The sequence below is a fragment of the Apis mellifera genome, linkage group LG12 (assembly GCF_003254395.2).
Source record: "Apis mellifera strain DH4 linkage group LG12, Amel_HAv3.1, whole genome shotgun sequence".
Lineage (NCBI taxonomy): Eukaryota > Metazoa > Arthropoda > Insecta > Hymenoptera > Apidae > Apis > Apis mellifera.
Window position 1 is genome coordinate 8209931 of NC_037649.1, and position 57942 is coordinate 8267872.

At 34.0% G+C, this 57942-nt stretch overlaps 2 protein-coding genes across 9 annotated transcripts; one reads left to right on the forward strand and one right to left on the reverse strand.

Annotated features, from left to right (window-relative positions):
* Positions 1-5753: 5753 nt before the first annotated feature.
* Positions 5754-8636, forward strand: LOC410370 (actin-binding Rho-activating protein). 2 transcript variants are annotated; one of them, XM_393850.7, is made up of 4 exons: positions 5754-5973; positions 7668-7798; positions 7878-8127; positions 8257-8636. In XM_393850.7, exons 1-4 carry the CDS (start codon positions 5956-5958, stop codon positions 8362-8364), a joined length of 507 nt encoding a protein of 168 aa, XP_393850.2. In that variant the 5' UTR covers positions 5754-5955; the 3' UTR covers positions 8365-8636. The 2 variants fall into 2 exon arrangements, with proteins under 2 accessions (XP_393850.2, XP_003250603.1); XM_003250555.4 differs by lacking the exon at positions 5754-5973 and adding an exon at positions 6537-6685.
* A 3576-nt stretch (positions 8637-12212) lies between these two features.
* LOC410371 (calcium-transporting ATPase sarcoplasmic/endoplasmic reticulum type) lies at positions 12213-54100 on the reverse strand. 7 transcript variants are annotated; one of them, XM_016915492.2, is made up of 14 exons: positions 50210-50839; positions 49487-49678; positions 29253-29270; positions 26008-26090; positions 24458-24844; positions 23880-24367; positions 22791-23796; positions 22465-22685; positions 22244-22379; positions 22013-22165; positions 21811-21944; positions 21622-21739; positions 21423-21540; positions 12213-12842 (listed from the first exon to the last, which is right to left on the reverse strand). In XM_016915492.2, exons 2-14 carry the CDS (start codon positions 49602-49604, stop codon positions 12811-12813), a joined length of 3012 nt encoding a protein of 1003 aa, XP_016770981.1. In that variant the 5' UTR covers positions 49605-49678; positions 50210-50839; the 3' UTR covers positions 12213-12810. The 7 variants fall into 7 exon arrangements, with proteins under 7 accessions (XP_016770981.1, XP_016770982.1, XP_026300241.1 ...); XM_016915493.2 differs by having other exon boundaries at positions 12224-14050; positions 50210-50837; XM_026444456.1 differs by lacking the exon at positions 12213-12842 and adding an exon at positions 16005-20326 and having other exon boundaries at positions 50210-50841.
* Between the last annotated feature and the right edge of the window lie 3842 nt (positions 54101-57942).

Below are 57942 nucleotides of genomic sequence, written 5' to 3' on the forward strand. Positions count from 1 at the left end.
AGGAAATTTTATGCTCCAAATCGATTGGTGCGTTAAAAAATATACGTTATCGGTAAAAAATAAAGGTTTTGCTCGAAGATAAAAAAGTATTAACACACTTATATCGAAAAACCATTAGTTTAGAAGATACAGCAAAAATTAAAAATTTTTAGGAGGTCGACCTCCTGTCGTATCATGTTCTCCTAATACAAAATCGAATTTTCGGACAAAAATTTTTCTTCGATCGCGAGAATTCCGACGGAAATACTTTTTGTTAATTATCTCGCTTATTATCGGAATATTAAAAAATGTTTCAAATAAAAGTTGAATGGTTTCGAAAGGGCTATATCCTGACGTTCTCATTTTTTTACTAGGTTGACGGATAAACAACTTTTCGAGCAAAACTTTATTTTTTTTACCGATAACCTGTATTTTTTAAAGCACCATCGATGGAGCGTAAAATTTCCTATAAAAAAGTATTAACACACATATATCGAAAAACCATTAGTTTAGAAGATACAGCAAAAATTAAAAATTTTTAGGAGTCGACCTCCTGTCGTATCATGTTCTCCTAATACAAAATCGAATTTTCGGACAAAAATTTTTCTTCGATCGCGGGAATTCCGACGGAAATACTTTTTGTTAATTATCTCGCTTATTATTCGGAATATTAAAAAATGTTTCAAATAAAAGTTGAATGGTTTCGAAAGGGCTATATCCTGACGTTCTCATTTTTTTACTAGGTTGACGGATAAACAACTTTTCGAGCAAAACTTTATTTTTTTTACCGATAACGTATATTTTTTAAAGCACCAATCGATGGAGCATAAAATTTCCTATAAAAAAGTATTAACACACTTATATCGAAAAACCATTAGTTTAGAAGATACAGCAAAAATTAAAAATTTTTAGGAGGTCGACCTCCTGTCGTATCATGTTCTCTATAACAAAATCGAATTTTCGGACAAAAATTTTTCTTCGATCGCGGGAATTTCGACGGAAATACTTTTTGTTAATTATCTCGCTTATTATTCGGAATATTAAAAAATGTTTCAAATAAAAGTTGAATGGTTTCGAAAGGGCTATATCCTGACGTTCTCATTTTTTTACTAGGTTGACGGATAAACAACTTTTCGAGCAAAACTTTATTTTTTTTACCGATAACCTGTATTTTTTAAAGCACCAATCGATGGAGCGTAAAATTTCCTATAAAAAAGTATTAACACACTTATATCGAAAAACCATTAGTTTAGAAGATACAGCAAAAATTAAAAATTTTTAGGAGGTCGACCTCCTGTCGTATCATGTTCTCCTAATACAAAATCGAATTTTCGGACAAAAATTTTTCTTCGATCGCGAGAATTCCGACGGAAATACTTTTTGTTAATTATCTCGCTTATTATTCGGAATATTAAAAAATGTTTCAAATAAAAGTTGAATGGTTTCGAAAGGGCTATATCCTGACGTTCTCATTTTTTTACTAGGTTGACGGATAAAAAACTTTTCGAGCAAAACTTTATTTTTTTTACCGATAACGTATATTTTTTAACGCACCAATCGATGGAGCGTAAAATTTCCTATAAAAAAGTATTAACACACTTATATCGAAAAACCATTAGTTTAGAAGATACAGCAAAAAAAATAAAATTTTTAGGAGGTCGACCTCCTGTCGTATCATGTTTCCCTAATACAAAATCGAATTTTCGGACAAAAATTTTCTTCGATCGCGAGAATTCCGACGGAAATACTTTTTGTAATTATCTCGCTTATTATTCGGAATATTAAAAAATGTTTCAAATAAAAGTTGAATGGTTTCGAAAGGGCTATATCCTGACGTTCTCATTTTTTTACTAGGTTGACGGATAAACAACTTTTCGAGCAAAACTTTATTTTTTTTACCGATAACCTGTATTTTTTAAAGCACCAATCGATGGAGCGTAAAATTTCCTATAAAAAAGTATTAACACACTTATATCGAAAAACCATTAGTTTAAAAGATATAGCAAAAATTAGAAATTTTTAGGAGGTCGACCTCCTTTCGTATCATGTTCTCCTAATACAAAATCGAATTTTCGGACAAAAATTTGGTTCCTTCAAAAATTCTTCGAACAACCTCCTACCAACTTATGTTCTCCTAATATAAAGTCGGAAATTTTTTTTATAAATTTCGTTCTTTCAGGAATTTGGAAAATTCCAGGAATTTGACGTCATTTCCAAGAATTTTTGAAATTCTATAGGGGGGGGGGGGGGGGGGGGGGGGGGGGGGGGGGGGGGGGGGGGGGGGGGGGGGGGGGGGGGGGAATTTGACAATCATTTCAAGAAAATTAACATTCCTTCTATCTAGAAATAATTACGGTTAACCAAGGAACAATTTGTAAAATGCTAGGAAGTTATATATCATTCTGCGAAATAGATGACCGAGCTTTTTCTGTGAGACATCCTAAACTTCTGAAAACTTATTTATAACGAGTGATACCTTTTTTCACAAAGGAATTCGCTTATTTCATCGTTTGGATTGTCATCTTATGAAATTTTGACTCGAATCTGCTATGATTACGTAATCAACTTGACTCGGATTCGCCTAATTACTTGATTCGATGTTGGCTGCCAGATATCCGTTGAATTTGCTGCGCAGTTAGATGAATTAAAAATTCCTTCTGCAGAGGATATATTTATTATCATTTCGATGGCCAATCGTAGTAAATATTTCCTGTAATTTTAAAGAAAAATAATATTATAAGAAAACGTTATGATATTAATAATTAATAAGAAAAAATTTTTTTCTTACCTTTAAAAAAGATTTCATCTTAAAAAAATGTTCGATTCGTATGAAATACTCTGGAATTATTTATTTATATCTTGCACATGCTTACCACGTGATTTTGCGCGTTACGTTAGAGTAACTTTAGCATTCATCCTGTTTTCTCATCCTTTATCCATTATTCTTTGTTTCTTTTTTCATGACGAAAAATGGAGAGAAAGGAGAAAAACATTATCGTTTCGAAAAAAAAGTAATCTTATTAGTATGTAGATTGATAAAATTTTTAATTATGAATTAATTTAAAAGCAAAATGAATATATTGAATGTATATCTATAAATATAATTATTAGAATTATTATTATGTGCAGGAACTAACAAGACATACAAAAAGAAATAACAAAGTTTAGATATGTATACCAACTTATTTCGATTTATTTTTTACAATCTAAGATACAATCGATAGATTCGAATTACAAGTTTCTTCAAAATATTTAGTCCAAATACTTTTTGATAACAACAAATATTTTTAATAATAAAAATATTTTGATAATAAATTTTAACATTACAACTTTTTTATTCAAGACTAAAAATTACCTAATAGATTCACGTGTAAATATTTGTGAATCACGCGTTATCTAGTGCTAATTGAAGGAATTTTATTTATAGATTATTTAATATTAGACTTACACATTGGTCATCTAGATGTCATCTAGATGGCACTGATCATCGAAAAATAATATTAAAATTAATTTAAATTAAAAAGAAAGGTTAGAATATTAGAGGTTACAATCCTGTTGAGATTAATAATCGATAAAAAACAGAATCAATTAAACTATCCAGATCGAAAAAATAGATTAAAAAATCAAAGATTAAAAATATTTCGTAAAAAATAATTAAAAAATCTTTATAAAAGTCTTTCATGAGATGAACGAATCGAAGCAAGTACTCACATATACTTCTGGTCTTTTCTCATTCTTCTTTTAGCGTGACGTCTCGGGCGAGCTCCAAAGTCTCAGGCTGATAGGCTACCCATGGAACCGTAAAAGGAGCATCCACCGGAAAATCCGAATTAGATCCGTTTCTGCGTCGTCAGCCGCGATCAATGAATGGCTACGTCAGCGACAACGTTAATAACAACGAACTATAACTCGATACGAATCGTACGGCTTGTAGCGTTCTTTCGAGGCCGTTGCACTAAATTTACCTACGATGCGTCAGAATTCTCGGTTTTTCAATAGCGCCGGGAATACACCCAGCGTTCGTAGATCGGTTGTTTAGAATCGAAATGATTCATGATTCATGTTGAATGAATGGCAAGTGTGATCTGTTGCGTGGGTCAGTGAACAGAAGAGGAAGGAAAATTGTTTAATTAGATGTAGAATATTTGATATTTCAAGACGTGGCTATTGGTTATAAAATTTATAAATTGCAAGTGGAATTTTCAAAGTGTTAATTAATATGTCAATTATTATCCAGAATGTTTTAGTTAACAAGATAGATTAAGTTATCACAAAAGTTGTTCGAAATCTATCCTTTAATATACCAAAATTTTTCTAAACTTTTCTCGTTAAACGAAAATCAAATTCTAATTATCATTTTGGAACGGAATCTAGAAAATTGATCTACATAATGTTCGTATGACAATTTAGGGAATATCCAACGCGAAAACATTGCCAAAATAACACCGGAATGAGTATACCATTCATCTTAATGAGGAAAATCACCCGTTTCCCAAATTAACTTCTTACCAGAAACGTCACTTGATGAGATGACGATATATGAGCTTAATCGGACACCAGAACGAGTTAAGAATGGCCATAAATCACAGGCTATGCGCGATTCGTGACTTTCGAACTTGCTAGAAATTTTATCAACGATTATTGTCTTAAATAAGATGAAAGATGCTTCTGAAACGCCTTACTTAGGTGCCAAAGGGAAATTTGAAATCCGTTAATGATTCATACGTGCGACACGTGTCAGGTTATATGTTGAACGAATAAAGAGAATTATGATTATATATTAATGACTATGATTATAAGAAAGATTATATCCGAATATTAAACTATGCGAATAAAGATTGAATAAAGATTTATAAAGTTTCGAAGAACTATCTTCAATACAATTACTATGCGATTAACAAAATATTTAAGAATAAAATACCAAAGCGAATAGGTCATTCATTCACATCTGTGTTCTGAAGCAATTGTATATCTACTCAAAGTACAGTCAAAACAACGGCCATGTGCAACGATTGGAATTTCATTGGAAAATAGTATTTAAAATTAGCATGGAATGCAAAATATTCGTACTCATTGATCTAGACGAATCCTACATTCAAGTATATTTTCTTTTATAAACGTACAACCCATGTTTCCTTGAAGTTTGAAATTCCAGGAACGAAAGATCTTAAAATCAAACCGTATTTCCGATCATCTGTATCCTCATTTACTATTCGCTATTAATAAAGTAATATAAATACGCGACAGGAACTTGAAAATGAAATATCAGGACATGCTATGCTACATACTAAATGCACACTAATATTCTAAGTGCAATTTATTCTATCAAAAACGTTTAAAATATCGTCGATTCCTATTCTGACTATATTCCAATAATGCATAATATATTAAATGTATGTTTATATTATGTTCATTTCATATATCTATATATTTCATATTTCTATATATCTATCTTCAAAATGTCTTATAAATAATTGTAATTTTATTGTTATTAATTATCCAAAAAATTTCTATGAAATTTCTAATTAATCTATCAAAAAGTGGAATGGATTACTCATACGAAAAACGAATTGGTCAATCAAGACGAAGGGGTGGATACAACGGCTGCCCCGATCACGAAGAATTATCATTTCCGGTTCTGGCCAGTCGAGTGACGCGGCGCGAATTCTCACGGAATTGGCTCGGAAACGCGGCAAATATTTCTTGGTGGAATTTCTTGGTGGGAGCTTCTTTTGACGTAGCTGGTATCTTATAAAAAGACGCCCGGCGTCGCGACGCTGCATTCACATACGAGGTACAAGAGACGTCGCAAGAATATTTCCATAGAAACCGATCTCAAACGCGATTTCTTTTATAATAGTATTCGTTTGAAACAGTACCAAACAGTATTAGAATCCTTTTCCATTTAATTTTCTATTTCGCTTCTTCGTTTTTCTGCATAGTTTTTATCAGATTGTATTAAAGTATCCAGAAACGATGTCTTCCGTAATGCTAGTGAGTATAATTTTAAATATGATTATATTATATGTAGTAGATAATGTTGAATTTCTATATTGTTTCTTAAAACTTAACTAATAAAACTTACTCATGACATAACCTGACCATTTTATTTAGCCTTGATTGTGAACTTGAATTTCAAACAAATATTTTTCTACTGGATCGATATTTATGTTATTTTTGATCATTTAAATATTTTTTTTCAATTTGATCATTGAAATTTTTATTTCAATATTTTATACAATTTTCATATCTATTATTTTACATTCAAATTTTTACATACATTATAAATTTCAATCAATTTTTTACACCTATATTAATACAGATTATCAAACACAAATTTTTATTATAAATATATAAGAGAATATACTTACTCATTATATTCACCAATCATCATTCATAATTTTGGTTAAATGATCACTTTTCCGTATTTGAGAAATTTATTTGAATACGATGAATAATGAATTTGTCAAAAAGCCATCCAGGTGTCTTTTATGGCCAGAATCGCTCTTTAAATGGTTCAAATTGGCTACTATCCAACTTCGTTGATTAGACACACTGTGGCTCTGCCGTCTTTCTAACACTTGTCCTAAATGTTTAGTGCAGTAACCACTAACCAGTGAAACTAATAAAAATTTAAAAATTTCTGGTTAAAATTATAACAATTTGTCTGGCTCTTCTTATATTTTTATATTGTTTTTAAATGGATGTAAGTGATGTATTTATATAAAGCAGTATATGTAAAACTACGTCAAAATTGATATAGAAATATATTAATTTTTATTGATTTTTATATTTTGAAATAAAAATTATTTTTAATTTGTTAATTGAAAAAAATATTTTAAAGGAAATTTGATAAAATATTTGCTTGTAATGTATTTATTATAATAATTTTATTTCAAATGCATTTTATTATATTTAGATTTGCAAGAAGTAAAACTAACCTAACTTGATTAACAATAGAATTATCAATATATATAAATATACGTATATAGATAATAATTAAAATGCTATTAATAAAAACGATTTCATCACTTTCTTAATTTATTTCATAAAGTATAAGTAGTTAATTTAAAATTAAAATCACTTTCATACTTATGTATTTTTAAAAAACATTATACAAGAAAGACGCGATTTAATCCATTTATTGAACATGTGTTTTTATATAGTGAAAGTTATTTAAATTTCTAGAATATTATTTTAATTTTTCCGACTTTCTACGTTAAAAAAGAAAGAAGTGCTGAAGATTTTATTACTGATTCTAATATTATCCTGATATCAATGAAATATTATATTTTCAAGTTACTTTCACGCTTATATGAAACGAATGTTTTCTTAGCTTATTATTCAAAGATTAGAAACTCCACTGTTGATTTCAATAATTTGATATCTGTTTTTGTTTGACTACATTATAATCGAATATTCCATAACTTCTTACTTTATTATTTATAAACTTTAAATAGGTATTTTGTATTTTATTTTCTTTTATTGAAAAAGAATTATATTAATTTTAAATATATTCTGAATATTTTAGAATAATATCAAATTATAATACTTAATTCTAATATAAATGATCGAAGTATGATTAAAATAAATTTTGTATTCTTTTTAAATACAATTTTTTTTTATTATTTGCAATAGATATTAAAATTAATTAGAATTTCTATGATTCAATGATTTTTTTTTTTCAGGAAAAACTCAGTGACAAAGTTGCAATGTTCGATCAATATGCAAACAAACACAAAGACAAACAGAATAAAAATCCATTCACTTCCGGTTTAAACATCGAAAAACAAAAATTTTCGAAGGATGAATATGGCAGGTGAGTTTTCAAAATAAATATAATTAACAAGAATAGTATTTTTTATAATACGTTTTTTAAAATAAATATTTAATTTTAGACCAGTGGCTGGCTCTTTAACAGATATTCGCGGTAAAAAAGCCGCGGCACATATTTTAAAAGAAGTGCTCGAACTTTGCGAGATCATTCATCAAGAAGGCACACCATGTCGGGACCAACCAGAAATTATTGCGATCACATTTGGAGATTTATTCAACATTTATACTCACATTAGTAATAAATGTGTAGGACTTTTGCTGAGAGCTAGAAAACAAAAATTCGTGGATTTCGAAGGAGAAGTCCTATTTCAGGTAAATGATAATGAATTTTTATACGAAAATTGAAATCAAATATTGCTTGTTAAGAGGAAAACATTTCATAAATTTTTTTAATAAAAAATTAAAATTACGATGATTGATTATAATCATAATCTGTTACAGAGACGAGACGATGATGTGCCAATCTATTTGGTGAAACCTATCACAGAAATTCGTGAACTGTTCAATCAACGAATAAAGGAAATTGCAAAAGAGATGACGGATAGTTAACATTTATTTTCTTCTGAACGAATAATTCCACGCTGAAGTATCTTTTAGTCGAACGCATTACCTTACTCATATTTATTATACAACCATAGAAATAACGCGAATGACCATTTATAATTTTTATTCGAGATGATTGTATGATACGAGTGAGTGAATTTGAAGAATGAGCTGATGTAAGTCGATAAAAACAATCGAAGAATAATCGAATGAACAAATATGTATTCATGTGATATTTCCATAGAATTATTAGAAATAAAGATTTTTTTATAAAAGAATTATTCTTTTTGTAATCATTACATCTAAAGAACCTCTTCTATTATATATTTAAGAACAAAGAAAAACAAATAGTGCAAAAAGGACAGAGATAGGATAAAAATTGTGAAATCAGCGCCATCTTCAGAGTGTCGCAAATGAAACATATAAAAGAAGGACAGAAAATAGTAAAAGAAGGATAGAGATAAAGAATTGACTATTAGTGCCATCTTTTAAATATCAAAGTATCAAAGGATAAAACAGAATAAGAATTAAAAATCAACGCCATCTCTTGAGTACATTTAAAATCTTTTTCTAAAGAGATGTTTTTAATTTTCGAGAGATGGCGTTACTGATCAGTTCTTATTTTATCTCTATCTTTCTTTTATTATTTTCTATCCTTATTTTATATGTTTCATTTGCGGCACACTAAAGATGGTGCTGATTTCATAATTTTTAATTTATCTCTATCCTTTTCTCTTTGTCTATACTTGTTCTCAATACGTGAATAAACGAAACATAGAACGTAAAATGAAACTTTCATTTCTCTTTCAAAACTATAATTTCATTTATCATATTTAATTCTTTAATTTCTGTAATTATTTCATTTATAAATAATTTTTAATATGTATGTAAGTATATATTTACATATTTTTTTCAACAATTATTATTTCCACTTAGTTCTCGTTATTCTATTAATTGCTCGTTTTGAATTTTTATCCAATATCAAATAATATTAAAGATTATCGATCTTTTTTTCTCTGAAAAATCGGGATCAATGAATACTATGAATATCATTACTTCTAAACCTTTATTCGTACAGAGCTGTTCACGTACAACATTAAAAATAACGCAAGGTTTGTCGCCGTTTTTTTCAGAAGAATACAACGAAGTTTTACTACGTGTACTCCGACCTCGAGCGAGAATGATTAGGCAACGTCCTTTATTTATCGTAACAAGGGTTATAAACAACTAACATGGTGTCCATTCCGGTAACATACCACCATTGTCTTTTTTTTTTTTTTTTCTTTTTTTCTTTTAACAAGTAATTCTCCTCGATTTTACTCGTGTCTTTCAATAATTATCGCGACAATCCACTTAACTTACTTTATCACTAAATTTAACAAGATAATTATCGTTTCTTATTTTAAAAACCTCATGAAATTTGTATGTGAAGTTTTAATAGCTAGCTATGAAAGATAATTTGAAAAAGCTGTAACAAGTAACGATACGATAGAAGATAGAATATAGAAAGGCAGAGTTAAATATAGAAGAGTTTTTTAAAAAAACGAGTTGAAAAGATCGAACAACTCGAAATGAAAATTTCGTATTGTTGCTTTGTTGTTGTTAAACGGTATCGTTGCACGTTTCAACGTAACGTCTTTGTTAATAATTGACCCGATAGATGGGGTCATCGATTGCAGTCTCGGATCGGTGCATCGATGATTTTTTTTATCAAAACGTTTAAAAATTTCACAGTTTACACTATTAGCCAAAAATGCAAAGATACCTTATATACGTTACATCTCGTGATATTTATATATGTACTTATTGCCACGTTGTTACATAATTTATCAGCGAACAGTATTCTAATACTCTTGGAATTTCTAAACTCGATTTCTCTTTCCTTTTTTTCGTACGTCTAAAATTTACCTTACAGTTTAAGAATAATAAAGTTTATCATTTAATCCTAGAAACAATATATTTTCACCACGGAATCTAGCTTGGCCAGTATAGAATGTTACTTCTTTTTCGTACAATCTCAAGTAAAAAAAAAAGAAAAAAACAATCTTGCAAAACGAACTACGAAACAATCACTCTGTCCTCCTGGCGCGGATAGTGGAAATAATCGAGATTTCTAGGTTATGTTCGAGCGTTCTCGCTCGGATTAATCACCATCACGACACGAGGGACAATGTCTGAACGAAGAGGGACACGACGAGAAAAATTAACGAGAGAAAGATACTTTCGTTATCGAACTCTTTCTTTTCGAGAAAGAAAGAAAGAAAGAAAAAAAAGAAAACAAAAAGAAGAAGTAAAATCTCATCGAACGACGACATTCTCCATCGGTCTTGACGGCAAGAAATAGGAAGACAGAATCGAAGAGAAAAAGGAATCAAGGAATAAACGAAAGATGAATCTCTTTTTTTTTTTTCTCTTTCTTCCTAACAATCAGAATAAATTCACAGGCAGTTAATTTCATCTTAATATTAAACCGAATATTAAAACTCGAAAGAAGAAAAATCAGGGAAACGAAGGTGATAAAGAAAAGGCACAGAGGGCGTTTCTGTTATACTTCCGTTTCTGTATCGGAATCTCGAATCCTTCTCGCTCGAGAGGCGTTCGCTCGACTGTACGAGAGGTCGCTTGGTTTCTTTTTTTGTTTTGTCTGTGCGCTTTCTTCACGAAGAAAAATATATGTATATTATGTATATTTAATGTCTCTCTCTTATATTATATTATATATAATAATTAATTAATTTCTCTTTCTTCAACATCGCGCCTGTCACAACGCGATAACTCTTCACGTTCTTTATTATTATATGTACAATGAATTAAATCTCGCGAGCTTCGTCGATTTTATTTTCTCCTCCTTTTCTTCTCTCTCTCTCTCTATGTGTATATATATTTTTTTCTTTTTCTTTTTTTTTCATCTATTCTTTCCTCTAGCGACGTAAGTTTCGCGAGCATCGAGAGGCTTCCGCGATCAAATTCCATCTCTTTCCGGAATTACGGTTCGCTGGAAGACTCCATTCGAAAATTACGTCACTGGTCAAAATACGCCGTTTAAATTTTTTTACATTCGTCCTAAAAAAAAAAAAAAAAAAAAAAAAGAAAGGAAACGCGCGTACCACTCGATCCAACGACAAAAGGGAGGTGACGGCTTCTTCGATTCTCACTCTGCTTTTCCATATCTCCTGCCGCCATTCTTCATCTTCTTTCCAGTTAATCAATCCACTTATCGTCATCGTTCCGATTCGCCAATTCTTCTCTCTCGATTCTTTGATCTCTCTCGATCGAACTTGTTTCTCTCTCGATAGAATCGATGTGAAGATGAGCTTGATAAGGGAGAGCCTCCTCCTCATTGGCAAAGAACTGACGATCATTTCCGGAGGAAAGTAATCTCAATTTTTTGGCTCGATGATACGTTCATTCGAGTATTCTTCCAATACGAGGAATCTTAAATTGTATGTTCAAAGTTTTCCTGGACGACGATTTAGAGGTTGTGTTTCTTGTCGATAGAAGTGTCTTTTACAGGACGTTGATTAGAGCGATAAAAAGACACGATTAGAGAGAAGAAATGGAAATGAAGAGAAAGAAAGAGAGAGAGAAAGTGATGAAGATCGAGGAAGAAAAGAAGGAATGGATAGGAGGAAAAAGAAGCGAGGAGAAGAGAAAAAGAACGATCGAAGGGAAATGAAGAAATCGATAATTTTTTCGATTAGACACGAATTAATTAAAAAAAAAAAGAAAGAATTAAAAAAGAATGCGTTGAAAGAAATTCTACCAATGTTAAGGAAGAATTATAAATATTAAAAATTAAAAAGAAAAAAAAACATTATCGATCAAAAGACTCGAAACACTCGATTTTTCTTTTCTTTTTTCCCATCCATATTTTATCCACAATAATCCATTGATTCGATATCCCATTTTCAAAACAACTTCCTCTTCCTCATCATTTATATATTACATAAATGTATATAATATATTCGGATCTTCTACACGCGAAGAACAAGAAACACAAAGTGAACGAAGTTTCTCTCCTGGATTCGCAGACGACGAAACTGCAGTGTTTGACGCGGTAGTCAGCCAGGAAAATCGGGGTGAATGTAGAAGAACAAAATGGTTCCCTTGCCATCATGGACGTCGTCCAATTCAATCAATTTGAATCCAAAAAAAAAAAAAAAAACATTTCAATTTTTCTCCTTCTCTCTCGTTCTCTCGACGCAGAAGATCATTGCATCCTTCCTTTCGCGAATTTTTTTCTGAAATTTCATCGAAACACTTTTCCACACGGATCCCATTTCTCGGCTTCTTGCTTGCTTCTTCTCCGTATCCCCTTTTCTCTCCTTACGTTATTTGTTATTATTATTAATATTAATTTTTTTTCTCTCTCTCTCTCTCTCTGTGTGGTTTAATCGACTCGATGTTACTGGCAGAGGAATTTTGTTGCCGGCGGCACACGGTGAGACAAAGCTAGGCCCACTTGTCGACGACCGTTTCGCTTACTGCAACATAATAACACAGGCGCACATCGATTAATTCGATTCCTTTAACCACCAATTTATTCAACGTCTCTCCCTCGTTCGATCTCTCTCGAGTGGACAAACCGAGAGATAAAAAGTGGCAAGCTGCTCCGATTAGACGTTCACATTAATTTGTCAATTAATTTTTCCAGAACTCAACGAGAGCCAAGCCCTTTTCTCGAAGCTTTTCGTTCGGTTTTTTTTTTTTTTTCATTTCAATCTCCTTTTTCCCTTTAATTTTTGTCCAATTTTTTCTCTCTATCTAGAAACGACTATCATCGTCGTCGTCGTCGTGGATGACGAGTAACGTACCCCTTTCGTCTCCTCGAAAGTGTGCTGTCTTCCTCCCTCCCCTTTCCAACATCCCTTTCAATCATCCCTCCATTAACCAGGGCGCGATATATTGAGCATGATCGGTAAAACGAGTATAGCAAGAGACATTACAGTTTCTTTGTAATATAATAAAGCTTCAAAAATGTATTTCAACTAATATACAACAACGTTCGATCAAGCTTTTGAATTATCGACACGTTTCACGACATACATACTTGTCTTTTCCTATTTTCTTATTTAACGTCTTTTTCTTTTTCTCTCTCTCGAAAAGGCGAACAACACACAGATTCTTTTCCTTCTTTTTTCAAGAACAGAGAACGAAATTAACAACACCTAAAACCCAGACACACCATCACAGGGATCCGCTTGTCCCTCCCCATTATTGAATTTCACTCCGAAAAAATTCACTCGCCATACTCGTTTCACCAAAAAAGAAAAAAAAAAAAAAAAAAAAAAGAAAAAAAATCGTACAAACTTTTTTATCTCAACGAAAGAGGAAAAAAAGGGGCCCCACTCCCTATCTCTTTTTTCCCCAACGATAACATATCCTCGTGTGTTGTTTTCGATTGTGATGAGCGTGTAAGTACGTATGCGTGTGTGTGTGTGTGTATGCGTGTACGTGTGTGTGTATTCATTGTGTATTACGTGTCGATGATATATATATATATATGTATATATTTATATATATCTGTTTTCCGGCTCGATCCCATCGGTCAGCTTGCGGGTTCTTGTCGCATTGGGTGGGTGTTGTTGTTTTAAGTGCCATTCTGACGATAATTTTCTGTGTCCGGACTGGTGTCGATTTTCGTCCTACCGTGTTCCCGAGCTTTATTTCGGCGGCGTCACTGGCGGTGCCACTGCAAGCATATCACACGCAATCTCGATTAATGAAAGAGGCGGTCGTGGACGAGGAACAACACGGGGGGGGAGGGCATCATAACGTTGTTCCCCAAAAATCCTATAGCCAGGGCCTGTAACGTCCATCTTGTACTTTTGTCCTCTCTCTCGTCCTTCTTTCCTTTCTTTTTTCTCTCTTTTCTTTTAGATTGCTTCTGTTTCTCGTTTTATCCTTTTTAACTCTTACGTTAAATTTTTTTTGATAATAATTTTTCCAAATGCAAAGTATAATTAATCATAGAGAGAAGAGATTTTATTAAGTGTAAGTTTTTGATAGTATATTAAAAAAATTAAACGTAAGAGTTGAAAAGAGTGAGTGAATATTGGAATTAGAATTGTGTACAGTATTTATTTATCCAGTACGTCATCCAGTTCGATAAGATTATTTTGATATTGAGAATCGTCTAATCGGAATTTCTTTTTTCTAAGATCCCTCGTTCCGTGGAATTGGATGCTTCTCTCTCGATCAACGCATTGCACTCCTCGTTTTCAAATAGCTATCATTCATCCATTTTTATTTCTCGCTTATTGAATTTTCATCAAGAAAACTTGGCAACTGCAGTGCAATGCATCGAACGAGAAATGGCTTCCCTCCACAAGAGAAAAAAAAAAAAAATCAAACCAAACTTCAGAAGCAAGAAGATTAAAGAAGGAAGAAGTGCTGTGAAATAAAATAAACTCTAATCGGATCGGATAAGCGACTAAAAAGAATCACAAATTCGCTTCTCATTTACAAGCAAGGATCAATCACTCCAATTTCTTTCTACGTGTTCTCGTTTCATTTTTTTTTTATCAGTCACAGTATACTTATTGTCGTCATAGATCGTGTCATGTATCGTGGCGTTTTTAGGGGGCAGGGGGGGCAGGGGGGGCAGGGGCGCAACTTACTAAAAAAAAAAAAAAATACTTATCTATACTTTAACTATAATAATAATATATATATGTATATGTATAATACGATGGAGAAAAATAAAAAAAATCGTTACCTGATCGATCCATATACGGCGATCTCCTTCGATCACGTTCGCTTTTGCTCTGTGACTGAATAGTTTTCACACACCAGCAGGCAGGAGTTAGCAAAAAAAAAAAAGTGTCGGGGACAACTTCTTCGATTAGGAGCGAATTTTTTTTTTCCAGGCCAACAATTATATTTTGTCGATTTTTTTTTTCTTTCTTATTTCGTTATTTTTCTTTTTTTTTTTATTTGTCCAGAGGATGCATGCACAAATTCAAACAACAACTCGAAGGAGGGAACACAGAATGGTCGATGATGATGATGAGCGAACACGAAATGGCAATGACGGTTTCGACTCCGTTTCGACAACAATGGGAATGATCCACTTCCATTTTTTTTCCACGAGAGAATTTACCATAGAAGATTTTTCGTGTCCCTTCGATTTTCCATGGATTTTCTCACGAGGGTTTTAATCGAGAAAAGATCTGTTAAGAGCCTGGAATAGTCTGTAAGTTCAGGTGTTTATAGTTAAGAATGGTAGAGGTCTCCAAGTGTCCATTAGGGATTATTAATTAATTAGAAAAAAAAAAAACACTTTCAAATTTTATTGTATTGTAAGAACTGTGAGAAAAGAGATAAGGAGAAGAGAATAATAATAATAATAATAAAAAAGAATATAATTTAATAAGGAAATCACTTTTCCTTAGCGATCAAAAATCTTTATTTCCTTGATTTCCAGTCCTAATGTGAAAAAAAAAAAAAATATCGAAAAAAAGAAAAGACATTCTTTTAAAAAAAAGAAAAAAAATGTATCATGCACACCCAGAAATCGCTAACAATATTAACCACAGTACAAAATTACGACGGAAGGATAGAAGATGTGAACGTGGTGAGAAGGGAAAGAGGAATGAGGAGAGATGAATGAATGAGAGAAGGAGAGACATAAATAGTCGCAGGCGTGAATGGAGACAAACACTTATTACAGTTCACATTGTATTAAGTGTTCGATGTTGTTACACGCGGCAGATGCCACTATTTTTTTCTTTTCTTCTTTTTCTTTTTCTAAGCGAGATTATACTATTATTGTAATTCTTAAAATCGAGCGATCTTCTAAAATCTCGTAAAACAGTAGGCCGATCATAGAAAACTTCGAACACGCATTATTAATACATGATCTCACGTTCCTTCGTTAATATTTTTTTTTCCTTTTCTTTTCTTTTTCTTTTTTTTTTTTTTTTTTTTTATTACAACAAATAACGCACTACGTCAAACCGTCATTTTAATAATATCGAGATTAATCGTAGTCGCGATGCAATATTTACTTTCACTTATAAATTGTTTCTCGATTCGAACCTCTATGTATATCTATCTATCTATCTATCTATCTATATATATATATATATGTACGTGTACACGAATAAATAAAAGAAACTGATAAATAAACCTCTTTTTCTTTTTTTACTAAGGGTATAAATCTATCGAGAGTTGTTCTCGAAGAGAACATTTTTTTCGAAAATGGACACAGCGTTGAAAATGATTATTGTACTTTCGATTCGATGTCCACTCGTAAGAAAATATTCTCGAGAACATGTCTCGAATATATTCGTACACCTGAACATCCGTCGCTCTCCTGTGAATCGATCGATAAGAATGTTCCGTTCTCCGTCGATTCGCAGTTATCGATCGATGTACGTATGTATACACATTATACATAGAACGTTCAAGTTTCGTATCAACGATGTTGCGAATAATTCGCGGATTCGAAATATTATTTTCATTCTTCGTGTACATGATCGTCTCGATAATTACTGTTAGACCGTTAAATTCGTACTATCGGGCATTGATTAATTAGGATCATCACACCGTGGCTCGCCACAACGTGCATCTGTGACGGTTGATAGTAGCATCAAAATGATCATTCAAGTAGTCGCACTCTCTATCATAAGTTATTAATTATCATTATCGTTATTATCATTATTATTATTATTATCATTATTATTATTATTATTATTATTAATATTATTATTATCATTAGAAATAGGTACTTCCTGCACGAACGATGCGACCGATGCTTTCATCATCGTAACTTTATCGTATTGATCGAAGCGTTGGACGAATTTTCTTTCGATTCACAAATATTTTATTCATTTTTCTTCCTTCCTTCCTTTTAATTTCAAGATTAATTCGTTTCGAGTTAATATCTTCTTCAGATGTAGAAAGGAACGAGACGAGTTTTTTAAGTTACAGGGTAGGTGAAAATAGAATTCATAATAATTTCTCTTTCGATCGAAGAAGAAGATATAGCTTCGAGAACACGAGTCGAAATCGCTTGTCCAACGCTTCGTTCGAATTTCTCTCTCGTCGATGGCACTCTCTACCGCTCCACGATTTTTTTTTTTTTCCTTTTCACGGATTTTTTGTAAGAGAAAGGGAAGAAAGTAAGATATGTATATATATATAAAAAAAAGAAAAAAAAAAAAAACAATGAGAAGAAAGAAATAAAAGCGAGAAAGAAAGAGAACACAATCCACACAATATATGCAACGTACTTACAAACGTTCGAAACATCGAGTGAACGCAAGAAAGTACGTAAAATTTCTCTCGTTCATCAACGTTTATTGAGCGTCGATCAAGTGCTGTTAAGACCGTTTTGTATGTATATATATATTTTTTTTTTCTTTTCATTTTTCATTTTTAATTTTTCTTTTCTCCGATCGTATCGGCATCGTGATGCTTCTGATATTTCTGTGCTGACACAACGCGATTAAAATCGAAAGGAAAGAAAAAAAAAGGAAAAAAAAAGGAGAGAGAAAAAAAAACAAGAGATTAAATACTTAATTAATAATTCATCTTACACGTTTCTGTTCGTTCCTACATTTCGCACAGAATCGTCGAAGAAGATTTCGTGCCGATACTCGTGACGGTAGTTATCTCGCTGTACAAAATGTGAATTCCATTATTTTTCGATTAAAACACAAGTTAGTCGAATATAGGGTATAGAAGGAAGAGAAACGAATGAAAATGAAAATAGAGAAAAAGCGATGCAAAGGGTATGCGCACGCTTCAACGCATGGACGATTAAAAATCGTACAAATTATTTTTCTTTTCTTTTTTTTCTTTTTCTTTTTTTTTCTTTTTTTTTTCCACGGATTCTTGCATCACGGATCTAATTAAGTTTAATTATGCCTATACAAAAAGTAGTATCACACCCTAACCGATAATTAATATATATATTTATATATATTACACTAATCGTAAACATTGCGGATGATGCGTTACGTAGAATTAAATTAATTATGCACTCGTCGCGTCGTACGAACGGTGGACGTACAAGGAGAGAGAGAGAGAGAGAGAGAAAAAAAAAATTAAACGGGCAAAAAAGAGAAAAACGTCTTCTTGTCTCGTCTTTTCTACACGTAAAAAGAAAAAAAAAAAAAGCACACATAAAACCGCTTCTCGAAGCCACATCGTCAGTCTTGTTGCATTTGCATATGGTCGAGAGGCAGGTTTTCAATTTTTTTTTAACTATTTTTCACTTTCCTTTCTCGCAAGAGAAAAAAAGAAAAAAAAAAAAAAAGAGAAACAAAAAGAGATTTGGCCGAACGATACTTATTTAACTTCTGGTATCTTCCTAACGCCGTATGATTTATATAAAAACCTCGAATGAGAGAAATGACTAAGAGACAGTTAGATGCGTTAAAAAGGCCCACGTATACTCGTGATGACACCGGATCTTCCATTGTTCGCATGTGGCGCGTGTATTATAATATAGAATGTATGTTTCTATCTCTGATGGCAAGTCTGAACTCGAAACATTGCTCGAAACATTTCAACACCGTTAACTATGTTGTTAAAATAACAACACGAACAAATAGTAATTGATGATGGTATATATGAGAGTATCTACAAGAGAGAATACAAATGTTAGGTTAGATTGGACAATGTTTCACTAGTCTTCAATAACCGTGGCAAGAATTGATCAAATTCAAGGCCTAACAACATATTCGCGTTGTATTAATATTATAGCAATCAACTATATATATATATATTAACTCTGATTATTTTAAAAGAAGTCTATTTGTTCTGTTGATAAAGAACAGAGCTAACGTTTAGAGTAAAGAAGGTAGATTTATTATTAGAGATTTTAACACATTTACTGTCCGGGATAATTCGTTACATTTAAAATAATTCTTTTTTTTTCCATTATCAATTATATTATATAATTAATCATAATTATCTTTGCAAGGAATGTATGAATTGTTGGACAATGAACGTTTCGTATTGATGTTAACTCTTTCATTACGATGGATTATTTCTATCGATTTATTGAAAATTTATTAAAATTAATACTACTTTCGTCTAATAACGCATATACTTTCATACAAATTCTTCATTTATTCAAATTCACTTATAGACTATCTTCCTCTACTTATCTAATTCCATAATGAAAGAGTTAAATCGTGAGATTCAATAGCTCGAATCGTTCATAAACGAAGAGTCGATCATTGTCGCTAATAGGAACGAATATATGTACCTTCTCATCGAGCTTATTCTCGTATTCAGACTACCATGTTAAGAGAAGGACGAGATTAATACGACGAGACACGGATTGCGAGAGGTCATTTGTCGTAAAGTTCGATTTCTTTTCTTTCTTACGAACGTACGAACTCTTGCAATCCGTGTCTAATAAATTAATAATATTACAAATCTATTACGTGGTATTAATCATTCAAACATATATATATATATGTATAAGTCACACCCAGTAAGGTATACGTAAAGGTATAATAGCATGGATGCAATGATAGTGCAAAGATGTTAGAATGATCCTGCCGTGCCAATGTAATTTATAATAATAATGATAATTAAAAAATATATATATATATAGAAATTTTATTCTTTACCTGTAAATAGTTGTGGTTGAGTCTTACTTGAGAACCAGGCTAAATATCGATTAATAGAGTTGTAACAGGTGAAACAATTGAGTATCATCGTGGAGATGAGTTAGGTGAAGCACAGCAGGATTTGCTAACCATTGACAGTGATTGTTCTACGAGGTGAGTGAATATTTTTTTTTTTTTTCCTTTCTTTTAGTTGGGATGTACCATTGTGGTAGAATACAATTGTGCATGCAATTACTCGTCGAAGGGAGGAAGACATAATAATAGACAGGTTCAAACATGAGATCCATTAATTTCTGAACTTCATGCACAATCTCTGCGTTCACACGTTAGCAACGAAGCGGACAATTCCAGTTTTGATGTCTTGATCACTCCAGATGCTGGGGATTAATAAACAATAACATATTTTTAAAAAACAAGCAACAATAAAAGCAGTTAGAGATAGAAAGGTAGAGATAAATAAAAATGGAAATAAAGAAATAAATTACGAAAGGAAAATATAAAACTTCTAAGGATATTTTTTAAATAAACTAAAATGAAAAAAAAAATTGTGTAGTGTGAACTGCTGTGCGTTAGAAAAGTTCAAAAACAGAACTACCGTAAAATATGATGGTATAACATGCTTTCTAAGGTTCTATTCTGTCGATGTTTTAACTTAATTCAAATAACAATTCTCGATATTCTAATCGTGTAACATTTTATCCAATGTGAGACAAAAAAAAAAAAAAAATATTTAAGTTATCGCTAAGACATCGTCAGATGTATAATACATGTAGAACAGTAAGATGCAATTATTATATCAATCCATAAGGATTACTCGATTGACGAATAAATTAATGTTTTAGATATGCATTGTGCTCAAGTACCATGCAAGGTGTATACGTGTTGAAAAAGGGGATTGCTAAGGGAACGGGTATACTAATGTATCAAGGTTAGAAAAAACATTGATGGATGTTGTTTCTTTTTTGTCGGGAAGGAAAAGTTAATGTTTAAAAGGCACTCGTAGAAAATAATTTAACAATCACAATTGTTTTGATTGCGCGGGGTCTCTTTTTCATCACTCGAAGCCACTGAAACCCGTAATATAATTGTAGAGCGACTTCAGGGTACGGTGTGATGCGGGCATGGTGGGCCTTGGTGGCAAATCTGTATTGGTTGTACTAACACCATGCACAACAGTCAAACTGGTTAAAATCTCACTTAAACGCACTTCAATTAATAACTTATCTTCGAGGCTTCCCGGGCAACGGGGAAGAACTTCGGTTGTTTTTTTTTTCTTTTTTTTTTTTTTTTTTGTTTAAATGCAATTGCAAGTCCGAGAACTCATTTGCAAAAATGTTTTCCATAGGAAAAACACTGTCTGTTAGATTAAATGTTTGTTTTCGCGGACGTTCTATATGGGATAAATAATTAATAGTCCAAAGAACACAGCCCACATTAGAACGATCGAATGCACTGAGTCAATTGGATTCTCACCATCTGTAAACTTTCTGGCAATGAACTTTAGGGTTTCGTCGAGAAGTACCACTGGAATGGAAAACTTCATAACGGTAACCCACTCCTCGCTCGTCAGTGGGGTAACTTGGAATACGGACTGAAACAAATAAGAATTTAAATTATTATATTGCATAGGATAAAAATAAGCAATTCTTTTTCGTTGCATCTTTTATCATACCGAAAGGACATCGACGTAAAGGATGACAAAGTGGAGTGTGAAAGAAAGAGCCATGGAGGCAATGAGCCACATGTTAGACCAGGGCGGCATAGTGATGAGAGATTGATTCTCGGATAAACTGGAAGAGAAATAAAATGGAAATTAATATAAATACGAAGAAAAGAATGTTTATTTATAATATAATCTTACCTGTTCATAGCGTTCAACATTTCAATGGTTACTAGTACAGACAGAGCCATCGTCATGGGATGAGGATCTGTGAAAATCTTACAGTTAAGGCCCTTGAATTCCTCGCCACCACCCATGCACGCTAAGTGATGAGTCTGAAAATTACATAGTCCATTGTCGTTACGATTACGTATCAAAAGTGATTGATTCCCTAAATAATTACCAGTTGGTAATAATTCATCTGTGGACCATTCGGACTGTACAGGAACCACCATGCAGCTGAGCCAACAGTCGCAGCACCTACATATCCGCCAATAGCCAGATAGCGGAAGAACAACCAGCCAGAAATGAGAGATTCGTCGGCTTTACGGGGAGGCTATAATGTTATAGTCATAATTACAACTTCTTTTTTTCACATTCTCGCGATTAATTTCGTTTCTTAGCAAGGAATTACCTTGCTCATGATATCCAAATCGGGTGGATTGAAACCAAGCGCAGTAGCTGGAAGACCGTCGGTGACCAAATTGACCCACAAAAGTTGTACAGGGATTAGAGCTTCGGGAAGACCAAGGGCGGCAGTCAAGAATATACTGATGACCAAGAAAGAAGAAAATCTCAAGTAAGTCGCTTATCCTTTAATTTACATATATCTGATATATAGATAATCATTTATACCTTACGACTTCACCAATATTGGAAGAAATCAGATAACGAATGAACTGTTTCATATTGTTATAGATCGCACGACCTTCCTCAACAGCCGCGACAATGGAAGAGAAATTGTCGTCGGCCAATACCATCTCGGATGCGGATTTCGCAACAGCCGTTCCAGAACCCATAGCAATACCAATCTCAGCTTTTTTCAAAGCGGGCGCGTCATTTACACCATCGCCAGTCTACAAAATACGGGAGAAGAAAGAGAAAAAAATCAAGCTCAAAGAGATTTAAAATTTATATAAATCTTATCCACACTTGTTCTTCTTCCTTTAAAAATAACTTACCATAGCCGAGATCTCGTTCATACTTTGCAGGAACTCGACGATCTTAGACTTGTGAGCAGGCTCGACACGGGAGAATAGGCGAGCCCTGGCGCAGGCGGCCTTCTGTTCCGACGGAGGAAGATCGTCGAACTCGCGCCCAGAGTACGACTTCCCTGTCGTGTCCTCGTTCTCGCCGAACACACCGATGCGTCTGCAGATAGCCTCTGCGGTGGCCTTGTTGTCCCCGGTGATGACGATTACGCGGATACCAGCGGCACGACACCTGGCGATCGAGTCGAACACTTCCTTGCGTGGGGGGTCGAGCATACCGACGACACCGATGAACGTGAGATCCTTCTCGTACGTGTAGAATTTCGTGGAATCGTCGAGATCCATATCGTCGGGTTTCATCGGGTGGTCGGCAGTGGCGAGGGCAAGGCACCGCAGAGTGTCGCGGCCGGTCCCGTATTGGCGGGTCAGATCCAAGATACGGTTCTTCAAGGTGGACGTAAGAGGAACCTTGTTGGAGCCGACACGGGCGTGCGTGCACCTGTCCAGCACGCCCTCCGGTGCCCCTTTGACGAACAGTTTCGGCCCGGTTCCCAACTTCGTCGGTTTCAGGGGGGAGCAGTAAGAGGACATGGATTTACGATCCCGGGAGAATTCCAAGGTGAATTCCTTCTTCCACTTCGTCTCTATGTCTTGCCTTACAGCGATCGCCGCGTTACGCCTGTCCAACCCGCCCTTCGACACGCCGTAAGGATTGATCTTCTCCGCGAGAACGATGAGGGCGGTCTCCGTCGCCTCGCCGACCTTCTCGAACGCCTGTTTGAATTCGTTGAAATCGATGGCGGAGTCGTTGCACATGATACATATGGTGCCGATCTCGTGCAGCGTCTCGTAGTCTTGGCCGCGAATCTTCTTCCCCCTCAGAAATATTTCACCGACCGGCTCGTACGTGGAGCCGGTGATCTCGAACTCGTGGAAGCTGCTGTCGTTCCCCTCGATTTTGTCGAAGATGAACATACTGCGAATAACAATTGTATTTATATCAACGTCAAGAAATGACGAATACTTAGCGACTTAGGAAAGTTTTTATTTTCGACTCACCGACTGACAGACATCTGATTGGTAGTCAATGTACCGGTCTTGTCCGAGCATATGACAGAGGTGCAGCCGAGGGTCTCGACGGACGGCAACGATCGTACGATGGCGTTCTTCTTGGCCATACGACGGGTGCCCAGAGCCAAGCACGTGGTGATGACAGCCGGCAAACCTTCGGGAATTGCGGCTACGGCAAGAGCGACGGCAATCTTGAAATAGTAGATGGCGCCCTTGATCCACGATCCACCGTGGGCGGGATCGTTGAAGTGGCCGATATTGATGGCCCAGACAGCCACGCAGATCACCGAGATAACCTTCGACAATTGTTCACCGAACTCGTCCAGCTTTTGCTGAAGGGGCGTCTTGATCTCCTCGGTCTCCGACATCTCGGTACGGATCTTACCGATCGCGGTGTTCAACCCGGTTCCGATCACCACGCCCCGAGCTTTCCCCGCTGCCACGTTCGTGCCCGAGAACAAGATGTTCTTCTTGTCCTGTGCAACGAAACAAAAAATGGAATTATACGTTATTATTATTAATCGTTGAAAAGGGAGGAAAAAGGAAAAAGGATATCGATCGATAACCTGATTGACGGCACGCGGGTCGGGAACGGGGTCCGTGTGCTTGATAACCGAGACCGATTCACCGGTGAGGATAGACTGGTCGATCCTCAGGGTGGTCGAGAAGATCTTGGTTAGACGGATATCGGCAGGGATCTTGTCGCCGACCGACACCTCGACCACGTCGCCGGGCACGATCTCCTTGGCACGAATCCTCTGGACACCGGGCTTGTCCATGCGCAACACTTTGCCCATCTCGGGCTCGTACTCCTTCAACGCCTCGATCGCAGACTCGGCGTTGCGCTCCTGCCACACACCGACCACGGCGTTCGCGATCAGGATGAGCAAAATAACGAAGGGCTCGACGAACGCCGTGAACGCGTCCTCGTGCTCTTCAAATAAAGCTAATACCTGTAATGATGGGGCAACAAATTGATTACATTACGTATTATTATTCTATTGGAGAGGAATAATGAGAATCTTAAACGACACCGGTTTATTTTTACCATTTTAACGCACATTTTAAAATTTGTATCGGCCCAATAAAAAAGTTTGCGTTAAAAGATACGCGATCGATAAGTTGGAGGGTAACTGTAATTTTTGCAACGCATGTAGGTAATAAAAAAAGGAAAAGAAAAATTACGGCGACACGTAGCCATAAATATATCGACCAATGGAGTATTAAAAAGAACACAAAGTTATTAAAATTATAGTATATAATAGAATACACATATAATACGATTCAAAAGTATCGTGAATTATTGTAAACTTGAAAAAGCTCTCGTAAATGGAATCGTCTTGTTGATAAGAAAAATGTTGAAGAAAAGAAGTGACGATACATTCCTGTACGGAACAGGTCGTTGACATTTATCTAATCCGTTTATCTAAGACGTATTAAAAACGTAATAATAAAATAAAATAACAAAGATACTCGAGTTAAAGTTACTTAAAGTTACCCTCCTCGATCTCTAATCTCAAATCTTTTATATATTTCTAACATCCGTGACGAAAAATTTTTAAACAAGGATACAGCTCGGTGACAGATCGATAAGCTCTATTTTTTCACCTTTGAAACCAGATGTATTTATAATAAGTGAGCCTTGAACCCCCCCTTCGTAAACATAGTACGTACTACAACTTGGAAGCTAACTAATAATTACTTGTAACAGCTCGCGACGAGCATAATGCACGGCTTCGATTTTTATTAATTATCGTCGTTCCGCGTCATAATCTAAAAATAAATAATAACCGGTTGTTCCATTCGATTCATTTATCCTCGATAAATGGCAAGGTTCAACGTTTTCCAAACGGCGATTCACGGATTCCTTTCTATCGATTATTATACTAATAATATTCTGATAAATCATCATTATCATCACTTTAGATCGGTGTTCAGATCGTATTCGAAAAAAAGTTATAAATTTGGTTAATTTCAATCGAATCGATGAGAAATAAAAAGAGATTTCCTTTCTCGATATTCGAGTGTCGATGCACCATCGGTGGAAATTAATTGGATAATGGTTTTAATCATCGCACAATCTGCATAATTACGAGAGATTGATTAATATACGTACAAAAGAAATAATAGCGGCTAATAGAAGAATCTTAACTAGAAGGTCGTCGAATTGCTCCAGGACGAGTTGCCATATGGACTTTCCTGAAATTTAGAGAAGCAGAAATTTATTAAACATCTTTATCTCTCTTTAAACAATTTTTAGACGATCGTATTCCCAGTAAGTGAACAAATTGGTATTTTTCCTTTCAACACAATAATCGAAGCAAAATTCGAAACTCGAACGATAAAGCGAACGAAACGGTGGAAGAAGAAGTGCCATTCCGATGAAGACGTTATACAACCTGTTGACTCCGCCATTTCCCCCTTTGCGCGAAAAGAAAGAGAAACGAGCGAAGGAAAAATGGGGAAGAAAAAGACGGTGGAAAGAAAGAAAAAAAAGATGGCGGAACGAAGAATAATCGGGAGCAGACCCCGTCCTTGATGGCAAGTGCCTTTTGCCAACATGCAATTGACGTCACGTCGCTCCAACGTGCTCTCTACGGTCGACGATTTCATTAATTGTAATCTACGAGCAGAGACGAGTGAAAATCCGATTGCCGGCCAATTATAGGAACGCGTTTCTGCCTCGTCATCCCTCTCTCCCGCGCTTTCGACCATCTTCCTCCTCCATCCCTCCTTTCCATCAGAGAGACCGCATTAACGTTCGCTCTAATTTTGTTACAATTTTTTTTTTTTTTTCCTTTATCAATACCTGCACAATTCACTTTACTATTATTATGCTCGCTTCTCGTTTTCGATGTCGTTTGGGAGAAAAATTGGATTCCTAATGCGACTTCTAATTTATAAGATAATTTTAATTAGTTGAGTTAAGAACAAGGAGGGGGATAAAGCAGCAAGGATATCGTCGAAACGATGAATTGAAAAGTATTGAAGTAGTAATCAAGGTGACACACGACGCAACACGATTTTGCGACGGCAATATGTCATCAGTCGTCCCTTTCGTCGTCTCTTGTGCAAGCATCAGTTTCATCACCGTATTTGTCTACGCAATACGGATATTGTTAGTCGATCAATGACGCTCGATATCGGAACGAGCAACGACAAAGATGAAGAGAGAAAGAGAGAAACCGAAATCAAGAGATCGACGCGATTACACTCTAATAGAGAAAGAGGCGTAATTAATGCAGCCACGATTGGCTCGGCTTCGACGTCAAGGATGACTCTTGGAGGAGGCGAAATTAGCAACGACGGAAGTGCGTGGAACGAAAAAATAATGAGGATCGTAGCGGCGATACGATCCTTTCTTCGATCCCTTGGAAAACGGAAGAGTTTGCTCGAAAGGCGGCCATTATCCGGTAATTCAATTCTCGAAACGAGGAAGGGGAGAATTCCAATTTCGAAGTTGTGGAAGAGAAATCGAACGAATCGTTTCGGGCCACCAACAAGTTTCGGCGATAATTTCTTCGAGTTAAATCGAGTTACGAGTGATTCGTTCCGTGGACAAATTTGTACATCGTTAGTTGTTGTTTGGCCACGATTGGCGTATAAAAATATTCACGATTTTTGGAATTTAGAAATCGAGTTTGATTTGATTTAATATCTCACGTATTAAGAAATTTAGTTTTTTACTTTCATCTTAACAGAGATAGAACAAAATTTTACAATTCAAACTAACTTTACACAAGTTTACATTAAGAAAGTCTTGATCATTCATTCATAATTTCAAATGTTCCAGTGATACGAATCTTCTTAACTCTAAAAAATTAAATCCAACTGATTCATCATCCAATATTTCCAATAACTATAATAATTACAATATTATTACAATATTAACCAATGCCAATTGAAATTATTTAAACCGATGCTTTATATAAATATCACAAAAATATTTCACAATCAAACTGGACGTTCAAAGCGATATCTAAGAATCTACTGTTCAGTTTCCTTTGAGCCATCGAGATTCGAAGCTAATCCAAAGTACCCTTGGCAATCACCCCATTCTTAAGACTAGAAAGCCAAGGTCGGCCTCAACGAAGAGATATACAGGCCACCTTATAGCCTGTCTCCGGCCAATCGAGCGTAATATTAACTCGCAATTATCGGTGAATTAAATGGCGACCGACACGTTTACTCCCCTCCCCTATTTCCATTCCACAATCGTGCGTGGACGAGAAACGATAATGAAGACGGAGAACGCTTTGATACGTGCTTCGACAACTATCGAGTCGAACATCAACGTGCCCCTTCTCTCGAGTCAACGTGCTAGCCTAAGTGCTCGACATCGAAACGAATTTGCCTCATTTTCCAAGCTGGCCTTTGTGACCCTTTTACACCATTTGTCGTTTTCTCGATCGGAGGCGATGATGAACGGAAGAAGGGTGTGATAAATTGACGAGGACGTTGGTTGGAATATATCTGGAACAAGTTCTTTTTAATTTCGGATAATGGAAAAATTCCCAGGTGGAAAATAAAGGATCGTTCGGTTTAAGAAAGTTAAGGTTTTGAGGAAAGGATTTATTTCCAGTCTGAGAAGGAGAAAGGAGTAACGTTCGTTGTTAGAAGAAAAATATAATATAGGATTGATATCTCAATGTCGAAACATCTTAGAAACCTTTTACTTTTAGCTCAATAACAGAATGTATAAATACATTACAGGATGATCCGATATTTAACACTTTTTCGTAAGGCTTCCGTTTTAATTTTAAATTCCAGCCCTTCCGTTTTCTAAAATTGAAAGAAATATATTTATACAGCTGATTTCTAAGGAATCGAAATATACGGTTAAATCACGCGGTGAATATGCGCAAAAGGGAAGCCTCAATCTCGCATGATCCGAAACCTTTGGGAGGGCTTACAACTGCAAGAAGAACTATTACAAGAACAGGCATTGCGACGAACCAATCATGTTTCTTTCCTTCCTTTAAATGTCAGTGGTAACGTCTAAAGTGAGTCATCAAATGCGAACAGTTGATGGAGTGGCTTAAGATAAAGATAGAATTACGATAGAGAATTTTTTCTCGGAAGGCGTTAGAAAGAAATTTAAATTAAATTCGGTTTAATTTATAGAATAACGAGGGAGGAAGAACGAGTTGATTATGAGAGATAATGTTATTTGAAGTATCCGTATTGTTTATCTTAATCCAGATCTGCTTTTATCGGAAAAATATTCGATAAATCGGATAAACCAGAGATTTATCCCAAGGCACTCGAGAAAAAAATCAATGCCAATTTGTTAACGGAACAAGCTTACCGTCGATCGATCGTCATAATGGGGAGAGAAATTTTTCGTTGAAAATAACTTACCCTCCTCGGCCGGCAATTCTGAAACAGACAAGATAAAACGGGAATAAATAATACAGGAATTAAAATGATCGATTTCACGTTAAATTATTATTAAATTGACAATCACAAATATATCCATTAAATATTTCATATATTTTGTAAGCAAACATATAATATAAAACATCAATGTATTGTAAAGACAATAAATCAATGAATGAATTTCAAAATGAAGAAAAATATTAATATCAAAATATATAAAATATTCAGATTATTGTAATAATCAATTGCAATTCTATTGAAATAATTACAATCTCATCCAGCAAATATGAGGACAAATCTTCCCTCTTAGAGACTTAACGAAAGACAAAATGAAAAAAAATTTCAAAATGAAGAAAAATATTAACATTAAATATATAAAATATTTAGATTATTGTAATAATCAATTCTATTGAAATAATTACAATCTCATTCAACAAATATAAAAGAAGAGAAAGAGAGAGAGAAAATTCGAGGACAAGTCCTCCCCTCTTAGAGACTTAACGAAAGACAAAAAAACAGTTGTTGCATGCAATCTGGCTTAAGCTGCACCGGCTCGCAGCATCTTCTTTAAGCTGGCCTACTTCGAATTCCTGAAGCATCGTTCGCTTACTGCATCGCAGCAAACAACGTTTTCCTGGTCGATAATAAACGCCCTTACACGGTGACGGCCCATCGACACGTATCTCCGTGACAACCGATAAAAACCCCGGGAGGGTGGAAAAAAAAAAATAAAAAGAGATGAATAGTATGGCAAAACTGTAGGGATTTTTTTCAACGAAGAAACCATAGGGCGAGATCTTGACGCCGTTCCCTGACGACACGCGTTCATTTTGAAGCCGCCATCATCGATTCTCAGCTTGATGGACACGCGTGAAAAAGATGTTTTGAATTTTCGTAGAAGACGATTATAATTTGTGGAATTTAATGGATGATGGGCTAATGTATTTGGATCACTTTTTTTCTCGATAGAAAATTAAATTAAGGGTGTAATGTAAATCTACTTGGATGATCTTTTATTTTCCTTTTGATATTTTTAAGAATTGTTAAAAAAATAATTTTCGTGAAAAGAACGTGTATTTTATATAATAAAAATAATATATTTTGAAAAGTTCTTTATAGAGAAGTTTTATTCAAGTTTCCTTTCTCCTTCGATTTAGAAGGAGTTAAGTTAAATGAAACGAAACCGGTGGAGAGAATCGAGTTTTGAGAAGTGGATCGAAGACAAAGGCGATTCCGCTTCACAATTTCTGTCGTATCCGCGGGATTCAATTGTTTTTCGGCTGAATTCTCCGAGAAATAATCCGATCCGAAAGATAGGGGATGAACCCTCATTTTCTATCGACTTCTGGCGAAAAGAAAAGAAAAAAAAAAAAAATTGTTTCTTCGAATATTTCAATTTTAACGGGAAAACTTTGAAAGCACTCAAACTAGCGAAGCGGGTTATGTAAATTTGGTATTACTTTTTCGCAAGAAATAATCCCTCGCCACCTTTATATCTATTTTTATCCTGAAACTATATTTACGAAATTCGTTTATTAAGCAATTAATTCCCTCCTCTTTGAACTATTTATTAAAATGATTGATATTAATAAAATATTAATTTTTATGTCACATAAGAATATAAAAAGATCCAATTATTTAATATATCTTTTATTGTGACACTTGAACGAAATGACAGAAATCAATAATAATTACATTTATTAAATATTCCAAGATTCGTGTCACTGCCAGTAACAAGAAAACAATTTGTAAGAAGCGATTACAATTCACAGAGAGAGATTTTCATCTCTTGTGTTCAAAAAAATTAAAGAGATCCACGCATATACACATATACAACTTTTATTTGGATCATTCAACCTCGATCGACCGATTCGGCCTGCTATTAATCCCTAACACAACAGCTAATGATTTCTCGGTATCGATACTTAAAATAACTACCCGTTTGAAGCATCCGCGGTATTGCCGTCGCAGAATTCGATACACGCGATGCTAATGGATCCAATGTTTCGATAGAGACAGCGATTGCACAAAATTCGCGACAGGTTCGTGCGAACCTTCTTCGTTGAGATGTGTGCCGGCCTTCCAAGTGGAACGAGTCCGCGTATCGTCCGTGATATCTCGATTAATCCCTCCACCATATCGTTTCTCACGGAGAATATAATATTTCTTTCCATACAAATATATAAATATATCTAAATTATCCTTTTCTTTAAGCTATACATACAAATTAAAAAATAATGTGAGATTCAAATATGGAAAAGAAGTGGTAGAGATAAACGATTTTGTCTCCCGTGTGAGAAATTTTTTCGAGAAATAATTACGAAAATATAATATAATATAATATAACATCGAAATAACTTTTTCAATTTCGCGAAGGATGATCGATCTTCGGATTCAAAGAGATGGATTAAAAGAAAGGTTAAAGGGGAGGAGCGTTAAGAAGTATAAAGAAATTCGTCGAGAAGATGAATAATCGGAGAGGGGTATTTTGGAAGGGAGAAAGGTAAGGGAGGGAATGAAAAGAGGGAAGCGAAACGTGAATGTTGGGAATTTTCGTACGAGGAAGTGGCGCGCAGCCAAAAGGATTGGAGTTCCTTGCATTCTACGGATAACAGATTCGATGGTGTGGAATTCCCCTGCAATTGATTTCGACAAGCAAGATCGAGCGATATTTATAATATTTAATCAAGTAATTTTTTTTTTTTTCTTTAATGATCAAATAAACGTGCTTCATTAAACGTGCAATTCACGCGTGTACATCGACGCACACGCGTTGCAAGCACATGATTTTCGCAATCACGTCAATTGATATCTGTTGACACGTTAACAAGTTGTCTCAATTAAAATGGATCAAACTATAATTGCAAAAATGCGATATCATATCGTTGCAATTAACCATATCTTCGCGTATATATTTAAATATATAACGCGAATTTAAAAATTCGTGAAAAACATTTAGAAACTTTTCCCTCTTTATCATCTGCTCAATCTCTTCGTTCTTATCCTCGCCCTATATCTTCTTCGAATCGTACATTTCTGAAGAATTCTAGTTTTCCAGGCACGTGTTAATTTCATCCCCCTCGCGGCCATCCCGACGATTGGCATCCGATATTGGATTATTCGAACGTTTAGCGGTTTTCGCGCGCGCGAATTACGCCTTGCGGTCGATTGGCGAGAGTCTGCACACCGCAACGCAATATTCTACGATCCCAAGTACACGTAAACGAAAATCGATTAATCCTAAATTTTGTTCGAAACGAATCGCGGATTCATTCGGTTCAACTTCGGGGTGAAATTTTATTCTGGAATAGATTTTCTGCTTCTTCTGGTATTTTGACGTATAAATAGCAATGATACATCGATAATGGAATATAATATACCATAGGCTAGTGTATATAACCGCTGTGTGACGCCATATGTTTGTTCTTTCCAAGTCTAGTCGGTCGAGCCGACCCCATTGAATCGAAGGGGTGTTCTTCCATTTGTGACGAACCAGTTTCAATCCAGACTCAAGGGTGTTTCGACGTTACCCTCGAGACGTGCGATAACCTTCCCCTAACATAAATTGCAATCGTGTTTACCTCGAAAGTCCATCGAGGACTTCCATTTGAGAGAACCAGTTCGTCGATGGATACAATATATTAGATAAAGTTTGAAATAAAATGTATGTTTAATAAAAATTGTTAAGTAAAAAATCGACACTTTCCTTCTCGTAACTTAAAGTTTCAATTCTTTCATATTTTCTCTGTTGAACGGTGATATAAAATATTTTAAAAATTGATGGAAGAATGTCGATAATATTTATATTATTTTTTTGAATTATTTATTTTTCTTTCTGCTGTATATATTGCACGTGATCGAGAATCAGAATCGAAAAGATCACGAAGAATATATATACATATAAAATAAAAAAAAAAGTCTTTCCATTGTTGTTGAGCGTCACGGTTACAGATTAATCACGCGAGGCTGAGTTGGTGTCACACCATGCCAACAGCAGGGCCACAGAAAGGTGACTAGTAAAAGTATCGGTGGAATTCACTGTATCATCATTGGAACGATGACAAATTTGACAAATACGATATCGAGAGTTTTTAGACTGTTTTTAATTTTACTGTTGTTTCCCAATTTTTCGTTTCGAATTATAATCCTGAATTTTGTTTGATCCTCGCTCGTCAGATTGAGAACCACTGCATAGGAAGTGATTTTGAATAAAAAAGAACTCGATTGTGAAACAATGTTTAAATTATGTTTCGTTCTTTGCAATAACGTGCAGAAATATTAATTTATTCTACAAAGTATTGCAGATTGAATGAAAGAGCAGCAAGGTTATTCGTTTTACCTAGTTATCGGTTTCTCTCACCTTTAGACTTTCAGCAATCCTACTGTAGTTAAACGACGAGGATAGAATTCAACGACGTTGATATCCTCAATTATACTTCATATACATCCTCTCCTTTCTTCCTTTTATTTTCAAAAATTTATTTCTTCCATTTCTTTAATATACAAATGTATCTTGGAATATCCAAGGATAAAAAATTATACTTCAACTCGAGATTTCTCAATCCTCCTCCACTTTGATTTAAGTGGATTTTCATTTCGAAATTTGATATTCGATCCATCATTCACACGTATCGCAGAACGATCATTCTTTTTTTTTTCCTTTTTAAGAATCAAGAATCAAAGTGAGGAGAGTGAAATCGAATTTCGCGAATTAAAATTCGTGGGAACTTTCCTAACGACTTGGAAATTTCGAAAATATAACGATACTCGGCTCGGTGGATATAAATACCGACCGAACATTTCACGTGCTTCTTCTCTCCCGCCTCTCAGATCTGATTGTGTATTTTTGAAATCTAGGTTACGGAATGCCAGCGAATGCAAGTATCTGATAAAAGATTACGTAAGTTTTGGCAAGTGCGTCGAGGTGGTCGTCTATTTGCGTAGTAAAAACACAGCCTTGCGATGTATTGTTATTTATTAACGCGCATTCGCTGCATAATCGTAATTTATATCGTTATAATTAGAATCAGCCTTAGTGGTGGTGGCTGGATTCATCGAAACGCGTCGATACGCGAAAAAATACGTGAAAATTTTTTTATAAATTTCCAATTTCACGATTGTGAACAGACTTTACTTTTCTTCTTATTTCGCTCGTGAATTGAATTTTTATTTTTTTCTTAATAATGCAAAATTCTTAATCACCCGGTATATAATGATACATCTACGAAATTATTATTATATATATTTTTTTATATTATATTCGATATTAAAATTTTGTTTTCACGCTTTTGTTCAACGTCTCCTATATTTTCGAAAAATCACGAGATTTTTAATATTGAATAGGAAACACCCGTTATAACGACACGTTTCCACGTGAAAGCGCGTTGTGCGTTGCACAATGAAGGTCATCGATTCGCGTGCTCGTTCCCCCCCCCCCCCCTTAAACGAAATGTTAATTGGATATACTTTAACGTAATTATTGCACATTTAACGTTAGGAGCGTGAACGCGAGAAACGATAAGATTTCAATAATAATTTATAAAGTTTCACGAAATTAATTATCAATTATGTAACACAATTCTTATCTTCTTCCGAAAAAAATCTATCAAACTTGATCCATCTAATCCGTCAAATCTACGGTAGTAATCAGTGATAATTCTTAACAATCCATTTATCTATCTCTCTCTCTGCTCTCGATTATTAAATTTAATTTAGTCAACAAAATTTAATCAATCGCAAAAAAATTTAGACACTAAAAATCTACACGTTTTTGATCGAAATAAAATTCGATTTTACCTATAAAAAGAAAATTTAATGTACATCCTCCAAATATATAATTTCATTATTAAAAATTATTAAGATAAAGGCTAAATATCTAAAATTTCAAACTTTTCACGTAACAAACCTTCCATTCAAGTTTCCACGATTTTTCCATCACCCACATCTGTCTAATCATCCAACAATTTCGTGGCCGCAAAAACGACAAGTCTCTTTCAAGAGTCTAGGTTATATTCCACGCCATATATACATATTAAAAGGGAGAGAGAAAAAGAGAGAGAGAGAGATTGCTTATTTCTGTGTGTATGGAACGTTATGCCTCCACGTGTTACGATTTATCAGCGTTTCAAAAGAGAGAAAACATCGGGCGATTCTAGGCATGCATCGTGGAAAGGAGGAGACCATCTGCCTGCATTTTTCCAAAGCCAATTTACGCGTGAATAACGATAATGAAACGTACGAAAATACACGTAAATGATTATCTTTATACACGCAGGAAAATCCATGGAGATGACAACTAATGACGATCAATTTAATCACTGTCTTCCGCGGACAGATGCGAACACGATTCTATATCGATTTTCAATTCGGTTGTTACCGTTATAGCCAAGTTTATGGCCGGTGTTACGGGCGAATTTATATGTAATTTGTAATCGAATCGAATTTGAATTACGTTAAACGCGTATGAGAAAATGAATTAAACGAGTTGTTCTGTTTTTCAAACTGATCTTTGAATTTTTATTCGTATCAGAATTATGGATCTTCAGTGTTTCTTTTTATATCTCGTTTAAAAAGAAAAAAGTGTTGATCTTTCTCGAGTCTAATATTAATGATAAATAGATTTTATAAATATTAAATATTTTAATATAATTTTTTTAGATCAATTATGACAAAGAAGAAGCAAAAGTACCTTGGATACTTATGGAAGGAGAGGTAAACACAAGAGAAGGAAGGGATTAATTTTACGCGTAAAAACAATCATCAATTTTAACCAAGTTTCAATAAATCTCGGCTGATTTATTACGCAATATCAAAAGATGCGTTCATAAATAAATGTGAAGAATAATTGCTCGTTCTAGGAACTATCGTGTCGTTATAACAAAGTTGGAACAATCAACCATTCGCGTGCCAGGATCCCATTCCAAACAATGTATTTTTTTTCTATCTTCTTAATGAAATTAGACACGTTTACTTTCCATTATTAAAAAGAAAAATTACTGTATCTTATTAAATAAAAAAACATGATAAATCATGCAATTAATCCAAAATTTTATCATGTAATATCGCCTCTTCCTTTCGAACCAATTAATTTAATTTCTAATTATGAAATTTTAATTTAATGAATTAATATCAATAAAATAAAGATTAGATTAGTTTTTATATATGTAAAAAAAAAAAAAAAAAAAGATTACTTTCCTTTTTCATCGACAATTTATCAAAAGAAATTTACGCGTCTCGTTCGAGAAATTTCACCGTTAATCTTTTTAAAAATTTCTTCATAAAAAAAAGAGTATTTCGATTTCACCGTTTACTTTCATATCCTCGTTGAAACAATGCAATATATATATTCGCATATTCGTTTTCGCATATTCGTCAAGGGAAAGCGTCTAACGTTGCAGATACTCGGCCACTCGAAGATGTTTCGATCGATCGATTCAATTCGAGCGTGAAATTTGTTGCTATAATCGTCTTATCCTACTCCATGGTCGGCCGTGAATGGGTTAATTATACGAGGGAATTATCCTCCAACTTTGCGGCAAATTTTCACCAGACTAGTTCTTTTCCCCTAGATATAACTATCCCTTCGTTAGTTCTTTCTAACGACTCTCGTATTCGTCTTTTGAGCGAAAGTTTAATTTTTTAATTAATCAATTTATTCTCTTTGCCGAATTTCGTGTTTGAACAGTTTTTCTCCTTTTTGTACAAGGTTTTAGAGGAAAGAGAAACTTTAATCACGAAAAATTTTTACGATATTTCGTAATTTATCTTTTTCTACGATTTATTCAAATTAAATCTGTATTTTTCGCTTTACAAAAGATTGATGAAATTACGAAACGGAATAGAAATTATTATTTATACAGTTATATAAATATAATAAAAAAAAAAATTTCAAAATTCTGAAATATTATATTATTAATATAATTTTATGTTCAGTAAGATCGTAAATATTCTAATTTCTGTAAATCCGTAGATAAGACGATACGCAGATAATGACAGAGCTTCGTGCAAATTGGAAAATCATTAACTCGGTTCAATTACGTAAAACTCATTCCCTCGATTGAAATTAAAATGGGAAAACGAGATACAATCGCCCACGTGATCGTTTATTATTATTATTATTATTAAAAATCGATGTTTTTTTTTCTGCTTGTTCCAATAATAAAAAAAACCTTGTTTTACGGGGAGGATAAAAATGGAGAAAGGAATGTCCACGGTGTTAATTTACCACGTATCGAATTATTATAATACGGGAAAATACTTTGACCTTTTTAGCCGGTTCACAATTAACTATGTACGGCAATGATTAATCTATTACATATGCATGAAATGATCAAGTCATTTATATTTAATCCATATTCATAATTTATATTCACGAAACTGTTGAGCGACATTGAAAATTTACGTTGGCGTCCATTTGCGAAAATATTCTCCGTAAGGGAACGAGTTTTTAATAATATTAAATGTCACCAGAATTATTTATCTCAAAGCTGGGAGAATTAATAGGACGAGGAGAAAAATGGAGAGAGGAAAGAGGAAAAATTTGAGAGAAAATACAAAAGGGAGAAAAAAAAAAAATAATGTTGAAAAACATCAGAACGAAAGAAGACAATTTTGAAAAGAAAGAAAATTCGAATTAAACTTAATTTAAAATCGAAGAGAATAAAAAGAAAGTGCAAAGAGAAAGAAAAAGAAATTGAAAGGGAGAGACGAGAAAAAAGGAAAAGGTAAAGGCGTTAATTATTTCTAGAGGATTATAACGCGACGAGAATTCAAACAATCTTGCTGTTATTGGTTCTTCGTGCCTGGTCTATCCATCGCGAGCATACTACACCTGACGTGGTCGAGTTGAAGCGTAGCGACCACGTCAGGCCACCTAGCCATCTAATTCATTATTAATACAGCTCCCCGCCAACTTACCTTCTACTTTGTTCACATTACGCACAACTAACCCAACGATTCCTTTTTTTAATATCGAATCTATACGAAAGCATAGATTTAGATTCCGTTCAAACGTACGCGAGAAGAATTTACATTCCACCCAAAAATTCCTCCTTATATCCCTTCTTGATGTATCTTCTTCGTGCAACGTGTAAATCCATTCGACAAATTAATAACGTTTACTCTCAGAGAAATAGCAGCGGAGGAGATATTTCGAGAATGATCTGAGAGCTGGGAGTGAAAATTAATTCTTCAAAACGCGTTTGTAAAAAAAAAAAAAAATTTGTACGACTCTCTCTGAAAAGTTTAGTTTCATTCTTCGAAATAATGAAATGTTCGCGCCCATAGAGATGTTGACAGTTTAAAAATCGGGCAGTGCTCGGTAAAATCGCGCGTGTTACGGTGAAATTGCATTAGAAGTTATCGCGGCAAATGGGGTTAATTCGTTTTAAGGCCGCACTTCAAAGTTACTGCTCGTTATTGCGTTTAATCCCTCTGTCTGAGCCATATATTGTCAGCGCGCGACATTTATTCTATCGCGAAACGATATATTTTATTTTATTTAAGAAATTTTATTATATATTTCTTTCTTTTACTCTGTTTAACCTTTACTTTTTCTTTTTTTTCAAAGTTACTGCTCGTTATTGCGTTTAATCCCTCTGTCTGAGCCATATATTGTCAGTAGGACATTTATTCTATAGTGAAACGATATTTTATTTTATTTAAAAAATTTTATTATACATTTCTTTCTTTTACTCTGTTTAATCTTTACTTTTTCTTTTTTTTCAAATCCCTCTGTCTGAACTATATATTGTCAATAGGACATTTATTCTATCGTGAAACGATATTTTATTTTATCTAAGAAATTTTATTATATATTTTTTTCTTTTACTCTGTTTAATCTTTACTTCTTCTCTTTTTTTTTTTTATACGTCTCAGTTTGGAAATGCAAAAAAATTGCATCGAATCTAGTACTATTTTTTGTCGTCGATGATGAAAAAAACCGTATTCACCATATATCTATTTTGGGGGAGAAATTTGATCGTACATTTTTCCATTGATCCTTGTTTTCCCTTTTATTAGATTTCAAAAATGAAAATTGAAAGGAATTTTATATTCTAAAAATATATTTCGTTCCCGCAATTTATTTATAATCAAATATAAACGCGGAATATAATTACATTATTTACATGCTTAAAGACAATTTCTATAATTTTTCTTTTTCAAAAATATTCGTTTCGAGTGTAAAAACGTTACACACACGCGTTCCTCGTCATTCTTTTTCAAGACGTGAAAACTTTTAAACGGATCAGAAGCGTATATACAAAGGATTTAAATCGAGTTCACGAAGCATAATTATTTACTATTTACACGCCTCTTTTCGAATCCATGAAGTTTCAAACGGGCCAGAAGCGTATATTTAAATCGTGTTTAACAAGAAGAATGTAGAATATTTTATGATTTATTTTGCACCCGAAAAGATATTTCCGCGAGTTTTATCGCCGTGTACCAATCTGTTCCCAATGTTAACATCGTAGACATAGCTTTTTGTACGAGATTCAACCAGTTGTTTTACGTCTTCCCAACTATTATCCTTCTAATTTGTAGACAGTTTATTGTAAAATGTTTTAGCATGAACCGTATTTCGTGACCGTGTAACCCTGGCATTTAGCCTATGCGCAACGGCTAAACAATATCATCGTTTACTCGGAAACCATACGGAAACGGAGATTTTATCTCGATTTATATTTAAAAATCTACCTTTCCACACAGAACGAATCTTTTTACTTTGAATAATTCTCTTTTTCTATTACTATATTTTCCTTTCCTTTAATATCTTTTCCTTATAAAAATCGCTACTAATTATCTCTTTCCTTTCCTAAATCATTCGTTCGAATCATTCAAAATTTAATTTTGCCATCATCGATATTGGCTCCGAGTTGAATTGATGAAGGAGAAGAAAGAGATAAAAATGGATTAAAAAAAGAAAAAGAAAAGGGAAAATAAATGAACATTTGAAAATCGTAACGTAGGAATAAAAGACACGGCGACGATATTGCGTTTACAGCGACTGATCTAGGCACGAGGCAATTTACATATGGCACGGTAATAGCGATGAATATTCGCGATAACGCTTACGTAGCTAACATTCACAGTGTGTTTCTCACCTGTTATCCATCTCGAACTTTCCCCCCCTGTTATCAATGTGAGTTTAATTATTCAAAGTGATTTTAATTATTCGTTTATCCACGAATATTAAAAGAGGAGGAAATATCTGGCAATTTTTCTAAAAGAAATTCTAGAAAATGATCCAACTACATTAAAACTATATTTAAATTATTTTTGAAATTTCAGAAATTATCATTAGATTCATAGGAATCTAATTCTTGTTCCTGGGGAAATGAATCGAAAATTAAAAAAAAATTTTTCTTCCTTTATTATTCCTCGGGACGATCTTTCGTGAAAATCTGAACAATTTCCCCTCGCCACAATCGGCCTTAATTTCAATATTTAATTTATTTCCAATATTCTACAAACTGGCAATCCCAAGAATCGACTTCGAATTTAAATTGGATTAATTCTCGTTAAAAAAAAAATCGATATTCCATCCATCGTTCGACCCCATCTATCCAATTTTACATTCGAAATTGCAAATTAAAAGGAGATAAAAATATAAAAGGAAACAAGAAGTAACAATTCCTCGGGCAAAAGAAATTCTTGGTTCAAACTCGGCTGGTAATTTACAATCGTACACACGATTCGTGATTAAAAAAAAAAAAAAAAAAAAAAAAAAGAAAAATGTCAGACAGATTAGAATCTTCGCAATCTCGTGAAAAAAAAAAAATCCAAGTATACACAACGTTCCACTCTATAAATATGCACTTCGAAGCGTAATAAACTCGAAAGAGATGAAATTACACGCGGGTCTCGTGACTCTATAGATCGCTGATCGAGACAATTTCGTAATTGAAGTATCAAAGTGCTTAATATGGTAATTATCGAGTATATAATTCGTGGCTGAAATTTTACGCGAAAATCGAGATTGATCGTTCCTTAAATTTCCATTTACAAGATCGATTAATAATTCTATATCACGCATCACTTTTTCCAAAATTTGCAAATTTGAATATTTTTAATTCACTCTAGTACGAGTTTATATAATCTGAGTTTAAAAAAATTTGCAGCATTAAAATAAAAAGGTTGGATTAATTTTTGTACAATTCTCTTTCCCCCGAAACAATCCTGTGTTAACAAGTACAAGTCTCGAATACTTAATTTCTCTGTTTACGAAAAGGCAAGTATTCTTTCAGTTTAAGCAAAGTGTATCTTTTATCTTTCCCTCGGATTTATAGTTGTTTATATTTGCCGCTTTTTATAATTTTTCCACCAGTTCTTTACGATTTTTTATTTTTATTCTTTTTTTACAACCTTTGCAACCTTTTCACGACCTTCCTTCCTTCCCTCTTTCTCTTTGAATGCAATGGTTATAATTTTTCGCACTGTCCGAGAAATCAACATAATCCATCGATCCATCAATTTCGATTAACAGCGATTTAAAGTCAATGGACTAGGCACAGGCAATGACTAGGAGATTTCTCTAGAAATGGTGGGAGAAAATTCAACGCAGATGAATCACTATCGTAACACAGAATTTTACATACTTCCACGTAGAGATCGTCTTTATTTAAAAGAAACCTGTTATTGTTTCAAATAGAACGTCTGACGGTGATGACGTCAATAAACTCTAGAATAAAACACCGACAGATTTTAGAGTTTCAGCTTCTCTTCAGATTCTTTTTAAACGATCACACGCATCCTTCTATTATTCCATGCAATAATAAAAGAAATTATTGAAATAATTTTTTCTTCCCCATCTCTTCGATTAAATAAAATATTTCGACATTATCCACTCCATTTAACCGATGAAATTCTAACGTTTTTTTTTCCAGTTATTAAAATATTGCGAAATAAAAGAATTTTTTATAATTATAATTATCTCGGAATATTTTTCTGAAAATTTCGAGGAAATAATTAAATTATAAAACGTGAAATTAAAAATGATTTAAAATCGACACGTAATTATGTTCTATTGTCTACGCGAGAGACAAGAAACTCGTTCCAACTATCCCCGAAAGAAACTCTGTGCTCTCTTCTCTCCAAATAGTTTTCCTTGATTATTTTCACGAGAGAGGAAAAAAAAAAAAAAAAAAAAACAAAGTTCCGTAATTGCTTCTTCCTGTTCGCGAATTCGAATAAAGCTCTCGTTTCACATGGAACCCGATAGACCTTGAACTTATTTTTCACTTCAAACGAAGTAACATAGTGCATAACAGTTAGTTTCATATATAATCGTGGAAATCGTTTATATCGCGGCGTGCGGCGATTCCCGATAGTTTTCGTGAAAATATACAGGGGATCGAATAAATTTACAGATATTCACTTGGGAGAAAAAGAAAATGGAATGGGAGAAAAAGAAAAAAAAAGTTACGATGTCTGGCCCAAGAAAAAATATATCTCCAAGAATTGATAACCGCGATGCTTCAGTTTCTCTGACACAATCCATGTTCCGGAGGAAGGTAAATGTTTTGGTATGAATTTAATCCTCTTTGAATTATGATGCTCTCGCGCTTCAGTTTCTAACGAGAAATTTTACAATTACAATTTTGGAGAATTAACAAATTTTACTTATTATACTCTTCTTACGAAAATTATCGACAATAAGTATATTTTTTTTATCTTTTTATATTTTTACATACACGGCCTACTGCAATTTTCAAAATTGTAAATCAAAGAATTTAAGAGAATCAGCTTCACATTCTTAGAATTATCTAAATATCCTTTACGTAATATTGCAAACATATGATAATTGTATATATTTTACTTTATATCGTTAACAATACGGTAATTATCCGATTATGGATAGTCCTCGGCTGAACTTCGTACAAAATCGTATAAAATTGATTTTGTATTGAATTGAACACGGCTCGAAATACTTTAATAACCGATGAATGAAAATTGGACGAAAAACGGGGTTGCATCCCGTAAACGAAACGATACGTTCGGCGAGAGGATTTTTCTTCACATTCGTGTTTAATTGATATTTATGCGGCGGCGCGTTGTAGCACAGTCGTAGATTTAAAGACCATTCCGTCCTATTTAAAGCGTAATTTCGTTATCTGGCGAATGTGTAATACGCGCGCGAGAATGCACGATAAAAGGAAGCGATGCGATTACGTTTATCTCGTCGCGTGAATATTAAAAGTTTTCGATTCCTCGGACGGAAATATTGCGTTAGGTAACTTTTGCTCCAAAAACTGATGATATTATGATCGAATTTATTATTCCATTCCGTTTATTATATTCCTTCGATCGTTTAATGGAAAATATCTTCAAGACGAATGAAACTCAATTTAAATTGAATTTTGATCGAAAGATTGTCGATCTTCTTTCGAATCTTTTTCTTCCAAATTTCAATATCTTTCGAATATAAAAAATTCAGTGACCCAAAAATAAAAATACCCTCGAAGAAATGAAATTTTAAATTTTCTCGTACTCACATTTTATTAAACCTCAAGTTTTCAATTTATAGATCTGTTGCTGAAAATTTCTTCAATTTTCGCGAGAAAAGAATTCGTAAATATGGGACTTGACGATAAAAAATTTCCTTTTTTTCCAATTTCAAATTTCCTACGATTCCTTCCTATATATATATAAAACAGACTCGGCTTTTTTTTCATCGATCCGTCCATCCATCTTGAAGCCTTATTTACCTCAGTTATTACAGTTATTCCGCTATCCTCCCTCGAATTTATCCTTCCGCGAAAAGAGAATTAAGACTTATTTGCATCGTATCTCGGGCGAGTTTACTGTCGCCACGTTGGCGCGTTTTCAACCAAGAATTAAAAATCGCTCGAAACCGAAGCGAAATGTGGCGCGTTTAAGAGAATCTACGTGTCGACGTCCGCGTACGAATATTTCTGGAACGGGATAAACGAACCGCGAAACGAACGCGGGTATATATACATCGGTGTTCATTAGTCAAGACCGCAACGAGTGAACGTGATAAATCCATTTTTGATGATTCTCTGATTTATACTTATACGAAAAAGAATTTAAGTACCACCATGTATTTTTAACGATTCCTTTTTTTAAATTAATTCCTCGTGAACGAAGAGAAATTTTAATTCGATTGTTGTTGACTCCAAATGGTCATATTCTTCTCACAAATAATCAAAGTTTTAATTACTGAGAGTCGAAAAAAATTTTCTTTGGATCCATTTTACATCTGCTTAAATTTTTCTTTTATAATTCTCAGTAATTAAGATACCAAAAGAAAAATTTCACTTTTATCTAAACAGATTCAATGAAAGGAAAAATTGAAAATTAAATTCATGATTGAAAACTTAATTTATACGATTTATGCATAATCATTTTCCATAAAATAAAATTATAACACATGTTTTTCTTTATCTCGCGTGCATGTCAATGATCAATGCATCTCGTTTCCACGAATCATGATGGAAAGAAAAAAAAAAAAAGCTACAAAACCGCTTATCGGTCGCGCAAAGTTGAAATGGTGTGAAACAGCAGATCGAACGACAATAGCCGATAATAATGTTCGAACGTAATCATGGTGTATTAACCCCGATTACGATATCATTTATCGCGACATCCGCGATAAATAATGTGGGTCACACGCGTAAGCAAATTCGAAGGCTCGAAAAAAATCCTTAAAATAAAGAGAAAAGTAAAAATAAACGTATTCATTTACAGATATAGGCAATTTATTTCATTTCGAAGTTTAATTCCAAAAGAAATCGGTTTAAAGTTGCATTACAGATGAACGATATAACACGTGCGAGCCACGAACAATAAATCAGAAATTGACGATTGAAATTTAGAAGAAGCTTGACACGATCGATACTATTCATTTCATGGATTTAGAAAAGACTGGATCGAAATACATAAAATAATATAATTAGCCGTCCGGGTTTCATAATTGGTATAAATAACCAAACGTATCCCCACGAGAGGAATGAGATCAGCCACGAAAGAGTTTCGGCTAATCGAATCGAATTAATCCCGGAATTCGAATACCGAGCCCAAACCGCGGAGATCCAATTTTAGAGTTTCAACGTTTCCAGACGCGGTTCTTCGCGAACTGGTATGAAGGATCGGTTGTGTAAGCAACGTAGCGAAACTATGTGTAGCTTGTCTGTTCGATAAATGTGCCGGTACGTAACGCTCTTCTTGGAGCGAAGTCGATAGTCGGTCAAAATACCGTCGTTCACGATTATTCACAGAGTCCAGTGGAACACGACAATCGACGCCTAATCGGCGTGAGAAATGGACCTGAGCCTAAATGGACGTGCGTCGACAGTTACACTTCAGTTTCACGACCTACGAAACACGATACTTTGCTTCGTAATCGAGCCCGGTTTCGTGAAAAATCATGGATTTTCCCTGTGAATAAGAATCTATATTCTCGAACTCGTGTGCGAGCAATCGTAAATCGTGACGCGAAGTTTCACTTTGAAGTTCACTTTGACTCTATAATCTGGTTAAATCTCCGTTAGAGATGATGCGAGATACAGATTTAATCTTTTTTTTTTTATAGTAAATTGAAAATTGAAATAGTTACCTGATTCGTAATCTTTGGTAGATTTATTTATTATATTTAGAAGCCTGAAATTTCGATCTGGTGTTCTTAACCTATAATTTCCTGTCACATGCGTTGCAAAGTGAAAATATATCAACTTTTTTTTTTATTACAAATTAGAAATTGAAGTGCTGACCTTGTAATGGTTCGATAGGTATATTTAGAGATTTGTTAATACATTTGTATAAACGTTAATTTTTTATTTAAAAAAATTGACGAAACTACGTAATATATACTGGGCCCTAGTTAATTCAGATGTTGACCGCGAGAGTGCACGCATGTAGCAAGGAAAAGCGCGAGTTTTAAAATAAAACGGAAACGATTATCGTAAAAATGATTTTTTGCGATAATTCAAATTTTATATCAAACGTATTCGTTTTTTAAGGAACTTTATCTTTGCGAGATATTTTATCTTAAATGAGATATGGAAATAGTAAAATAATTTAAAATATTCCATCTATAATAATATATCTATAGTATAATAATGTATCTGATGTTTATATACACGAGAATTTCGAGTTGGTGAAATCATAATAATGCAAATTAAGGAATATATAAATATTTGGTGGAAATACATATTTGTATGTGAAATTTAAATCGAGAAGTACGCAAAATGGATCGATTTAAATATATATACAAATAATAAACCGCAATAAAAGTGTATAATAAAACTTTCTTAAAGATTATCTACATTCTTAGAAAAGTATTCGATGCTTGCTCGAGAATCAAATATTTAAAAATTTATTTTAATTTTTCAACAAATTATAAGGAAAATTTCATCGTGAATAATATAACGATTCGAAATAATTCTTCGAATTATGACTTCGAAATAAACAGATCCCTCGATATTTTATACACAATTTGTATAATCTCGAGTTTACATCTGGAATCGGATGGAAAACCGCAGAATCAATGCAATGCCTAAGTCGTGGTAACCAAGAAAAAAAAACACGTTGCTAATAATCAGCATCCATGGTTGTAAATCGACAGATAACGCGATAATCGCCAACTTTTCCGACCGACGTCGTATACGATTGAGCAAACACTTCGTAATTTGTTCCGAGAGTTTGCACTCGTTCGACGCGACAAAGGCAAACTTCCGTCGAATATGAAAAACATAACAGTTAATAGAAGGAAAAAAAAGAAAAAAAAAAAAAAATATTTTCTCGCCACTCTAGGAGGAATTGACAATGCTATTGAACTCGGTACTCATTATTTTTTTTTTTCACTTTCATTCACGATTGCTCTTACGAACAATCTAAGATGCTTTTAGAAGAATTAGAAGAATTAGAAAATAATTTTTTTTTTTTTATTTTTTACACACGAATAGAAAATTTCTATTCAATGATATTTAAATCTATCTTTGTTATTTTATATATTTGCTATAATTATATTATCAGAAAATATTTTTTAAAGTCAGAAATAAAAATTTTCTTCCAAATTTCCTATCTCAGCTATTTCATCAGGTTTTGATGATTGCCCACAATTTTAGCCAATTGTATCCAAATAAAATACACCTAAACAAAATAATTGTCTATACCTCGAGATTCCCACGAACATGCGAGATCGTTTTTAGATCGCATAAATCACCCCGATTATTTATCAGCGTTCCTCGAGAGAAGAATATCTGGCACTCGATGTTTAGCCAACTAAACGAGCGTTCCTACGGAAATAAACGATGAATACCACATGCGATTATATTGACATGTATATATCGATTACGAAAAAAAGAAAAGAATTGTTTTCTCTTAAACGTAACGGTTCTTCTTCTTTCCGTGTCTCTCGAACGCGATCGAGCTTTACATATATATTTGTTCCGATGAACCGATTCATCATACATTGACTAGTTTTATAGAATTGTTCGTAACGAAGAATAAACGTATACTCTAATTATATATATATAAATACACATGTGAACATTTCTGTAACCTATTAAACAAATGAATAATCTAATCAGAAAGTAAAAGTAAAGTAAAGATGGAATTAAATAAATAACAAAACCTGAGATGATGATTGAATTCTTGCAGAGAGAAATAATTATTCGGTAATAACTCAACATATTGATCATATTTATCATAAATAATTCATATTCTTTTTTTAATTATTTAAAGATTAAATAATAGTAATCATAACAAATAAAAAAACCATAACACAATTCGTAAGAGATTATCTAAGATAATTTCTATTCTTTCTTTTTTCTTTTAATAATATTCATAATATTTATATGAATAAATTGCGGAATAAATTCAAATATGAATAATCATGTCTACCGATGAAAAATAAAATGAAAATTCTACATATCCGTCTAATTCCTTTTATGTTTATTTAAATGAACGATAAATAAAATAATACGAAAGTAGGTCATGCGTATGTGGAAATGTCAATAGGTTTCTTCCGATAAATATTGTAATTTCAATCGACCATATTCAATGAGAGAACCATATTAAATTACGCGTGAAACGTTATTTAAACACATCTCGGATCGATTTTACGTCAACCTGCAGGTATCCCATACCACTTCAGAAAAAGTGCAACACGCACATATCTTCCGACTGGTCGTCCATGAATACTGTGGTACTAATGATTCAAGGACACACTATTGACAATCCACGATCTATTATTATTTTTCAAATAAAACGTAAAGCAGCAACCTTGTTTCGTTCCTCTCGTTTCCCTGCTTTTCAGATATTAATCGAAAAAGAAAAGATAAGAATCTTTTTAATTCGATAGGAGTGTGAAATTAGAATTTTATACAAGATATTACGACACGATAATCAAACACTCTATTCTGACATTATCATTTATCGATATCATCAATCCTCTTTCTATTTGTGTTTACTTATTATCAATCATATAATCGTAATTTCACGAACACAAAATTATTTGAATTTAAACTAACTTTTACATTGAATTCTGTTCTAGATATTTTTTAGAATATAATTAATCTTTCTACAAACATATATATATATATGATATTTATAATAATACTATTATTACATATAATAACTGAATAAAATAATATTCTAAAATATTTAATTTTGTTTAGAATAATGACTACATTATTTAAAAAAAAGATAAAATCGTAAAATAACTTTCGAAAGCTAAAAGATTTTAGGGATGCAGGTCATTGAAGAAACTTCGAACACGTGTGCGAAAGCACTGGCAGTGAAGTATACATGGTGGGGATAAATATCGCGCATCGTGCATGGGTTAATGCTAGCAACTAGTTTGATAGAATCATTTTTACTGTTCGACTTTGTCAAATAAATAGTTTCCTGATATATTGAACTATATGATATCTCTAAATAGCTAGCTCTTTCCGTTTTTTAACTTTATATAAATAAATGAAAGTGTGAATTCTAATTTTCTCTTTTGGTTTATAAACTGATTACAATAAGTGTATTATATTGCAATTTTTATGATATTGTATACATTATATATATAATAGATTATATATGTATACAAATATATAAATATAATATTATCTTAGAATATGAAGATTAATTGTAATTTGAATAATAATATATTTGCAGTAATAAGAACAACGGTCATTGCATGTATGAGCCATCGATATTAAAGTGTGATAAATATAATATACAGCATGAAAAAGGTTACTTACCATTGAGACCATATTTCTCCTGATTCCTCTTAACTTGATCAATAGATAATCCTTTATCAGGATCGACGCTAAAGTACTCTAATACTTCTTCCACTGTTTTGCAATGGCCGTCCTCCATGGTTACCTCTATATTAATACGTCACTAATCTTATCTGTTCAATGACTGTCCACGTTCATTCACACTATAGTTTTCTGTAATTCAAACATACAATAAATTACAGATTAATTTTTCATTATTTATAAATATTAATGTATTTCATTTAAATATTATAACATATGCATAAATAAATTCATATTTATATGAATATCAAATATATAATAATGATAATAATATAAATTAATTAATGTTAAGAAATAAAAATTGATTGAATTAGTAGTAGTAAATAATAAAATAACAGAGAGAAATATTTCGGCGTATATAATCATCATTATATCAAAAATTAGAATATCATTAAGAGAAGATGAAGAGAATTTTTTAATAAATTCCACAATTTCGTTTAAAAATTTCATAAAAATTTACAATTTGGAGAAATGTATCAAAGAATATCTTAAACAAATATGAGAAAAAAAATCACCGCGTGTTCACGATTACCATCCAAAACCGTTTCAGGTTAAACTCTCAGTCGAATACAAAAACTTTTCAAGATAAATACATATATCGTGATTTTTCCTAATCGTTCGACACTAAATATATGACAAGTTCAATAACACAAGAAAACTCACCAAGGACCAATAACGAAGTATTCGTTGGCGACGTGTCACAGAGAAATTACGTTACGGCTGTCGAATATTTAGGTTAGCTACAGGTCCCTAAGATACACTCGAGCACACAAAGAAAGAGAAAGACGAAGAGAGGAAAAAAAACGAAACGAACTGCCACGAATAAACTTGCCGGACACTGAAAGGAATAATTCTATGACGTATCACGATACGCGAGCACAGAAATTTGAGACACACGTCATTTTCTTAACGAAATATTTTTCCTAAATGCTAAGCAAACCTCCTCTTCCGTAAGACTGACACAGCGAACGGCAAATCATTGCACACGTGCGCCACCTCGCGGAGTGCGCCATTAACAAGTTGCAGCGTAGTTGTCCGCGCGCGTCTATAATTTTGCGTCAACGTAAATATAAAGTAAATCGATGATATCTTAATGTATTACGATTGTTCGAGGCTCGATATATTTTTACTTTTAAAATTATGGAATTTCTGTTGTAACAATTTGTCCGTTCACATTCGTGTTTCGCGAAAACACGTCACAATACGGCGCAGCGTCCAGTAGGAAAATGCGTGCGAGTCGAATGAACCGAGCATGTGGAGCAATACCATTGGCTGGACAGTGTTCGTGAAGTATGACGCATTCGGCTATTTTCGGTCTTCTGCTAGTCTATTTCCTTGGCGCGTATTTTAAGACATTCAAAGGACATCACTATATTGTCGTTATATAACTATTAGTTTTATAATTTCATTTTGGCTACTTTGATCGACTTTTCATGCCGATTGAACAATTCAATCACAAATAGTGGATAATCAAATCGATTGATGATCATTTAACTGGTTTCGTTATGTAACAAAACAACCAAATGTTTCAAATTGTAATGAAAATTTTAAAGCTCGTTACGTAACGAAGAAGAATTCGAATATAGAATTTTTTTTAATCTTATATTTAAATTTTTCTTGTATGTATTATACAAATAAACATCAATATCTTTCGTTATTTACTCTTTTTTTCTTTTTTAATAAATGAAATAAATGTAAATAAATGTAATATGATATATTAATATCAAAGCGTTTAATATGTAGCAACCACGCGTGTATCTAAAATTGAATTTTATAACTTTTCACTGTTGCAATAACCGTAATTCATCGCTCCATAGCAATGTTAGTCGTTAAACTGAATTGAGCGCATCGAATCATTCTAAACATCATAAACCATAACATGCATAACGCAAGAAATTATAACAGGTATCATTTATTATTTCTAAATAAATACTAAAAAAATGAAAAGAACATCTTTATTAACCAATTTTTAACAATTTTAATCAAAAATTTTTTTCAATCAACGATTTTATTCCAAGTTCCTGACATATTTATATACCTGTACATTTCACGAAGGGAACCAAGAAAATAGAAAGAAACGTGAAATAAAAGTATATAAAAAAAGAAAAAAATTATCAAGAAACGAATCCATATATTCATTTATAAAGTATAATTTTAAAAAACGACTCATTAATACCAAATTATCCTATACGCGAAACCGATATCGATATAGCAAGTTTCCCAAAGTAATTGGGATCGTCACATGTTCAAGGTCAACGACTTAAAACCCGAATGGAGTGCAAAGGTCGCAGCCAACGTAGCAAATGTAGAAGCCAAGGTTCGCGCTAAACTTAAGCGTGAATGGAAGAGTAGCGGGGGAGTCGATCCGGGTTACGGTCGTCGGGAATCGGCGACTCTGTGTCTCCGAAACCCGATTTATAAATATATATATATACACTCATTCGAGCAGAATATCCGGTAATCTTAATTGGAAAAAAAAAAAAAAAAAAAAAGAAGGAAAGAAAAAAATTCGAAAGCTCAACTTCGTCTCTCTTTCTGTTAAAAAAAAAAAATGAAAAAAATATCCAAATACACAGAAATATTCGAAAAATCCTGCCAACTAACCCCCTTTCGACGTTAACACGCGCGACTGTCCCGTGGCAACGAGGAATCTGAACGAATATCGATCATAATTGAAAGTCGCGGATGAAAACTTCGAAGAAAATCGCGCGCCGGAAAGAATGAACAGACAAGGCGGACAGACGGAACGATTAAGGCTGGTCAATTGGTCGCATGGAACTGGCGAAACACACTTGGGAACTACAGAACTAGCGGGCGACCAGCTCGCTCGAACGCCCGGGACGCGACTAGCCGGCCAAATCGCGCGTGCCCCAGCGGACCATTTTAGCACGTCTCTGACGACGACTTCCTAATTATTTTGGCAGAGATGGCCACCAGCCACACTCTTTGCCAATGTTCATCACTATCTCTCGAGCTACTCCTATCTTTATTCCACTAATTAGAAGACAGTTAATTTTGTTCGATAATCGTGGTTTCCGGGGAAGAGAATATTTTCCGACTTTTTCGAAAATCGTGTAATTTTGATAAATTTGGGAGATATTTAACGATAAAAAAGTGAAGTTTCTTAATTAGTTTCGTTTGCTTACGCTGCGGTCGAAAGAAACTCGCACAAGGATGGAGGATGAAACATTTAGAATAAAAATTAATCTAAATGTTGATGGTCGTTAGGTAATAGATTGACGATGATATAATATTCGGGATGGTTGGCGGCGTGGCGGAACAGTTTCTATTTGAAGATGAGATGCAATGGTGGATGTGCTATAAAGATAGGAAATGCGGTACGTTTGTTGGCAAACAAGTAGAGGTCGTGTTTGTATGTAACGCGAGGTTCACATCGACACGTCCCCCAATGAGGCAATATACATTGTGTTAGTTTGGCTGGGTACTTAGACTAGTGAATACACTTTGAAGTAACCAATATTCGCTGGACGTTGTTCCAATATATACATCACTAAATACTTTTGACAACGTGAAATTGATCATAGATCGTGACGTTACGATCTTTCATAATTTTCGTAATATCTTCACGTGCACAGAAAAATGTTACTAAATTTATCCTTCTTATAACGATATAGTAATCCACGATTACTAACTTAAATTAAATTTCCTATATACGAATCTCTAAATCTTCGAACGTAATGTACATCTAATCGTACACAATTTCCGTAATTACTTCAAGTTCCTTAAATTTCAATTCTCTCCAATTTTTTTATTACTTATCGATCACTGTACACCGAACAAAAAGTTGTTGAGATTCGATCAACACACCAGGCTATCTCTTTCAAGAAACCAGACCTTAGATCTCTCCATCAGATCTGTCCATCGAAAAGATTCACAATAGAACGTTTCACGGTTTTCGATTTCGGCTAGTCCTTTTTAGCTTTCTTAGGTCACACAACACTTTCATTTTCTACAGCTCCCATTAATCTCGTTTCACACTGTATGTATACATATGTAGTTATCGTCGGTCACAGAAAACACTATATCGGTATCAGAAACATCCTGTGTTCACCTGATGATGTTGCTCGCGCGGCAAGCAGAGACTTACCAATGCTTCTTTTCGACTATCCTTCTTCCTCTTCTTTCTTTCTACCGAATTCTTCCAATTCTTCTTCTTCTTCTTCTTCTCGTAGTATAAAACCGGACCAACCAGCGCGGACTGGGTCCTGCTTGCACTTTCTACGATCGGCCACGCGCGAATATGTGGCGGATCGAACAGTGGAAAAGGAAAAAAAAAAAAAAAAGAAACGGAAAACAATAAGTGTGTCACACTTGGTCAAACTTTAACGAGGCTTCTCTTCCTCTCTCTTTCTCTCTTTCTCTCTTGTTCTTCTCGTTAATACGACGATCCCGTGTTACCGCTACTCCTCCCTGAACATCGTAAAGTGAGAACGCGCGGTATCCACTCCTTCTCCGGTTTCCTCTTTACATGAAGGGTGTCGAGGACGAAAACAAACAAACATTCAAAGGGCAACGCCTGCGCTGCTCAACGAAACGAAGCGACGAACCTCGCCGAAATTCCTTTAAATAGTCCGTAGGCGTCGCTACCTGGCGGCGAGACATCGAACGAGGGAAAACTCTGGCCGGAAGCCAGTGGTCCCGGCGATTGCTGCACAGCCTTCTCCCGGTCGTCCCTTGTCGCTTGTAATTTTTTTTTCCATTTAACCTTCGAATTTTGCCCACCAGACGCCTTCATTTCGGTATAATTGATCCGCTGTTACGAACAGTCGATTTTTAGGGAAATCACGGAGAATCGTGAGTTCTTCGAGTGGATGGAACCGGGACCAGGACACCATCGCCGCCATTTTGGATATGCATCGAATCTTCTTTCGAGCATTTACTTCGTATAGGTTTTGCACTTGGTGTAATTATATGGATTATATTGTATTATATTGTATGTTGAGAAATGTTAAGATCACCTGAATGAACGTATTTTGAAATGATGAATTAAATTATTTTGTAAAAATAAGAAGAAATGGTTCCTATGAGATACTGACTTCTTGTTATGAGATACTGATGATATTTATAGTTTTTTTTCTTTTAAGATGTATTCGGGTTCGAGGTATTTCTTTTTTTAAATATAATGTAAGAAGGAATTCAATGACCCCAAATAGAGCTCCCCAAAGGAGCTCAAGATGATTATAGGCAGCAGGTTCTTAAGAGTAAGACGTTCCGTTTAAAAATTAATATTGAAGAATTCTGTGAAATAAAATCGAAGAATTAACCTTGAATGATATTTCCAACTATACTTTACGCAATTGCATCTTCTCGTTTGAACAAAGAATCGTAAATTAATTAAAAATGAATCCAAAACAATCTGTACTTAATTGACATCATTAACGGCATATACCCCCACACACGTGCAAGATCGTTTGTTGAACAAACGATTACCCAGTTTTCCGACGCATACAACAATGCTCTTATTGGAAACGTTCAAGGTACGCATTTTTCTTAAGATCGAAAATAGGTGGTTGGCTTATGTCCAAATGCGATATCAGCTAGAATCCACGAAGACAATCCATCGACGATGGGACCATTTGTTATTTGGCCGGTGATTAGTAACGCTGAGGGGCCAATCGAGCGCCGAACATGGCGATAGATCGATCATCTTCCATGGCCGAGGGACGATCCGATTGGCGAACCTTGTGAAGAAACTGCGACTGGGTTACGTAATTATGGTCCAATACGCGGCTAACCTAAAAATAAGATCGTGCCATTTTAGTTTCCGTAATTGTTCCACACTAATTTCGCTCTCGAAACTACTCGTTGTCCCCAGTTTTACCAGCTATTCCAATCGGAAGTCGGTTGCCAAACGTTCAATGTCCTTGCCGCTTTTCGCGAAATTTTCCATTCACATTGTGTCGTCGATTCCGTTTATCGATGCATCGTGAGTCGTATATACCTTCGACGTTGCAGTCCTCAAGAATTGGAATCGAAGCTGTCGATCAAAAAGTTTAATCGAAATAAATTTTATTAATTTCTTGGCACTCGTGATCGAGAAATAGAAAGATTCTTTGATTCGAGATTCTTCAACCGTTCGTTCCCATGCAACAGTGTTCATCAATTTTACCAGGAATATTATTCATAAATAGAAACGGAAAAGAAGTATAAACTTCCCACGCGATGGCACTTCAAGTGTAAAGGTTGATTCACATCGAGCCATTCGAGATACTTAAACCGAAGTTCATTTTAAAATCGTATCGAATTCTCGATAAATTAGATTGAAAAAAATTTTCTCTTAAAATTTACCAAGATTTGATTAATTGTTAAACTAAGTTTGCACTTCGATATATTCGTTCATTTTCGAAAATTCGATTATAATTTGTGAACGAAACTTAAGAACACACGAGCACACGTCTGGGAGGCGAAACAAGAGGGAAGAAGGAAGAGAAGATCAACGGTCAATGTTCTGCTTCTCGTGCTATTCTAAATACATTTTAATATACGAGGTACAGTTATGCGCTCGATTCGCATTACTGTCCATCGTCCGTGAAAACTTGATACGTTAAATCTGTTTCATCCTCGCTCCCGTCTTCTTCGATCTCGCAAAAATAGTCGAAAATAAACATATCGAAAAAACTTTCTACCAAACTTCTAGATAATGAAATATCTTTTCAACGGGAGACTCGATTCGAAGAAACGCCGTTGACGGATGATAAATGCGTCCTCGAGTGGAACGAAGAAAGGTCGACCGCGAGTACGGTCAGGGATTCGGGAAAGAAAATTTTTAAAAGATCCAAGCTTTTCAGAATCAACTGATCTACCAATCTCATCGATGGAACGTGTATCTTTGCCGTTAATAGAAAGCTCGGGTACGTGGGTGCGCCACTACCCAAAGGACTCGCGGATTAAGAGTCCCCCCTGCGGTGATAACACGTTGGATTGGAATATTTAAATATTTTTAAACATCAATTGATCATCAATGAAATTATTTGCTAATAAATCTTGCGAAAGACTTACGTACTTACGGATATTTTCTCATTATGGCCGACAAAAATAGACATTATTATTTCGTCGCTTGCACGAAGCCGCGGTTCAAAGCATGACGTTATTTTTAGTGTTTAAAAGATAAAGTGTTACGTAAAAGTCGAACGGAGTATCCACGTTTCGGGGCATACTCGTGCGAAACTTTTTTATCCTTTGCATTTAATATTCGAAAATTTCTTGCTATAAATATACGCCAATTAAAAGTGAAGAAATATCTCTCTCAAATTTTATCGAATCAAAAATAAGGAGGGAGAAACGATCGAAACATCATTAAATAGGAATGAGATGATCAAGATGATCGAGTTAATTCATACGCTATATCGCAGCGGATCCATTAATTCGTTTCCAGGCAACTGAATAATCAAACGCACAATTTTCCAAGAGAAAATACAATCTAATCCCCGTCAGAAGTTTACGATTTTAATGCCTCCCGATCGGACTCTGCCCCCTAACGAGCCCCTTTATTAAGTGGAACACGTGTTGCGGAAATTTTGATAGGCCAACGCGAATTTCACCAGGCGGATCCTGAAAATAGAGTAGCAGTGTTGGAAGCGTGTGCCGATCTCTCCGCCTAGAGATCCGACGGATCCCATTTTATTTATGAACGTTTTTATAAATGACGTGCTAAACATCCACGATGACACCGGATGTCAGGCATCGAAATGATCCATAGGATTTGTCCCGGCCTGAATCTTTGAACGATAAGAAGGAACGATGATTATTTCTATTGGAGAGAATGTTGAAACGGTATCCGCAATAAAGCGTGGAGTGTATTTGACACGGTTCGAGACTGAGGAAAAACAAACGAATTGGCAGAAACTTTAAATTCGAGTGAAAATTTGTACACGATCCTCGCGATCCTATTGTAGTTTATTCGAACGATATAATATATAGGGTATCTCTTTGTTTGCACAATGGAATTTATTGTCATTTATACTATCAATGATCCATTGAACGTTTCGCAATGTGTTAATAGTATTCATAGAGAAGAATAGAATTTAATTATAGATATCAATAGTAAATGCGATACTTGTGTGATTATTTATATCTGGATACTTCAAGTTAACTTGATAATTAGTAATTTTGAATTTTAATCAATAGATTATTATATTATATTATTCACAATGAAAATCTTCTCAATGCAATTACTTCAAATCAAATCATTTTATTATATTTCATTTCGCTAAAAATATTTATTACTAATTACAATTACTTTCAATCTCTATTGTATCTTCAAAATTCACAATTCCTCTTCAAGTATCCATACCAAGTATTATCAAATCATTCATCAAATTATCATCAATTGTATCTTTTCCTAAAACGACGAATAAAAGAAAAGGTTCAATAAA

Bases quoted from the DNA above. Each gene is read 5' to 3' on its own strand.
- LOC410370 (XM_393850.7), top strand. The intron at 7,799-7,877 runs GTGAGTTTTCAA...ATTTAATTTTAG, and splicing joins TCGAAGGATGAATATGGCAG to ACCAGTGGCTGGCTCTTTAA. The intron at 8,128-8,256 runs GTAAATGATAAT...AATCTGTTACAG, and splicing joins AAGGAGAAGTCCTATTTCAG to AGACGAGACGATGATGTGCC.
- LOC410371 (XM_026444455.1), bottom strand. From the start codon at position 49,604: ATGGAGGACGGCCATTGCAAAACAGTGGAAGAAGTATTAGAGTACTTT. The intron at 23,797-23,879 runs GTGAGTCGAAAA...TGTTATTCGCAG, and splicing joins AATCAGATGTCTGTCAGTCG to TATGTTCATCTTCGACAAAA. The intron at 22,686-22,790 runs GTAAGTTATTTT...CGTATTTTGTAG, and splicing joins TGAACGAGATCTCGGCTATG to ACTGGCGATGGTGTAAATGA.